The sequence below is a fragment of the Mchenga conophoros genome, linkage group LG3 (genome assembly GCF_057382185.1).
Source record: "Mchenga conophoros isolate Kocher_MC1m ecotype Shallow Benthic linkage group LG3, M_conophoros_male_GT1.1, whole genome shotgun sequence".
Lineage (NCBI taxonomy): Eukaryota > Metazoa > Chordata > Actinopteri > Cichliformes > Cichlidae > Mchenga > Mchenga conophoros.
The window spans coordinates 59419692-59480639 of NC_140528.1; the positions used below are offsets into that span (position 1 = coordinate 59419692).

At 40.6% G+C, this 60948-nt stretch overlaps 4 protein-coding genes across 4 annotated transcripts; 3 read left to right on the forward strand and 1 right to left on the reverse strand.

The window, feature by feature from the left end:
- The first annotated feature begins 7611 nt into the window (after positions 1-7611).
- On the forward strand, positions 7612-14460 carry LOC146579772 (E3 ubiquitin-protein ligase TRIM39-like). Its single transcript, XM_085269537.1, has 10 exons — positions 7612-7730; positions 8839-9073; positions 9673-10039; positions 10165-10260; positions 10355-10588; positions 10677-10824; positions 10909-10935; positions 11030-11094; positions 11248-11370; positions 12098-14460. Exons 1-10 carry the CDS (start codon positions 7715-7717, stop codon positions 12497-12499), a joined length of 1713 nt encoding a protein of 570 aa, XP_085125663.1. The 5' UTR covers positions 7612-7714; the 3' UTR covers positions 12500-14460.
- A 563-nt stretch (positions 14461-15023) lies between these two features.
- On the forward strand, positions 15024-20519 carry LOC146579773 (cerebellin-1). Its single transcript, XM_085264831.1, has 4 exons — positions 15024-15180; positions 16098-16711; positions 18830-18949; positions 19987-20519. The coding sequence occupies exons 2-4, from the start codon at positions 16406-16408 to the stop codon at positions 20182-20184; spliced, it is 624 nt and encodes a 207-aa protein (XP_085120957.1). The 5' UTR covers positions 15024-15180; positions 16098-16405; the 3' UTR covers positions 20185-20519.
- A 2977-nt stretch (positions 20520-23496) lies between these two features.
- ripk3 (receptor-interacting serine-threonine kinase 3) lies at positions 23497-38913 on the reverse strand. The gene is made up of 13 exons (XM_085264841.1): positions 38837-38913; positions 37834-37997; positions 37592-37757; positions 36457-36612; positions 34836-34987; positions 34383-34432; positions 32765-32926; positions 31997-32079; positions 31492-31555; positions 30189-30253; positions 27963-28014; positions 27649-27839; positions 23497-25871 (listed from the first exon to the last, which is right to left on the reverse strand). Exons 2-13 carry the CDS (start codon positions 37989-37991, stop codon positions 25650-25652), a joined length of 1521 nt encoding a protein of 506 aa, XP_085120967.1. The 5' UTR covers positions 37992-37997; positions 38837-38913; the 3' UTR covers positions 23497-25649.
- Positions 38914-43801: 4888 nt separating this feature from the next.
- Positions 43802-60744, forward strand: khnyn (KH and NYN domain containing). The gene is made up of 9 exons (XM_085264851.1): positions 43802-44103; positions 46072-46330; positions 49060-49194; positions 51143-52959; positions 54532-54662; positions 56607-56703; positions 57073-57180; positions 57407-57508; positions 57595-60744. Exons 2-9 carry the CDS (start codon positions 46109-46111, stop codon positions 57986-57988), a joined length of 3006 nt encoding a protein of 1001 aa, XP_085120977.1. The 5' UTR covers positions 43802-44103; positions 46072-46108; the 3' UTR covers positions 57989-60744.
- The last annotated feature ends 204 nt before the right edge of the window (positions 60745-60948 follow it).

A 60948-nucleotide genomic window follows, 5' to 3' on the forward strand; every position in this document is an offset into this window, starting at 1 on the left:
ACAAACTAAATCCTAACTACAGCATTAGCAACAATAAAGGTTTCAGATACTAGAATGTAAACAGGATCAAACTAAGAAAAAAAACAATTAAAACAAAAAGAAAAAGGACTCAACAACCTCTCGTTGGGTAGTCAAACCACTGGTGACAGACAGAGCACAGGGACATACCTCCATAAGCAACAAATCATCAAAGACCGACACAAAAGCTGACATCAAACCACGTTGTCTGCACGCTGCGTTTCTTTGCATCATGGATGGTGAGTCAGACTCATTCTGTGTCAGCACTGTATTGAACTTTAGAGTATCTTATGTGGGGCAGAGCACTGAAGCTGCACTGAAGCTGCTTTCAGTGCTGGAGGTGCTGGAAGATCTTTTTAAAATGTCTTCATGTATTATGTTTATAGATGATGTACAGTGTTTGCTTGTAGGTTTATCGTTAAAGAAGCAGCACTTTAATGAGTTTATTTGAACAAGGGTTTCTTTCCTGTTATTTACCAATAGAAATACTTTCTTAAATCCTACTTCTGCTACTTAATTATATTTGTGTATTTGTATCCCAATAACTACAATAAAAAGTGTGCTTTATCCTGCTTGAGTAGCACGGCTCAAAGGTCATACATTCAAAATTCATAACTGACTTGTAGCAACAGCAACTGCAGTGGGAGAAAAAAATATATCATTTCCTTTTCACAGAATCTCACACTGCTTAATATTTCTTACACTTAGTGCAACTTACATTTGTGCACAGGTGCTTTTACATTACACTTATATTTTACACTTCACTTACATTTACACATTTTACAGTGTAAAAGTAAACAAAATATAAAATGCAAGTTACAGTTAAATTTTACAGTTACACTAACATTTTACAGTGTAAATGTAAGCGAAGTGTAAAATATAACTTATATTTACATTTTACAGTAACACTTGCATTATAGGTTACACTTGCATTTTGCTCTTTGCTTTTTCACAAATGTTGTGCTATACCCTGTGTGTTGTATTAAGTGACAATTGCACTTCTTTGTCTTGTGCTTAAACATGTTGTACAGAAAGTCACAACCTTCTGCCGTTGGGCATTATACTAAGCATATCTGAATTTGTAGTCAGATGAATGAAAAGGGGCTCAAATGCAGGAGTCCTGAACAAAAGTTAAAGAGTTTATTTACAATGCAGCTTACTTAGAATGAGAAAATATGCAGATAAGATAGGGTTTTGGTACCAAAAAATACTCCTTTTCTCATTTTCTGTACACTAATAGTTTCTGAACAGCACAGTTAGGTACGGTGACATTCTGTCAGTTCAAATATGGATCGTTTTTCTGCCAGTTTATATTTTCTTTAAGTGTGGACCTAAAAAACATCTGTAGTCTGAACTGTGACTGAATGAAATGAACAGCAGTTTGTCGTTGAGTGGAGCACACATGGGAGCAGACACTGACCCACAGTAACATTTTTATTGACCACTAGGTGTCGCTGTAGCCCTAAAATTCACATAGAACTTATTGACCGTAAGCGCAGAATGAAGCAGTGATTGTAGCTTTCTGTTGTCTCCACTAAAAGCGGCTGATGACTGAAACATTCGGCAGGTGGCGTGATTTAACAGATAAACCCACGTGAAGGATAAAAGTCCCGGAAACACTGGCTCTGCTCTGCCTGTACATCTCTGAGTGTGTGGGTGGGGAACAGACTGAGGCATGAACACTGTCCACTTTGCTGTCACTGCTTCAAGGCGGAAAGCATTTGGAGACAATCGAGCTCCTGTCAAAATAAAAATATTGTTCACCGATCCCAAACAGGATGTTGCACATCTGTGACAGCAAAGGGTTAAAGATTTTTATTTTATTTTTATTTTTTAATTTATTGCAGCTTTGACTAAACCTGATGTGTGTTTTGGTTTCGGTTACAGCTGACCATCACCTGACTGCCACACTAACAACAGTCTCCAGTATAACAGACACTGAGGAGTGCACAATTAAGCAGCAGCTGTGATAAATGTGGACAAAAGCACTGAAGGGGCTTTTGAAGTAGACAAGGCAGTATCCTCATGAGACCCTGAACTGGGATGCACAGATCGCATCCTGACTGTCTGGCATAAAAGTCCAGACTGGCATCTGTGAAAAGAAAACTGTTGTATAATAATGCTGTGGAGGGACAAAGCACAAATATGCAGTATATAGACAGCTCTCCCTTTTTAGCCATGCTTTGATTTGAATGCCACCGTCTCTGTGATGCTTCAGCACAAGACTTGTTACAGACATTCAAATCTTTCCCAGAGGAACAATGATGCCGGTTTTGCTGATTTCCTCATCTTTTATCAGGTTGTATCACAAGAACCAGTCACAGGTTTTTTTCCAAGATTTTGGCTACGGCTCAAATATGTTCATAAATTTCTGATTTTTCCACTGCGAGAGTGAGAATCGTCATGTCCTCCTTTTTTTCCAGGCGCCTGATTGACACAGGCCAGGACATCATCCCAGGCTGCTCTGTTTGTGCAGATGATTACTCCTTATTTTGTGTTTCAGCTCATGTGTTGGACTGGATGGATTCTGGGCGATCTGTAAACTATTTGCTGACTGAATTTTCTCGGCAGGTCGAAACAAACCTCAGGTCACCAAGAAATAAACTAGTGCTCCCTGTGGCCTCTCCAGCCCTGCCTGGGACAGAAATCTACTCCCCACCAGTGCCACTCAGATCTCCATAACAACACTTTACACTAAATTTACAGTTTACAGTGATATTTAAAGCAGCGGCATATACACCACTTATATAAATATTTCCCAGGTCTATTAAATCGCTTACATCCCAGCACAGTAGTCTTACACTAGCAGACATATTTATCTATAGAAGAGGTACACATAGATTTATCCTTGTTGACAAGTAAAGAAAAAAAAAATGATAAAAAAAATCACTTAATCGAAAGCTCTCTATCTTCCCAAATAAACAGCAGGAAGTAAGCTTAAAAAAGATGATTTTTTTCCACATCAGCCCCTCTGATGGTGACAGGGGTAGGAGGAGGAGCCTGCTTCCTAAAGTCCATAATCAGTTCCTTTGTCTTTGTGATGTTAAGTTGTAGGTGGTTTAGCTCACACCACTCGACAAAGCTGTCTACCACACTCCTGTACTCCTCCTCTTGTCCATCCCTGATAAAGCCCACAATGGTAGAGTCATCTGAGAATTTCTGCAGATGACATGACTGAGACTTGTACCTGAAGTCAGATGTGTAGAGAGTGAAGAGGAAGGGTGATAGGACCGTCCCCTGCGGCGCTCCCGTGCTGCTCAGGATGTTATCTGAGCGGCAGTTCTTTAGTCAGACATGCTGTGGTCGACTTGTTAAATAGTCCGTAATCCAACCAACCAGTGGGGCGTCCACCTGCATTTCCATGAGCTTATTCCCCAGCAGTGATGGTCTGATTGTGTTAAAAGCACTGGAGAAGTCAAAGAGCATGACCCTCACAGCGCTCCCAACAATGTCCAGATGAGAATAAGCCTGGTCCAGCAGGTAGATGATGGCCTCCTCCACACCGATACGAGGTTGATAAGCAAACTGCAGGGGGTCCAGCCAAGGCTCCACCAGCAGACGCAGATGTTTCAGGATGAGTCTCTCCAGCGTCTTCATGACATGTGAGGTCAGAGCCACTGGCCTGTAGTCACTGAGGGTCGGCGGGTTGATCTTTTTAGGGACAGGAACCACGCAGGATGTCTTCCAGAGTGATGGGACTCTCCGCATTTCCAGGCTCATGTTGAAGATCCGTTGTAGAACTCCAGACAGCTGGGAAGCACAGCACCTGAGGGCCCTGGGACTGACACCATCAGGGCCAGCAGCTTTGCTAGAGTGGAGTCTGCCCAATTTTTTTTTGATGTCATCTGCTGAGAGGGACAGGGTGAGACAGTCTGAGGGGGCAGGAGAGGGGAGAAGAGCTGGGTGTGGAAACAGGAGACGCAGGGCAGTCAAACCTATTGAAGTGCAGATTAAGGTTGTTAGCACTTTCCACGTCCCCATCCATCCCAACACCTCTCTTTTGTCTCAGGCCAGTGATAGCCCGCATTCCATTCCACACCTCCCTAGTGTTGTTTTCCTGCAGTTTGTTTTCCAGCCTCCGTCTGTAGGACTCTTTACCCTCTGCAATCTTGGCTTTCAGCTCCTTCTTTCAACAGGAAAGAAGCAAAAACATTTAGAGCATTCACATTCATCCATCCTGTCAATGACCCGTACTACCACATCCCACTTCTCAGGTGAACACAGACACTCTCACAGTGAACTCATTGTCCTGATCATGGAACCAGTTTTAGACTTTGTGGCATCTCCAGTTTGTACACTAAAAGTTAATGTCAGGCCACCACACGGCTGTTATGCCTAGTTGATGCTTGACAACCTAATAAAATCTGGACTTTTTACATTTGGTTGTGAGCAACTGTGTTCTAACTCATACCTGTGTAATTTACAAACCTCAGTTTGTTGTTTAAACCAACTGAATCAGCCTGTGTGTAAACCCAAAACTTACGCCGCCCCTCTGACCCCCTCATACTACATTTAGTTGCTGTTTTTAGAGAGGAGGAGTTTCAGTCGTCTTGTTTGCATAATCAAAGGAGGTGACAGCAGTCTCCCGAGTCTGCTAATAGGTGAAGGAGTCGACCAATATTACCAATATCTAGGGGAGAGAAAACTGATAAAAGCCACTTCAAATTGACTGATAACAAACTGACTGATATTCAACCCCTCGTTCACTGACATTAAGCTGATCAAAATGTCTGGGTTATGGATTTGTACTGCTGATGTTAAATGTTGAGCCAGTTCTGTCACTAATGATGAAGTTTCAGTCGGCGATCTTGTGTTTTCACCTTTCTGATCTTGGATGTGAACATTAAGTGCAGCTCTTCACGTCTGTCGGCAGGAGTTTAGGACTCTCGGTGCTGCCACATGACTGCATCAGTGAGCAGGTGCACATGTGTTTCTAATAAAGTGGTCTGTAAGTGTACAAAGCTTATTATTGGTTAACGAAACATGATGTGTGTTAATGGTTAAACTACCAGACTTTCAGACTGAAGGCCAGAGTCTGTATCCTGTGTAAAAATGCAAAATATTGATATTTTTTTCTTAGTTAAGACAAGATAAAGATTGTTGCTTGGATTAAATATAATCTTGTTCACAACATTAACCACATGTTACATGCTGAGAACATTTAGCTAAGGTCTTGTGTTTGTTTCAGATAATAAATCTGTATTAAGACTCAAGGCTCACACCGAAGGCCCTCAATCAGGAGTTCTCTCAGGTCACCTTGACCATGTCTATATGCCTACATGCCTAAATGCCCTCAGTTACTTCCATCTGATTGGCCAATTAGATCCTTGTGTTAGCAGTAGAGCAGGTGTGTAAGTATAAGAGGTCTGAGAGGCAAAACCTGCTCTCTCTTTACAAGTTTGTTTCTCTTATTCAGGTGAGCTAACAACAAATGACACACCTGATCTAAACAATATAAAAGCTGGATCTAAATTAAGAAAAGGCCCCCATTTCAACCTGGTGATAATGTCTGCTTCATGTTGTGAGGTAGGGATGTTTCCTGATCTGTAACCACGACCAGGTATCACCTGATCCAGCTGGTATGTGGAGGTTTTGGCAGCGCCGGGAACATTAAACATTCTTCAGATGTGAGTCAGGTTAGCACAACGCTGTGGGCTGTTTTATGTTCGTGCCTTTTGATGAGATCTTGTGGTTTGTTGACTGAAACAGTAACAAGGAAAAAGTACGTGTAGAGCAATGTTGAAGTACTTCACTTTGCGCTTACTTGTGTTCAGAGTTTTCTTCATCAGCTGAACTACTGCTACTTCACACTGAACCAACATGAGGCTGCACCGGTGATTTGTGTCAACAAGTATTGAATGGACTCCTGAAAATTGGGAGCAGCCGTTCCTCTCCGGACACTGTGCAGCCTGCTGTGGTCATACATCACTTCCAAAACGTAGTAACGTGCAGAGCTTGGTCAGAGCACCTTAGCATCACATTTTAACAAATGAGCTTCCTGTTCTGTTCAGTGGCAATTTAGTAATTCAAAAAATGCTCCTTGTCCCACTTCCTTCCTGTTACTAAGATGTTTAAGGATCCAAACACACTGGTTTTGCTGTTCCTAAATAAGATATGTGAACAGGGGTAACAGTGGCATCACTTATATAAGATTATATTATATAAGAACATTATTATGTGTAATACTGAGCTCTGTGTACTTCATCAAGATGCAAACAGTGAAACGTTGCTTATGTAATAATACAACAAAGACACATTAATAATTAATCTGACCGTTTATTCATAACATACCTTTAAACACTCCGCTTTACACACAAGACGTTCAGCTGGACTCATTGTGTGGACGTGACTCATTTATTTGAGCACAGCTGTGTACATGTGCATAAGTGACTTGAATGATTGATAAATGAATGCAAATGAACACGTACTGTGTCTTTCCTACGGCTGGCCTGAGTTTTAGGTTTTGATTTTGAAGGATTTTGTTTTTCTGGTTGATCTTAGATTTTGTCCTCTGAGCTGACGATGGAGCGAGTGTTAACCAGAACAAGAGAAAAGATTTAGTGCTAAAGTGACAAAAGGACACAGAGAGTTCTACAAGATTTTGATATTAATTCGAATTCGATGTTATTCAGTGTAAGAAATCTCATCATGTTGCACAGATAGCTTTGGTGTGTACCAGAGTAGCTAGAAGTTTCAATTTCATGTGAATTGAAACTAAACTAAGAACAGAGAGAACACACCTCTGAAAAAGCCAATATTGGGAAATATTTCCTTTTTTTTCCCTAAGCGCTGATAAAACTTTGTGCAGGACACTTGATAAATGGCACTTGCAACATCATGAAGTTAGTGTGCACACTAAATAATAATTACTAATATTAATGATTAACTTCAGATTAATGCACAATACGCATCATTAATCTGCAACTGAGTCTGCTGGAACTGACAGACACATTGTATGATGGCACACAGAGAAGGACCAACGTTCCCTCCAATGTGTGACTGAGCCGGGGTGTTCTGTTTATTCTTCTCTCAAAGATAAGATGGAGCTCTACAAAACCGGTTTGGCTCTCTGAAAATCTTTCTGCAACTCGGAGCAGATAAGCTGAAGTTGCCACTTGCGACCTGACAAAGCAACAAATCTGTGATGTGCATGCTCATAGACGGCTCCTCCTCTGCATCGATTTTCAAGATCCGAGGTTAAACGAGCTGCGGGTGCAAAGGCGAACTTGTGTCATGTGACAAAAATGCAAGTTAGTTAAAACTAAAAAGCATTTAAGTTTGTTAACCTTCTATGAATTACACAGAAAAGAAGAGAAAACTATTCTGAACAATATTATTAAATTGTATTTACTGAGATTTTACTGTAAGTAGTTACTGTGACAGTACTTTTTGTTTTATTCTATATCATTATGTTTAATCGATATAAACATGTGATAGTCCCTGCTTTAACCTCTGTTTGCTCAATCACTGCGCCTTATTTCTTGCTATGGATTACCTACAGTGGAGTCAGCAGCTGAAGCTGAAGAACCAGAAACACCAGACTGACTGCAAAACCTGCGAGAATGAACTCAGGGAGGAGCTCGTGTAAATAATCTCAGCACAAACAAAGAGCACCTGTGAGGAGTATTTAAGTGTCTGTAGGCTGAATGTGAACTACACAGTACGAGCTGCATCTGTGAGGATCGGGGCTGCCAGCATGTCCACCCAAACAGGTACAATGTTATTATTATTACACTGCAGAAACTGGAAGATGAAACTGTAAACTGTGAGAGGAAACAATGTATACCAAGTTGAGGCTTTTCTTTAAATGTATCAGATTACTTTTACTCAAAAATGTAGTTACTGAGTTATAGTAAATGGCATGAATGGTTAGAAACATGTTTTAAAACAACACAACAAAAATGAGCTACTTAATCAGTCGCATTTAGGTTTTTAAGGTCAGTTTTCTGGTGTGGGAAACAGGAATCTACAGCAATCTGTCTGAGTTTCAGTATTTTATACTCATTGGTAAATATAGAAAATACTTGTGCTGGGTGGGTGATCCCTCTGTGGTGTGTTGGAATAATGAGCAGTAAGAAGTCGAACAATCAGCACAGGGAGCTTAAAACAACTGAACCTGTCCTGAAAAAGAGCCGATTTGCAAAGTATGATTCAAAGCGACATATTGCGCTAAAAGTGGAAACAAACTAGTCTGTTAAGTGTAAGTGGTGTCAGCCTCTGTAACATGACACACTTTTATTGCAGTATTCACACTGAGTATTTGTAAAAGTGCACTTTGTCTTGATTTTTTGCTGGTGCAACATGTTGGAATATTTGTTGGAAACAAATAGTCAGATTTAGGTCCCCTCTAGACGTCTTCAATGATGATCTTAAAATCCATTCTGCAGCTTTTTTGGCTGGTAGAAGCAGAACCAGACGTTACATGATCACAGCTCAGTTAACACCATTAAATGAGGTTCATCTGTAGTTTGCAGTCTGTGTTGGGACTTTTTATTGCTCTGTTACTGCGAGCTTTCATTGCTTTTTGACTCAAAAACAAAAATGGATGTTTTAAATTTAATGAAAGGATGGATAAAGCAGCATTTTCAGACTTCAAGTTTTCTATTTAAAGCAGACAAAAACAATCCAGAGTCTATTATCTTGAGCAGACATGTGATCTCACATATTTGACATGTGATTCAAAACAAATCAACCACAACACAAAAAAAGAAAAAGGCTGCCAGGATCTGTCAAGATGTTAAATATACTTTTGAACTATGCCTCCAGCTACCATCTGCAAACAGGACAGACAGGACTGACTCTTTTTGTGGTATTTTCCAGTGACAAACATGGCCTCGGTACCATTGGAGAATCAGTTCCGGTGCTGCATCTGCCTGGACACCTACACGGATCCCGTCTCAATCCCGTGTGGACACAACTTCTGCCTGGATTGCATCGAAGGCTACTGGGACACGAAGGACAAGTCGGAATGTCCGCTGTGCAAAGAGACGTTCAAAGAGCGACCGGAGCTGAGGATCAACCGAGCTTTTTCCGACATGATTGAATTCTTTAAAAGGTCTGTTTTACTTCCATACTCTTTGTGTCCCAATCCCAGTATCTTTATTGCCAATGTACAAGTGCAACAAAAGTGAGGGCGGTAATGTACGGTGTTAAAAATAAATAAATAGCGATAATAATATACAAAATGAGAGACATACAGTAAATGTGTGTACACCAGTCCCTGCATTCACGATGCTGAATTAGAATTAATTTCTTAAAACTGCTTTAATTGTGTGTGGTTTCATGGCTGTGGAGTAGGAAGCAGATCCAGGCTCAACTGACCAATCACGTTGTCTGCCCATTTAGTTAGCATTAGCCAAGAAGTTAGCTCTATTAAAAACTTTCACAAGGAAACCGACATATCTTAATTTGGCTAATATCCAACCTAACTTGATTATAGAGCCTTACTCTACCTTAAATGCCACATATATTGACCATGAAGTGCAATGTCACATACAGTGCATGTTTACACCATGTCCAGCTGGCTATGCATTGTGTTTCTGGCACACCAGAGTCCCTTAATTTGAATTTATTGTCTTGTTCCGTTTTGTGTTCTCTTCCAGATGGCAGATATATTTGAATATATTCAATGATATTTAACATTATCTTCAAAAGGTCTTTGTCACCCACACTGATGCATGGGGAGGACGTCAAGCCCCCGGCACACCAGCTATCAGACCGTGAAGACGTGCCCTGTGACGTCTGCCACGGGAACAAGGCGCCGTCGGTGAAGTCGTGTCTGGTGTGTCAGGCGTCTTACTGTGAGATTCACCTCGTGCCTCACCAGAGAGATCCAGCGCTGCAGAGACACCGCCTCACAGATCCAGCAATCTTCAACACCAGCCACCTGTGCAGAAAGCACAACAAGCCCCTGACGATGTTCTGCAAGCAGGATCACACACCTGTGTGCTCGAAATGCACAGAGGGCGACCACAAGCACCACAAGATTGTCCCCATGGAGAAGGAGAGCAGGAGGGTGAAGGTGAGGGAAAAGCTTCTTCCTTTGCCCTGCGTTTTTTGGGAGGGAGGGGGGGTTTCCTGAGCTCACAGATTTTTGTGCGTTCTTCTTCTCACTGTGTCATTTTTACATTGTTTGATCTTCTCCAGATGAATCTGAGGGAGACAAAGTCCGACATCCAACAGATGATCCAGGACAGGCTGAAAAAAATGGAAGACATCAAAAGTCCAGTGGATCTAAGCAAAGTAGGTCGTTGATTGGTTCAAAAAGTCAGGCTTGCAACCAAACAGTTCATTTATCAGTTTATTTATTTATCTAGTTGATCATTTTAATCAATAGAGGGCCACAGAGAGAGAGATCCAGAGCAGTTCTCAGATCTGCAGCATGCTGATAACCGCCATCGAGAGGCAGCAGGCCGAGCTCGCCAAGGATCTCGAGGAGAGGCAGCTGGAAGCCGAGAGGAAAGCTGAGGAGCTGCTCGAAGAGCTGGAGAAGGAAATCCACGAACTGCAGACGAGGAGCAGCGAGCTGCAGCACCTGGAGCTCACGCGGAGCTCGCTCCACCTCCTACAGGTCAGATTTATCTGCTGCATTTTACCGTCTCTCTGCTGCATCCGCATCTTAAAGCTGGTGCTCACAAAAAGCTCCCTTCTGCTTTTAGAGTTTCCCGTCTCTGAGCAGGCTCCCGGCCACCAGAGATTGGTCAGAGGTGGCAGTGCACTCTGATAACTCCCTGGGGATGGTCAGGAGAGCCGTTTCTATGCTGGGGGACATGTGCCAGGAAGTTGCAAACAAACTCTCAGCAGAGGGTGAGTAACCCTACAGCAACATGGACAACAAATCATTGTAAAAATAAATATATTATCTAATTCTTTAACTTCTTTGTCATGCAGAAGTGGACAAGATGAGTGCATATGCAGGTATGATCACAAATATATAGTTAGACATTTTTTCCTATAAATTTTTTTGAGCTTCATCAGTACCTGACCTGCTGTTTTCTTCTTGTATCTGCAGTCAATGTGACCCTGGATCCCGAGACAGCTTCAGGCTGGCTGGTTCTGTCCCCAGATAAAAAGAAGGTATCACCCTATAATCACTGACTTTATCACGATAACAGTAAACACACTTAGATGGACATGCTGATTTTGTCAGCTTTTTATGCTCAAGTGGAGAAGGAGATTCAGAATGAAAGTTTCTTTGGCAGCGATGATGAGCCCATTGTTGATCCTCAGGTGAGCCTCGCCAGCCAGAAGAAGAAGACTCTGCTCCCAGACAGTCCCCAGCGGTTTGACTCCTGCGTCTGCATTTTGGGGAAACAAAGCTTCACATCTGGAAGACGCTACTGGGTAGTTCAGGTGGGATCAGGATCTGGAAGTCATGTCCTTAAGAAATAGAAAAAAATCCAAATAATACCAGAGATGCTTCTAGCCCTTCAGTTGATCCATCAACAGTTCACTGAAGACTCATCGGAGATGGTGTCAGTTGAAGGGTGGCTGTCAAGGAAAGGCTAAGGTATGCCAGATTAGAGAAGAACTGGACTGAAAACCAGTACAAACAGGTCTGATGGAGTGACAAATCCAGATTTCAAATTATTGGTCATTACTGTCATGGCTGTGGCTGCATTTCAGCCAGCGGTGTTTCAAATCTTGTCAAAATTGAACCCTCAGATTTGCAATGCCATCTTGGAGGTGTAAGACTGCCAATAGCTTCATTTCTTATCATGAGAATAAACCTTGGATACACTGCCAGTGCAGTAAAAGCTTACATGGATAGAAAAACACACAGTGAAACAGTGAGTCATGGATTGGCCTCCCTAGAGCCCAGACCTCTACTTTGTGGGATTACCTGAAGGCAGCCAACATACAAACTCTGTTTTTGCATTAAATACTGTATTTACATGTATGATTGCACAATTTAATAAATCCCTTCACCAATGTCTCATTTTCTTAGCAAAATATAAAGAAAGTAATGTACGTTTTACCTACAACAGAGAAAAAAAGCTATGAATTGTTTACTCATAGTGGTTATTATTTTCTCTTCCTCTTGCTTTTTCCATCTAATTCTTTGTACACCGTGTTTCAGGTTGGGGATAAAACAGACTGGGATCTCGGTGTGGCCCAGGAGTCCATCAACAGAAAAGGTGCCATCACAGTTCGTCCTGAAAACGGTTACTGGGCCATCTGCCGGCGAAAAGGTGGCAGTCTGAGCGCTTGCGCCGGACCCTCAGTCACCCTCAACCTTCACGAAATCCCCAAGAAAGTCAGCATATTCCTGGACTATGAGGAAAGGTCGGTGTCCTTCTATGACGCAGAGGCAAAGACTCACATTTATACTTACGGCGGGTGCAGCTTCAGTGAGCCTCTCTACCCGTATTTCAACCCCTGTGTTCAAAACAACGGGAGAAACATGGCCCCGCTGGTTATCTGTCCTCTCGAGGGAGGTGTCAGGGAAGAACAGGACACAGCCATCGATTTAACCGTATGATGTGACGCTAACTAATGTTTTAGATCTCATTCCTGTGCTTCCCCTAGATGATTAAAATGGTTGTTCCTACAGAAACCACATGTCACATGTCTGAGTTAGCAGGCAGTCCAGCTGGAAGAGGCACTAACACTGTAGTTTGAGTCTCACGCAGGCGTCTTTGTTCCACAGGTGATGTGAACAGTGTGCACAATGTTATTAAGCAACCCTGCCACTGGCTAACATAGCAAGTTACTTCTGTTTGAGTGTGCAAACCCTAGCATGCAAAAACCTGTACAGCCTGTAAGATGGGAGTAAGTTTTGCTCTCTCTGTCATGAAGTGTGTGCAAAGTGGGTTTTTAACTTTTATTATTCAAATCTTCACAAAATACTACTAGACTAGTATTTACTGTACTTGAGATGCAAAAGTTGAAACTGAAAATAAATTCTAGTTTTTTTGGGAAAAAAAAAGAAAAACAAACAAAACTCAAATATGCGTTTTTGGGTCCTGTTATTTTGAAGGAAGCTGATTTGTTGTATATTTTAATGTGAGGTCTAAATAAGCTGCACCTCACCATTATATTCATTATGTATTATGACACACACATCAGGCTTCACATAGAGGAGAAATCCAGCTTTAATGTTTGAACATTAAGGCCTTGAATTAGTATTTGTTTTTTGTATTTTTCAGACGTTGTTGTTCAGATGTTCTGTCATCAGACAGGTTTGTCAGAATATACATTTTAATTTTTGGTTTCTTCTAAGGCATACTGAGACGTTCTGACTTTAAAAACTCTTGCATTTCATCACATTTGTGCTGAAAGTACCTAAAGCTCACCCTGAAACATATCCTATATCAGTGCCCAGACAACAAACTGAACAACTTATTTTCCTGCACTTGCACACAGTAAAACATAAATCCCGGCACCTCAGTACACACACAGATCACATCAACAGAGGGCCCTATGAGTGCATGATCCAGAAGGCCTCATAAGAGCTCCTGTAACTACTTAAAAACATGCTTTAGTGCTTCCTTTATTACCTCCTTAGAAACACTGAACCATATGACAGAGATCATCCACCATCAGACCCATCATGCAAACAAAAAAATGTGCACAGGTCATATAACAGTTAGTTAAAAGTTTATTTAGACCCTGTTAACAGAAAAAGGATTAAACAGATGTGGTGTGTGTTCAGTAAAAAAATTTACATCAAACAGTAACAGAGTATTATAAATATTTAAGCGATTCTGAGTCTGACGTCAGAGCACAGTTCTGCTGGATGGATGTGAGCAGACGTAAGTACTCGGCATCTTTATGGTTTTGTTCCTCCCTCCTATAATTGTTGCTCTGCTCATTTTACTAGGCCTGGGCCCTGTTCTGAGTCACAGTGAGCAGATCCAGATAATGGAAAATACCCCGAGTGTGCTGAACCTAACATTGACAATCAGGATAAGCGGACACACAAAGCTGGTTATCAACATGATAAGTTAACTCAGTGTTTCCACTGAGCAGGTGTCAGTATGTGACCAATCACAAATGGTGGTGTAGAGGTTAAACACACAATGCGGACTGAAAGACAAAGCTGCAGCGTGGGTGTGTGTGCGAGGAAAAGCTCTGCGCAGTAGTTTAGTATTAAAGACAGAATGAATGTGTGAGCGCTTTAAACACTTTGGTGAGAAAGACTGGAAGAGCGCCACTATGCTAACACATTTTAGCTTTTTGAAAGGCAGGAAAAAAAGGGAAAAATACAAACTGTGTAAATTAACGTATCTCTCTAACAGAGCTCTCTCATTTGGACAAAGCACAGTCTGATGGATTACAGTAAAGTATGTAATTAAATTAATGTCGAGCAAGTTTTACTTTTTATTCTCAGCTGCAGGCTTGAGTGTCTTTAATGATCTGAGAGTAAAGAATAAATGTAACTCTCTGAGTGAATTAGATCCACAACTACATAAAAATACTGCAAGTACCTGCTCTGTTTTAGGATATTTATGGAACAATAAAGGAAATAAAACCAGTAAAGTTGGGAATAAAGATGTGTCTATGAATGTTTATTACTGATGCTCATCGGGAAGACATCAACACTTTAGATGCTGTTAAAAATTTACACCCACTCAGAAGTCTGAGGAATCTTCAGGGATGGTGATTTTCTGGAGCACTGGTCCATCAGTAGGCGGTGATTTCATACCTCTTGATCTCTAATCCGAAACATACCGAAACATACCGAAACATACCCTGTTCACAGCATAAGTTACCATGGCGATATACCTGTCTAAATTGATGAATGGGGAAAAAAGCTATTTGTACCCGCTATCACCCATTAATAGTCATTTACTAATTAAAAAAAAACATTTTTTAATTATAGCAGGGATACGCGTGAGTTCGTGATGAATCCTTTAAGTCCCAGCGCATTTTCTGTAATATCTGAGGTTAGATGAGAAGGAGGGAGAAAAAGGTAGAGTGGGGGTGGGTTCGAGGAACAGTGAAAACAGAAGGATGGCAACGCTCGTGATGTGATTAAACGTCTGCTCGAACGCAGGGGTCCCCTGGAACAGAGATGTAGTGAGAGAGAGAGAATGAGAGAGAGAGAGGGGGAGAGGAGGAGAGATAAAGCTGAAGGTGAGTGTGAAACGAAGCTCTAACTTTACTGAGCCAAGCTGGCTTCTGTATGTTGCTGCAGGAGCAACGCTGACGACGTGAAAGGTGGGTGATGGAGCATCTGCAGATTCTTTCTTTGAGGGTCACTCTCGTTAGAGCGATTGTACTTTTTATCATTGCACTTATTGTCCATGCTTTTGAGGATTTTTCGGAGCAACATCTCTAATGTCACACAAGGAAATGCTAAAAGGTTCTTTTATAATTTATCAAAGTACTGTCAGAATTCTTGTGTTTGCTTCTTAAAACAGTGGCTTTTTTAATAGTAAGCGTGTTTGTGTAAAGGAATGCAAGTGCAAAGAGAGAGACAGGGATTAAATTGGAAAGGTGCACGAGGTGAATGAGTGGGAGTGTTTACCCACAGATGGCCTCTCGGCGGTGGGATTGTGATAGTCCGCTGTACCCCCTCCTGAGTCCAGCTGGCGTCGCTCACGCGGGCCTCTTCCTGGCCAAAGCATTACCTCATCACTTCTATTTATTTTCTGCTTCAATATAAAGCGGTTTTCTATTAATATTCTCACCGTTTAATTAAGCAGTGATGTGGCAGAGCACCGGGATGGGTTTTTTATTACATTTACAGCAGTGCGGGTTTGATAGATTTTAACTGTGCTGAGGCACACAACTTTTCTCCAGCAGCACCGTGCTGTGTTTTCAGCCTGTTTTCAGTCGTCATGTTCTGTTATTAAAACGCAGAACAAGAACAAGCATAGTGGTTTTGTATACTTAATATTTTGATGCATGAACTTGTTTTAAAGGGCTAAACATATGTAAAAATGGTGGATTCTCCAACAGTATGGGTTGTTGAAGCAAACTAGGGGCAGGAGTCACCAAGGTTCAGGTTTTTTAACAGCTGTTGCCATTGTTCACCAGTAAGTTTATTTGCAAACTAAAGATGATCAGGTCGTCCAGTCATATTGAGATTCGTGCAATGTTTTCATGTGAATAACTGTGTCACTGACTCGCAGGCCTGAAGCTTCAATCCAGTCTGGACTTCTGACTCAGCACACTTGGCTGATGGCCACTCCTGCCCTGGTGTGAGGGACCGGACGCCACCACTTATTCCGCGCATTTATGGACTTCCTGTCAGTCGTAGTAAGCCAGCTGAGGAGTCCCTGAATCGTTTAATCTCCAAAGAGATGAGACAAAGCCCTGGCTGATGTTTTCTTTCCAGGTGAAATTATGACCCTGCTGGTAAAGTGAGGTGCGCGCCAAGAAGAGTCTCGCTAAAGAGCTGTGGTGACCATTCTGCAGTAGAAACGCGAAGAAAAAAAAGATGTCTTGTCTGTCATTTACCCCTGCACTCTACCTTGATGCCCACTCCGTCTTTGTCGTTGGACTGCTGCTGCTCGTCCACCGGGGGCCCTCCGAGGTCAGCTGCCAGAATGACACGGAGCCGATCGTGTTGGAGGGAAAGTGTCTGGTGGTGTGCGACTCCACCCCATCGGCGGAGCCGTCAGGTAATGCCCTGGGCATGTCAGTGAGGTCAGGAACTGGGCGGGTGGCATTTTCGGCCATTCGTAACACCAACCACGAACCCTCAGAGATGAGCAACCGAACCATGACCATCTACTTTGACCAGGTGGGTTTTAAGGCTTGTTTTTGGAAAGGTGTGGTGCAAGTTAAGGTTTTGGTTGAATTTCACGAGTTCAACCAAAAATGACGCTTCACCTTCTGCTGCACTCTAAAAACGGTCAACAGAAACTTATGTTTCAAAGGACATAGACCTCATTTTGTATTGAATCTGGAGAGGATCCAAATCCTGGACACTGCAGGCAGAAAGCTAGTATTTTATTTTTAAAAAAATATCCAAAATGTCAAACAGAAGTCCAGTCAACACAGAGAAACATGCGGGGAAGCATAGACACTGTGACAAAGACTGAGAGCTGATTAGGGAATGGCCAACAGGACAAGGAAGGACAGTAAACAAAACTAACACAGGAGAGGAAAGAAAACAAACTTTCAAAGTAAGACAGGAAACAACCAAAAAGGAATGATACAGAAATTAATGCAAATATTAAATAAGCATCACACAAGGAAACAGCACAAAGGAAACATGCATTTGTTTGGACACGGAAAGATGGAAACCACTGACGACACATTTGTATACCAGACCAGATTATCTTTGTTTCAAAATTTCCAACTTAAAACTGAGGAAGCTTTTAAATAAGTAAAAGATAAAGTGTATTTCTAAACCCCCTAAATTAATCAATTTAAATAAATAAATAAATAAATGTATGTGTAGGTCATTCAGCCTCTGAGCTTATGTCCCTTTGTGCACAGGTGAATTTTCATAGTGGAATAAAAAAGTAAAAATATAAATAAACTGCAAACCTGGGACAATAGGTCCCAACTAAAAACTAAAAACCTCTGTGTAGAATCTACGTCAGCTCCATTATTTGCAAGGAGCCACCACAGCAGATAGCTCTGCATGTTTGATTTGGCAGATTTTTACACCAGATGCACTTCCTGATGTAACCACAAAGAGATTTGTGTCTCCACCCAGGATCAAACTGAGATTTCTGGCTTGTTAGATGTAAACCTCCTTCTGGGGTGGCTGTAGCTCAGGTGGCAGAGCAAGTCAGCCACTAATCAGAAGGTTGGTGGTTTGATCCCAGGCTCCCTCCTGACTGCATGCCAAATATCCTTGGGCAAGATACTAACCCCACGTTTGCCTACTGGTGGTGGTCAGAGGGCCCGGTGGAGCCAGTGTCCGGCAGCCTCGCCTCTGTCAGTGCGCCCCAGGGCAGCTGTGGCTACAGTGTGGCTTGCCATCTGTGTGTGAATGGGTGAATGACTGAATGTAGCGTGAAGTGCTTTGGGGTCCTTAGGGACTAGAAAGGCGCTATACAAATGCAGGCCATTCTTCTTTTTGCTGCTCCGTTTAGGGATCACTACAGTGGATCATCTGTCTCCTCCTCTGTCTCCATCTCACTCCATCCTTACCATCCTCCTCTGTCACACCAACCCTCTGCGTGTCCTCCTTCACTACACCCACGAACCTCCTCTGTGGGCTTCCCTTTCCCCATATTCATTCCCTTTGTCCCCTATCCCTCCTCTGCACAAGTCCAAACCATCTCAACCTTGTCGTTTTAATTTTGTCTCCAGCTTGTTAGGTAAACCACTACACTAAAGACCTCTATCCATATACATAGAAATAGCAGGTCAGCAGGCAAATTTTGCAAGTTACAGTTTGCATGACTTTCAGGACTCTCAAATAAGACTACAAGAAACAGTCGATAAAAGAGGAGCATTGATGTCTGTGAGAAAATCTCATGCATAGACAGTTTACTGAGAAACCAATGTGGTGAACTGACCAACCAGCCAGTTTTATAATAACCAGAACAGACTGCCATCGCCATTTATAGATACAGCCTCTTCTGCTGTTACTAAACTTGATTTATTGCCATCAAAGTCCCCAGTTACTGATCACACTGTACAAACAGAAAAAGGCCTTCACAGAAAAGCATTATTACGACGGAGTGACTCACTGCCAGTTCTCTCCCTCCTTTTCTTGTTCTCCTGCGAGGACGAGCAGACCAACTTTCTTGTAAAAGAGAAACATTAGAAAAATTTAGGTCAGAAAAATAAGAATAATAAACCACAGTGGAGGCTCAGTGAAAGATTATGGATTACACATTTGTGGCTAGTTGGTTGGTTGAATTTGTGAAACTCTTTGCTTCTCTCTTTTCCTTCTTAGATCACAGTGAACGTTGGCAGCCATTTCGATCCAGCAACAAGCATCTTTGTGGCACCCAGAAAAGGAGTCTACAGTTTCAGCTTTCATGTTGTCAAAGTTTACAACCGGCAGACGATACAAGTAAGAACAAAAATGTAAAAGCGTCACGTAACACTGAACGGATCTGTTTGTTTCTCAAAGAAAAGTTAGACTTATTGCTGTTCTAAGGTTTGTGAATTAACAACAGACAGAGAGGTGCTAAAGTCTGGTTCTTCTGTGATGTCCACACAGTACCAGATTCTACTGATGTATAGACACAATCATCAAAACTGCATCAGCGTCCAAACATACCTGATTCTGTTTTACATGCACTCATTCACAAGGCCACTAAAGGTTGTGTTCCTTTAATCTCCTAAGACCTGAACTCTTCCACTGCATGCATTTTTAATTTCTCTTTGATATTTGGGCTGATTGGGACCCGATGAATGGAAAAACAAAGAATTACCAGATTTTTCTTTTTACCTGATTTTTGTTTCTAAGAAAAATGAGAGCCGCATATGAGGATATTTGTTTAAAATTTTGATAGAACAGTAGCAGTATAATGTCCTCTTAAGTGGATATCAGGCCCTTGTAGAGCAAAATTGAGTATTTTGATCTAAATAACCCAAAATGTGATGTCCACATATCTGGATGCCAGGTCCTAGGAGGTTAAAGTACAACTATAACTAAAAATAATATCTTTCACCACAAACAGCCTCAGTCCCCTGACTTAATATCTGTGAATGAATTTACAGTCATCTCAGTGTTATTTCAGTGGAGCTGGTTGTTTCCCTGTGTAGCTTTACTTCTAATCGTCCATTTATGGACGCTATCCTCACTTTCGCGATTGCGCTGTACGACAAAAATGAAGTCGCAGTTGTACACATCACATTGAACTTTGTGCAGTTTTACTTCTTACTGCTATTTTAATGATATCAGTGCAGAGAGAATAATTCACAGATTATACAGAGGAAGAGTTTCTGAATGTGATTTCATTCAGTTTTTACTTCTTCTACTCCTGTACCAGCACTGATGTGGAGGTTTTAGGATACAGTACATACAGGATACTGTATGTACTGTAACCAAACACTGTCTTCTAACCAAACTTTCCGTACAAATCTTACATCCTGCTTTCCCAGGTGAGTTTGGTTCTCAATGGCTGGCCTGTGATCTCAGCCTTCGCAGGCGACCAGGATGTGACCAGGGAAGCTGCCACCAATGCGGGTCTGGTGATTATGGAGAGGGGGGACAAGGCTTACCTCAAACTGGAGCGGGGGAACCTAATGGGAGGGTGGAAGTACTCCACCTTCTCTGGGTTTCTGGTGTTCCCGTTGTAGGGTTGACTGAGGTAGGATTATGAGAGCTGGTGTTCTGACCATAGTCACAGGTGTGGAGGGGAGGGCGGGTGTTACATAAAGAGTTCTTTGTTACTTTCACAGCCATCAACACGAAGGAAGAGGAATTAACTGATACATTGAACTGCACTGACGCATCTTGATGTGTATCGATGAATTGGTGAATTCACCTTGCACCAAATAATCTTGGATGTATTTTCCATTTCCATTGCATTTTTATGGCTTATTGTGTGTTTTTCTGTCATTAGTCTGTGGTTGCTTGCAGTTTTCCTTTTAATGCATGAAATAAGAAATGGCCAATAAAGAAAATAATTGTGTCTACTGACTGCATCAATCTATTAGCACTAACAAATTAATATTTTCAGTGCTAGCTTGCCAGTTAAAATGCTTTATCTCAGAAAGGTACGAAGGAGAATATGATCCAAGATACTTCACTTTCATTAAAATGTTCAGTGTAGCACTTCATTGTTGTCTTAAGTATACAGACTGCTATAATAAAGAGGATTGACATATTTGGGCAAAGTTAGCAGTATGCAAGCTTGCTAGCTAGCAGACATACAAAGATTAGATGTTTTGTGAAAATCCAGTCTGAAGCTTTTCAATGTTCTTTGTGTTTTGAAATGGGATGTGAGCAATACGCATATTTGACTGAGAAACAGCACACTCATTGGCTAACACTGACTTCATTCTTTTATTCAACCAGGGCACCGTGCAGTCACTCACACGGCCATGAACTCCTCTGTATACCAAATTACCCTCAAGTCAAATGTGAGGCTATCTGTCTGACAGCTAAAGCTAGCCTCAAACTGGCTCATCTAAAAACAATTGAAAGCACAAATCTGCAACAGAATGGATGAAAAATATAATGGCCAATTGTACAGATCTTTAAGTTCTTACTGCTAAAACAAGTTTTTGAATCAAGGACCATAGAGATTGTAGCTTTCACTCAGGCATATGCTAATTAGTGCTATATAGCCATATAATAATATGTATTCTATATAATACCAGAAGTGAAAGTGATGCATACCAAGCTATGAGTCAGATATTTCCATAAAAAAATACTCCAAAAGTAGACATTGAGATGTCCAGCTCAGTGACTCGAATTAGCACAGGTGAGGCCTTAGAGCAGCTAGCTACAGCTAGCTTGAGTTACAGAAAAAAAATACTGATGTGACTCAAAGGAAGCTGTGAAACTGATAAGCTTACTTTTTTATTTAGAAGTTACAGGTAGACTACATCAACTCGTTTAGCTTTCCAGTTATAATATCCATAATTATCCATAATTATTATTCAAATAAACAGAGGCCCATACAAGCTTGTTAACCGTTCTTCCGTTTATTTAATGAACATACTGTTTCCCTTTTCTTCACAAAGGCTGCATTTTGCTTACCACATATGTCCTTAGTTAAATGCTGACACAATTGTGGCCCCCAAACACCCTCTATCACACTTTACATATGCTCTATAAATCGCTCTGTACAAACAGAAGGTTGTTCTGAAAATAGCAGGCCTCCCTGCTGTTTGTCCCAAGAGCTGTCCTGAAGGTAAGAGATATTGTACTATTGAGAGTTTTACTATGCCCATAAAAAATGCAGGTACTTTTCTCACATAGAAAAGGTGTTCAGTCATGAAAACTGCAGCTTTTTTTGTAAAAGTCATAAATTATACATGAATTTCTGTCTGTATTCGTCGCTCCCTCTGACGCACAGTGCGCACAGCGACAGTGCACCTCTCAGCGGTGGATCCGGTGACAGATGGAGGGCTGGCAGTAGAAAATGAAACCATTGCCAGGAGCCTGCTGAGTTCACACTGGACCTTCACAACCTATTAGTGTCAACGTCCCGGTGCACAGCAGAGGCCTGTGTTAGCACTTTAGAGAGTCGTGTCTGGAGTACAAAAACAACATGAAGTGAAGACTTTGGTTCCAAAAGCGAGATAAACTCTTCAAAGTTAAAGACAAACACAGAAAATGTGACAGGGAACATTCATAAAAACACCACCACAGCTAAAGTACAATTACTGATGTAGATTACAAAAGACATGGCTATACATCAGTGATTGGGCTGAATCACTGAACAAAAAAAACAGCAGTGCCCCCTACAGACAGGGGAGGCATGGTAACATGGTAACAGAAATGATAACAGAAATACAAAACTAAGACTTAAGATACCAGAATAAACGGAGGGATTACAACTATAATAACCAAAATATAGGGACAGAATCCTAACCTCAGAATATAAAATATACAAGAATCAAAAGTCACAGACCAGGACCATGACATACAATTATTGTTGTCATCTATAAATTTTCCAATGCACTATTTTACCAACCAAATAAAAGCTGTAAAAAAATAGTGAAGCAGATTCTTATTTTTTTGATTAGAATTATAGTTATTTACTCATGTTTATTAAGAGAAACGTTAGTTTTAGTGGTTGATTCATTTCTGACTCCTCTCATATGTAAGCCCGCTGTGTTCGCTCAAATTTGGGTATAAACATAATTTTTTTTTCCCTTGCTGGATAAATAACAAAATAATATGTGTTTTAAACAGGTTTTCACTGTTCTTGTTTTATGACAAGTGGTCTAATGAATTTGTTAAGCATGGTAAAACAAAATAAATAATAACCTAAAATAAACACATATTAAAGTCTTAGTGGATTCTTTAACTGTTTAAAATGCTTAATAAATTATTCTAATGACATACCTGATGTGTCTTAAGAAAAATAAATGCAATTTTGGGGCTTCTGTTTTCCACATTGTAAAGAAAAGCTACTGTTATCAGTGCAGCTTATATAAAATCACATAGAAAGAACCAGCTGCTTATTGCCTTGATTTTATTCTATAATAAATGTTAAAGTTAACACAAGGTGTTGGAGATGTTTTTTTATAGATAAGATTAAGTTAGCAGTTCAGATGAAAATATAGTGAAAACTCCCGAATCTGTGCCTTCTTTTGTAACTTTCACATTTTGCAAAGCCATCCACATGACTGTACTGGACCCTGTAGCAGTTCTGGTCTCTGTTCAGTATGTTCAACATCTCAGGTTTAACAGAATCAACTTTTGGAGGAATACTTTCATTTTTCTCAAGGTGGACCTAAAAATCCTCTGCAGAGACATTACTCAAAGCAATATAAAAATGAAATACTTATACAACTTTCTGACTGATAGCTTAAAAATTACCTTACCTGCATCATTCAAGAACTTGCTTATGTTGGTGTCTGAAATAAGAAAAGAGCAGATAACAAAACATAAAAAATGTAAAGGAAATACAACACCAATAACTTCTTAGTATAAATGAACTTTTTATTAAATTGTCAGATTTTTCTTTAAAGCAACATCAGATTTTTTCCTTTTTCTTTCACAAAATTCACAGGAAAAAAAATTAAGGCTGAACATAAGGTTTAACATTTCAAGTTATTATCTCAAAATTCAAACTTTTGAATACGTAGAAAATTTGAGACATTTAACTGTAAGTTTTGAGATAAAAATCTGAAATTACAACATATAGAAGGCAAAAAAGAAATGTTTTTTGCGTCCTGTTTCTTAAAAAGTCCAGTTTCTGGACATCACCTACCCATCATTTAAAATAAATCAGATACACATTAGGATGATTTCAAAAAGTGGTAAAGTTCAGATAAAAACCATCCTAATATGAGAACATTGTACACATACAACACAACCGTACCAAATAAATATTTCACACAGCATTGTTCCAGCACTTCATTGAAGCTACATCATGCTTCTGCGCAATGAAAAATGTGTTTCTTGGGCAAGAAACAAAAACAAATTCTTGATTGAAATTTAAGTTAAGGTGACACTTTAATCTAACTGATTATCATGTAATGAAGGAAAAGCATGTGTATAGAAAAAATTAAATAATGAGGACACTGTACATGCAGTTTATCACTGTGAGAGAAAAGTTTCAACTTAAAAATCACTCTTTGATTTAACAAGAGAGTGGATATCCCCAATGTGACCCACCTGCTATTCAAACCTTGCTAAGGGGAGATTTGCTAAAATGGGCGGTCTCCACCAAGGCACAGTTTAAGATAAATAAAGATTATTTTCAACTGTGAACGCTGCAAAGCTGCCCTCTTAAAATATGGAGGTTGGACAGTCCATAATGGGCCAATTTTAATGCAGCTCCTTTATTTTTTAACATCTCGGCTGCACTTAATGCGCCAACAAAACAGCATGTGTAAGCAAACATACAAATACAGTACAAACCAGGTTTTTGCACATACCGTATACTAAACAGCAGTGATGTTTGTAGGGTTGCTGAAGTTTGGCTAGCTATATAATGATGCGCTACGAGCGACGCAGCTATGTTAGCATAGCATAAACACAATGAAGCTGGAGGGTGAACGCTAACTTTTTTCCACTCGATAAAAGTTAATGTGAGGGTTCCTGATGCTGTCAATGGACCAAATTTCAGTCACGAGAACAGCTGACATAATACATCCACAACACGAAGTTAGTCATTATTATGCTGCAAAAACACGGGAATAGAGCAGCTGCAACAGAATTCAACATTAATGAATCAATGGTACGGAAGTGGGGGAAACAAGAAGAATGAGTTGAGTAAAGTTTGATCTGATTTTGTTTTGCCTAATGCGCCTTATATTCCGGTGCACCTTAGTATGAAAACAGACCCATTCATCAACAGTGTGCCTTGTAATCCGGTGCACCTTATGGTCCGAAAAATACAGTAATACAAACAGTATATGCTGAAAGGCATGTGTTTAATTTTAACCTCCTTGACAAGCCAAAGAAGTCCCACCCGTATCCATGGATTATTGCAGGGGTGTCAAACTCCAGGCCTCAAGGGCTGGTGTCCTGCAGGTTTCAGATCTCACCCTGGGTCAACACACCTGAATCAAATGATTAGTTTATTACCAGGCCTCTGGAGAACTTCAAGACATGATGAGGAGGTAATTTAGCCAATTAAATCAGCTGTGTTGGATCAAGGACACATCTAAAACCTGCAGGACACCGGCCCTTGAGGCCTGGAGTCGAAGACCTGTGCATTAATGCAAATCCTACGTTTGGTTTTATAACACATATTGACTTGTTGTGATTAACAGTCAGTCTGCCGTTAAGGCAATTTCTGGCTTAAGATGATTTCCTGGCACTGTGTCTTTGGATATTTGTTGACCACAGTAGGTGAAAAAGCATCAACCATATGACCAGACTTGGCCCATAATTCTACTGCTGACAGTGCAAAAGAAAGGTGTGATGTTTTTTTCACTGGTTTCAGCATTTCAAACAAAATAAACAGAATAAATACAGAAAATAATAGAAAACAAAAAGCTTTTTCAGAAACCTGTCCAGATATAAAAATCCACTACAACAGATTAAAAAAAAAAAAAACATGCAAAAAAAACCCCTTAAATATGATCTCAAATTTGAGAAGTTAAAAAGAAAGAGGGAAGATTAGACAACACACTCAGCCAACTCCTCCAGCCTTGTTCCCCCAGCCTCCCAAGTGTGGCAGAGGGACGTTAACGGCAGATGGTGCTGTTGGGTGCCTCTTCCGCTCTAAAGGATCTGTGGCGCAGATGTGCATGGTGTTGTTGTCACCAAGTTGTAATCCAACTACGTTGCAGAAGTGCATGTTGATTCTAGGTGTGGCAGGATAGCAGAAATTACCAGGGCTGGAGGACTGACGCTGCAGAGAAAAGAAGAAGAATATTTGTTTAAAGCGGTTCAGAATAAAAGAAAATCATGTTAGTTTGAGCCGCTGTAAGATTGAACAAAAATGTTTACATTCATTTTCCAGCACTTAAAATTCAGTCTTTTTTTGTCTTTGCTAAGAACTATTTTGGAAACATTTCATTTGGTTTTCTTAGCTTCAGACAGCTCTTTTTGTTTTTCAGTTTTTCTACTTTTGGACCTCTATGATGTCACTGAGAGCCGATGTCCCTAATACAGTAACCCCACTGAACCCTCAAAGCACTTTCTTACTACAAACCTGATTCAGTCATTTACACACACGCACTTTTTTCCTACGTTCTAAGTGTTTTTAACCTAATATTCATACATTCATTGTTCAGTGGATACATCGGGGGTCAGTATTTTGCTCAAACATACTTCTACATGCAACCAACAGAAGCCTGAGATCAAAACACCAACCGTCCGATTGGTAGACGACCTGCTCTACCTCCTGAGCCACAGACACCGCTGTGAACTGTAAATGATACAAAGTTAAAGTAAAAATTTGAACATGAAGCTGGAATGGAGCGTACCATGTTTCATCTCGTGGCTAAAAATTGTGTATCATGCAGTAAACCTTTTAATCTTTTTTTTTAATCAAAACATTTCTTAGCACAAGAATTGATGACTGAAGCTCAAATCTAACTGAAGATTTTGGCCCTCTGTGGACAAAAGTAATGGGACACCTTCACATACCACCTACAGGACCTGCTCAGACATGGAAACACATGCTATGAAGCTCCTGTTGTATATGTTCGTGCTGATATTAGTGCCAGATGATGTTTGGAGCTCTGTAGTTACTGAGTCAGCAGAGCTTTGGAGAAGTTTGCTCTTTTTGGGTTTTTAACTACTGCCTACATATATTTTTACTAGAATTGCTTTTATTTTGACACATTTTAACATTTATGAGGCACAACATGCAAGAAACATTTGGGTTATGTAGCTGCATGCTAAACAAGCAGATCTTCATAAAATAGTTATGGAAAGTGGACCAGTTCTCATATATTGTTTTTCTACTGTACTGAAGGACCCAAAGCGCTTTATACAACATGCCTCATTCACAGCCATCCATACAACCGCTTTTTTCCTTACTATCTAACATTCACACACATTCATTAAATCACATATTATACATGCATTTGGCCATCTGAGATTCCAGACTGGGTGTACCATATAGGAAAAAAGGGTAGACATGAACATAACCCTTGCCAGGTCACTGGTGACCAGTGCTGGTCAAGTTACTTGAAAATAGTAATTAGTTACTAATTACAGATTAATTCTCCAAGAAAGTCATCCAGTTACTTTACAAATTACTTAGTTTCTGCAAGTAATTAGTAACTTCATTACTTTTTAAAAACATGATACAAAACTTGAATATGTAACAAAGCAATGGTCCTTTCAGTCCAATTCTTTTTTTCTGCATAATCCATCATATACAATTGAATTTTTAGTAACGCACTAACACAGCGTGCTTATGGGAAAGTAACAGTAACTCAATTACTTTTTTTGCAATAATAATCCCTTTACTTGTTACTTGAAAAAAGTAATTGGATTACAGTAACATACTTCTTTTAACATGTTACTGCCCGTCTCTGCTGGTGAACTGGTAAGTTTTGAATTAGGTTAACTTATGAAGTTAATTAGTATATTCAAGCTCTTTTAATTGAAAAACATTAGACCTGCTCATTGTGGAAAAAGTCTTTAAGTCGGTGAAAAACAACGAACACACACACCTGGTACTGAGAGAAATGGTTTTGCTTAAAAGGTGGGCAAATGTTTTTCGATGATCTATTTTGCGGCTTCCTCGATGGAGCTGACGGGGGCTGCGACTGAATGGGCTGAACAGAGGATGGTTTCATTTTATAGCCTGCTGAGTGGGGTTGGTCCACCTGAGACACATTGGCAGTTCGATGTGAAGGTGATTCTGGAAGGCAACACATTTATCTTCAGACATGAAGCCACAACAGGCACTTTATTTGACTACAACAAACGGTTCCCCCTTCAGTCAACCGTTTCTGTTCTGCTTCAGCAACAACTTCCTTCTTACCTTTGACTCTAGTGTTGTCTCTTTGATTTGCAGGCCAACTGCCAGCCACTTCCTGTAAGAAAAGGAAATAAAAGAATTGCTCTGTTGCAAGTTACAGCAAAGATGAAGAATGTGGAATAAAGTGAGGATAAACAATCTTTACCGGCCTCATTTTCTCACAGTTCTTACAGGGTCTCAATGGGATCCGAGTGTAGTGAAAATTATTTAGATGCTTCCTGTGGCTTTGGTGTAGTGACAGTGTGTAAAACTGTGACGACAGTGGCTGATGAGCTTTACCGCAGTGTAACTTCCCTTGGATTAGGGCTCAAGATAAGTAACACTGATACTAATAATGGTACTAAAAACACACATGCTTTCCACTAAAAGTCTCTCACGATTGTCGTTCTTTCACAAGATATGCTAAAAATGTACAAACAAGATTAACGTATTTCTTTTATGAGTAAATCTATAAAATCCACATCTTGGAAAGCATCTACACTTACTGTAATGTTTTAAACTTTAGTTTTTTCTTGTTTTTTTTAAGTGAAACAATATAATTAAATGTGTGGTAGACAGATCTACATCTACACCCCTCTCATTACACAACTATGATTACATGTATGTGATTCATAGTCAGCATTACATTTTGGCTTAACGTAAGAGTCCATTTCCATCCCCCCCATATGAAAGTCCTCTACTTAGATGATTGCACCACTTGGTCTTACTTCCTATATGGACTATTTTCTATTATGAAATTTAAACCACAATGTATTGCAGAAGTCTAGTTACCATTCAGACCACTTGAATTACAATATGTTGAAGGGGTATTTTTGATTTTTTTTTTTTTGTTCAGTGATGGCCCAATGTGAACCTTAATGTAAAAAACCACTAGACCAGCAGTTCTAGATATTAATCATTAGTTAGTCCTTCAAGAAAAGTATGCTTTATGATTCTAATAAAAATGTAACCTGAAGTGAAAGTCTATCAGTCTGTTATGGGGAGGGGAGCAACCATAGCCACTAAGGGATTTTTCCAGGTTGATGGCTTCTTAAACCAGGGGGTGTGGGAACTCCAGGCCTCAAGGGCCGCTGTCCGGCAGGTTTTAGATGTGTCCTTGATCCATCACAGCTGATTTAAATGGCTAAATTACCTCCTCGACATGTCTTGAAGTTCTCCAGAGGCCTGGTAATGAACTAATAATTTGATTCAGGTGTGTTGACCCTGGGTGAGATCTAAAACCTGCAGGACACCGGCCCTCAAGGCCTGGAGTTCGACACCCCTGTTGTAAGGAAAAAACCCTAAAATAATCCAAAGAAAAACCCAGCCATCAGACAACTCCTTACAACCAAGCACATGGTGACAGTGGAAAGGAAAAACTCCCTTTTAACAGGAAGAAACCTCGGGCAGAACCAGGTGCATGGACCATGCGGCCATCTGCTGCGACCGGTTGTGGGTGAAGGGAGGAAGACAGGACAGAACACACATGTCCTTAATTTTAAAATTAAATATAGTGGACAACAGTATCGGTCTTCACCTCTTAATCTTTGAATTCAGGTGCTTTCAGTCTCATGTGCGCAGGTATATAAAGTCCTGCCTCTGGCCATAAAGTCTGCCTTTACAAACATATGTGAAAGAGTGGATCATTCTGAAGACCTCACTGAATTACAGTGTGGTGCTGTTAACAGGACGCCATCGTTGCAACAAGTCAGGTTATGAAGTTTCTTGCCTCCCAGTTAGTCAACAATCCCCTGTGTTTAAGAACCAGAGTACCTCAGACCACGTAGCGTTACAGAGCGGGGTCACTGAGTCTAAAAGTTGCAAACCTCCTCTGGCATTACCGTCAGCACAAAACCTGTGCACAAGGAGCCCCATGCATGGGTTTCCATGACTTGTACATGTAATGCTTAGGTTGTCGTGCTTATTTTACATTTGCTGTGTTCAGGATTCCTCTTTGAAAATTCCCCTAGTGCAGTAGGAAGTGATGCACACAGTATTTCCCCGTGACTGAAGAAGCGCAGTGTTGAAACAATACTGTATTGGCCAATTCATGACAAAAGGGAAAGAAATGGCATAGAGCACATTTTGAGTATTTGAATGTTGTTTTTTGCCACTCAGCTCATTCTGACTACAACACTGATGGTTGGTTTATAATTTCAAACCTACATGGTGTTTGGAGCTAATCCTTTCTGACAACTATATATAATTTGTCAGCGTTGAACTGAAGCAAACGTGGCTCTCTCTGCTCACCTGAATGGGCGGGCGCCCTGTAGGGACATCTTCACAAATGTTTGCAGGTTTCACTATGGTGCTCACTGCAAAAAATATACTGCTATTGTTATTATTGTTATTATATAGATAAAACAAGCTTTTATTGTAGTTTTCTTTTGTAGTTCTGTAGCATCAGTTCATTTTCTAGCCGGAAAGACAAATAGAGTTCACACTGCTACATGTTGATGACAATTAGAAGAACATGAAAGCTGTAGCGAAGTTTGGTTTTGACAAATCTGTTGGTTTTTTGTTTTGTTTTTTTGCTCTGTTTCACACAGAAACTTACGGAGCCCCGCAGGGGACATGGAAGAAAAAAAATTAAGACGGACTTTTGCAAGATCTCGCAAAAGTTTTGCGAGATCCCGACTTAGTTTTGCGAGATCTCGCAAAACTAAGTCGGGATCTCGCAAATGTTTTGCAAGATCTCGCAAAATAAACTCGGGATCTCGCAAAATTTGCGAGCTCTCGCAAAAGTTTTAGCCGCCAGCTCGAAGCCGACCGGGAGGTCGAGGCACGATGTGCCGGGAAAGCGGTGTTCCTCCCAGCTGTAGTACGTCTCGACCTCCCGTTAGCTTCGAGATGGTGGGTGTCAGATCTCCGAAAACGTCGGAGCACTTTTGCAAATATGTGATGTCTTGTAAACCAAGCAGATATCTGACGTTTACACAACTACATTCACGCCTCAAAACATCTTAAAAGTTTATTTTGTGACCCAGAAAGAATAATATTACAACTAAGTAGCTGCCGCCATTGTTGGAATTCAACTTTTGCGAGATCTCGCAAAGGTTTTGCGAGATCCCGAGTTTGTTTTGCAAGATCTCGCAAAACTTTTGCGAGATCCCGAGTTAGTTTTGCGAGATCTCGCAAAAGTCCGTCTTAATTTTTTTTCTCCCATGTCCCCTGTGGGGCTCCGTAGAAACTTTAAGTGGAAACTTTAGAAAAAATCATGTTTTAGACACTAAGTGAGAAATTAGCTTATCTTTGCATTGACTTGAGTCTCTAATCTGACATAGCAACAGACAAGAAAAAATGTAATGAGTGCATTTTCAAATATTGTAGACTTTTTCTTTAATGCACTCAATCAAAAATATGCTTATTGGCTTCAGATATTGGTATAAATATCTGAACCAGGGCGTATTGCTCTTCTTGCTGTGACACCTATTAAATAACCAAGTTGTAATGTATTCACAAGTACGCTTTAAATGTGTGGTGTTAAACATGGTGCGAAACATACAAAACAATATCACAGAATCTAATATACGCTGATTATGGTAAAACAGACCTGCAGACTGAGCAATAGAAAACCTCTCAAACTGCTCAGTCATTTCCTCTGTTTCCGTTTGGTCCTGGAAAGAGGAAAAGAAACAAAAAATCAGTCCGTGACGTAAATTAACCTCCTAAGACCCGAACTCTTCCACGGCATGCATTTTTAATTTCTCTTTGATATTTGGGCATATTGGGGCCCAATGAATGTAAAAACAAAGAATTACCAGATTTTTTTTTAACCTTATTTTTGTTTTTATGAAAAATCAGAGCCACATATGAGGATATTTGTTTAAAATGTTGATAGAACAGTAGCAGTATAACGTCCTCGTCAGTGGATATCAGGCCCTTCTAGAGCAAAATTGAGTATTTTGGTCTAAATAACCCAAAATGTGATGTCCACATATGTGGACGCCAGGTCCTAGGAGGTTAAGAAAAAACAAAAAAATATGCTGCGTCATGTCAAAGTTTCACATAGTAACAAAATTACTTATGTCTATGAAAACAAGAGGTTTGTCCCTCACCAGTTTCTTCAGCACTCCATGAACGGCGTCAATAATTGCACGTTTGTGCATCTTATACAGCTCTTCTGTCACAATTGTGCACACTGCAGAGGGTGTGAAGACAAAACATTAGGGCCAGCCAAGCTGCTCTGGTTTTCTTTAGAGTTTAGATAACCTGGTTTGAAAGATTTCTTCAGCAATTAAAAATGTGAAATATAAAGTAAATACTGTCCTTAACAAATTTATTAGTCCACCCGTTTAAAACTAAAAGTTATGCTGTTATTTATTAGCCAAATAATGAACTGAATTCACAAATTTATAATCAAATTTACCCAAATTTGAGCTTCTTAAGGAAGCTGGGTTTTGTGTGCATGTAAAGCACTTTGGTTTAAAATGTGTTATAGAAATAAAATCTCCATTTCTTTGCTTAGTCCTGTTCTAATCAATAACAAGAGTCTCCAGCTATGCTAGATGCTTTAAGAATAATGCTAATGTTCAACCTCTGTGGTTCAAAAACTACTTTACTGCATTAAGTATAAAATAGCATAAAAACAGATAATACACATAAGAAATTTAAAAAGCAATAAAAAGGGTGAACAGAAAGACCGCATGACATAAAAGGAAGTTTATAAAACTGTTTCACTGATTCTGCAAGCCTCATCTCCTCAGGCACATCATTAAAAATCTGAGGGACCCTGATGACAAAAGGACCTTCAGATTTAAGCCTTTGCAGAGTCAGTAGAGACCCACCTCAGGCTCTAAGACAACCATCCCACCCAGTTTTCTTACCATGAGAAGTGGGTCTTTGAGCAGGTTTAGCCTCCCAGCATTTCTGCATGAGCTCCATTAGTCTTGCTAACCCGGCACGCCCTGCAGCCAAACAACGGATCTCGTCCAGCGATGGACGGTCTCCCTGCGGGATGCGGAGACGAACTATGCTGGACAATGCATCTGCATCAGAGGGATGTGTGCGTCAGGAGAGCATCAACATTTTACGTTTCTGCACTGATGATTATTTTGAAGTGATGTGTTTAAATTTTCTCTAACAAATAGCTTCATATGAACAAAGGACTAAAAGTAAAGTGTTTTTTGGTTTGCTAAATTTACCTTACTATTATGGGACACTCTCTGCCCTCTTCCAGGGTAGCATAACACTTATGCTATAACATAAGTGTTAGCACTTAAGCTTATTGAGTGGCAAAAAGCATGACTTCACTTCAGTTTTGCAGACATGTGATTGCTAACCATGTACTGTTAACAGTGAGCCACTTAGAGGTGTGAGATTAAGGTGACATTTGGTGACGAAAACACCAAATGAGATGCTGCACTCTATGTGAGAGAGGGTATCTTGGAGGACCACGACTGCCAATGCCATCCTACAAATCACTTAAGAAGAAGAATATTGCTGCATAGTTTGAATGGAAGCGACAGATTTATCTACAAACACTGTCCCGCTGCTCTCAGAGCTGTAACTGAAGTGCGACACAAAGCGAGATTGGAGAAGGTTTGCTTACAAAGTAAAAGCTGCATGTTTTAGACTATGATGATCTGGATGACTGAGAACCTGCACAGACATACTTGTTATGATGTTGTGATACAGAGCTGAGACACAAGTTTTACTAAAAATTCCTGAACAAAAAATTTAACATGAAAAACTAAAGGAAATTATTGCAATCTGCCAGCAATCAAGGCAATCACAGCTGAACTTTCTTTGCAACTGATTTCACTCACTAACAGAAACATTCAGGATCCACCAATTTTGCAAAATACACATTTTTCCCTAGCAACCAGTGGTTCTATGATGGCCAACTGGGCTTCACTTTTTAGACTGGGAGTAACTGCCATCTGTTATGCTACGTTCACACTGCAAGTCTTAATGCTCAATTCCTATTTTTTGATCAAATCCGATTTTTTTTGTCTGTTTGATGATGATGACCATTCAAACAGCAGTCGCTTTCTAAAACATCAGATATGTATCGGATTCAGTACCACATACGAAAGTGACCCAGGTCGGATTTGAAAATATCAGATTTGTTCTGTTCAAACTGTCATACCATGATCGGATATGTGTCGCATAGGGTCAAAAAAGTCGATTTGATGCGCTTTCGCCTGCATTGTGAACGTAGCCTAAGACTCTATGCTGATCACAGACCGTCAAACTTTCTGTTTGACTGTTGGTTCATTGCCTAAAAACAGTCAGTGGAGTCTTTAGTTTAGTTATTCTATCTTCTGGTTACACATGGTGAATTTCCACTATGTGGCTTCAGTTTGCTGCCAGTTAGAATCAAAAACACTGGCTATAAAGGGGGCTCTGTCAATATGCATTCAATCATGTGAAGCTCAGAGTCAAATAAGGATAGAAGCTGTTTTTGAGCCAAGGAGGGGGAAGATTATGGAAGCTACCTACGTGGATATGGTTCTTTTCCTGTGACAATGGACCACAACAGTATACCATAGCTGAAAGAGAGATGGAGAAAATCAAACACAGCAATTATAATAATGTATATCTGCAGTCATTGTCGAGTTTGGCTATCAGTTTGTCAGTCTGCTCCATGACATCAGTAACAACAACACGACCAGATTACAGAGGGAGGAGTTAAGCAACTGGCTGCAGTTCGTCAAATGAGGAAGTCACATGATTACAATTACGATACATTATTCCTCAGCCAAGTTCCCTGGAACCTGTTAACCTCGTGTGTTACCACTCGTATTTTTATTTACCCACCAGCAATGAGCCTGTGGTTAATGGCTGTGGATTAGAATGCAAAGTTCACCATCTAATGTTTTAAGATGAGTGTGAAGGTGAAATTTGGCATTGGTACTAATTCCTAAATATCAAAGGAAAAATTGACTCTTTTACCTGTAGATATCAGATGCCCGAGTTGGGTTGTATGAGATGCTAAATGCCTCTGGGGGCATGTAGCTGATAGTTCCCCCTTCTTCTTCGTCGCTGTACTTCTTAGATTTCCGTGTGACACTTTGGGAAAACTTGGCAAGGCCGAAATCTGTAAGCTAGACGGAAACAGAGGGAAGGAGAAGACAATCAGGCAGTTTGTTTGGACAAAAATACTGTATTTTACACAAACCTACAGTGCATTGTATTAAAAATATTACTGCTTTATTAAAGACACCTTAAAAGAAACTGCTCAAACTGTTATCTATCTCATTTTACTGCAATCTTTCCGGTCTTTGATGTTATCCATGAAAACAGTCGTGGATAATTATTTAAAATTACATTCATGACTTGTGGAGTATGTAAGTTGCACTTGAGTAACCCCTGAAATGACAAAGCAAAAAATCCATGTGAAATGCTGAAGTAAAACTACTTTGTAAAAACCCCCCAAAATTAATTATATTGGCCAACTTTCTGAAAATCTTACATTTTAATTTTATAAACACATCACAGAACAAATGTTTTTAAATATCTTTAGATGTATTAAGAGTTTTAGAGGATATTATTAATTAGAAAAAATAATAGTAGTAATAAAATCATATGTAAGCTAATTTTAAACCATTTTTATTCACCAAAAACCTTTTAATAACCCAATTATTACAGGTGTGCTTCATAATAAAGTAGTCAAGTGGTCTCAATATTAAGCTAACAATAGTAAGAAATGGATTTAAAACCCTTTATTCAAATCAATCTAATATCTGCTAACATATTAAAAAATAAACCCATCTATTCACCAAAATCATCAAAATTTAGCTTCGTTGAGAAAGTTGGACCTATTGCCGCTGTCACAGGGTAAGAGGTAGTCTAGACTCTGGCTATCATTATTGTATTTGTAGAGTCACCAATAAAACATTCAAACATGTAATAAACGTGTCCATTTCATGCTTTGTCTCTTCAAAGCTTGAAAAGGACCTAAATTTAATCATCAACAGATGAACACAAGGTCAACTTGGTTGGTACCAAAGGAGATTTATCAAATAAAGAATTGTTGGCTAACGGCTTGTGATTGACAAGTATTCAGTTGTCTGGGTGGATGCTCTCCATCGCGAACAATCCTGCCAACATCTTCACTCAAGATACTTTGGAAGTCCTGTTTCTCATAACGTCTCTGATTCAGTCACAGTAAATACAGTTGGATGAGGTTTGGGACTCTTCCAAGAGGAAACTCCACCAGTTTTACGCATTAAAGTCTGTTTACAGTTGTGCAAAGCCTTTTGTGGTAAACACCATGATGTCATTGTGGTTAGGCTAAAGAGTGGGGCTCAAAGTCAGATGGAAAGCATTAGAGAAAATACAATTTTCTTTAAGCAAATAGTATTATTAAATTTCTTTATGACTGGGCCAAGTGTCCCCTTTTTTGGAAATCAAAATATGGTCACCCTAATATAAGACCTCTGCTGGTGATTCAAAGGTTTGAGTTTTCAATGTGAAGAAGAAAACGCAGCTGTTTGTATTTTTCCTTCCAAAATTTATAGAAAATAATTACTTCTAAATCAGCAGAGCACCATTTTAAAGTCTAAACAATCACCTTGGCATTCAGAAAGGAGTCCAGCAGCACGTTGCTCGGCTTTAGGTCCAGGTGCAGCAGAGCAGGAGAGAGATTGTGGAGGAAGTTTATACCTAGGGCCACCTGGTGGGTCAGTCTGAAGGCCAGTGGCCAGGGCGGGGGTCCTTGTAAAGTTCTCTGTTAGAGTAAGGGCAGATCATTTTGGCTTTACACTTTGACAATCTCTTGTCTTACATTTTTCTCATCTAGCTCAGTATAATCTCCTACTCATACATAATTTCTCAATTTAAACCCAGGTATTTGTAACTGGACTCTTCCAGTTCAGCTGCTTTGTTGTTTAAAGATGTTACACATGAAAACCGGCCTAACCTTTAATCCTTATAACAATTTCAAGAAAGAGAACAATCAATATTAGTCTAGAGCCACCCTAAAGGCTCTTTGAGGTTGAGCTTAAAGACACAATGTCTATATGATTGCAACTGACATGATAATTTAGCATGTTAGCATCAGCTAAGGTAAAGCTAATTATTTTGTAACCAGACATACTGATAAAGTCTGAACTACTGACCGTAAACTGAGTCACAAATATGTGTGGATTTCCCTAAAGGTGAATCCCAATAGACTTCCATGTTATAATGCTCTACTTTTAAGACTTTAAGTTACAGTATGCATAATTAGCGAGTGCTAGGGTTAGCTACAAAGTCCCCTTGTCTACTATCCTGTCCATATGGATAAAAGACAGTAATGGACTTTTTGTAATGAAATAACCCACACTGCCATAATCATTATTGGGAGTTGTATTGTTCAGCTGAACCTAAACAATATCAAACCAAGATTTATTTACTATTAACTAACATTGATTTCTTCTTATGAGTGGTTCCTAGCTTTAAGCACATGACTTGTTACCATGATGGCAATGATTCTTGTACACTGAAAAAAACAATTTATATCTAAGCTCAACCAAACAAGCCCTTAACTTAAAACATGACATTTCCCTGACCCAAGGAGAGGTAGTTTACATGTTGAAAAAAACAGTACAGCATTTTAGAAGGGCTTGTTTAGGAAATTTTAGGCCAATCTATCCAATAAATTTTGAGACACTATAATTCGTCAAGCCTTTTGGCCTTCATCTAAGTGGATCAGGTATGTTGTTTACCTGCAGGTTGGCAAGTGATCCTCTCTCCATGAACTCCATGACCAGCCCAAGCTTTACTGGTCCAAAAGAGGGACTATGACCTTTAAAGACCCCAAGGACTGGAATGACGTATGGGCTGCTTCCTTTACACATCATTCTGACTTCACGCAGCAAGGATGAACTGGTCCTGTGTGTGTCGGATTCCCCCGTCAGTAAAATCCAACTCTTGTTATTATCTAAAAACAGTTTGGGTAACCACTTACCCATCGTCATCGTGGAGCAGTTTAACGGCCACATCGCAGCACCACATTTGATGTCTGGCCTTGTAGACTTGTCCGAAACCTCCAGAGCCTTTTACTTCCCAGTCATCCAGATCAGAGTCTCCAATCTCCGCGTGAGTGGGAGAGCTGTGCAGTGCCATATTTCACTAGAATATTATATAAATGAAGACAGCAGGGAAATTTATTTTGTTATTATACAACTGTAGCTTGCCTCCACCAGTGTGTGAACGTGTGTGTGAATGGCATTCAGTGTGGCACTGCTTCATTCAACATGCCTACCCATATACAAATAAGAAGTAGGTAAAATAAATACTTTTCTGGGTTTATTTGGCTTGAAATGCCAAAATTGGTACCCAAAGAGCAGAAGTGTTAGCTAAAGACTTTCACGTCATGGAGTTTGAATGTGTTCCCCTTTGAAAAATGTTTACTTCTGTCAGGTGTTACCTTGTTATGTGATCATCTGTTCAATTTGCTGCCAGCAGCATCATAAATACTGATTTTCTTTATTGCTTCAGTCATTGAGGAAGTTGAACCGTATGTTAAGAGGAACTAAAGTGCCTCTGGTAATGTCCATTTTAAAAGGTAAAATTCAGAGAACTAGCTTTTCAACACACACCTCAACATATACACAGGAAACCACACTCTTTGTTTTTCAGGGGCCTTGACACGCTACAAAAATTCCAGAAAGTCGGCAAAATAAAAGAAACGTGTCAACAATGCAGAAACACAACAGCCCTGCTGTGAAAGCTACCTCTGTAGACTTTGTTTTAGTGAACACTGTGAAGTATTAGAGACTTTAGTAGCTTCGGTTGTTCCCCTAAACTGCGATTTATACTAATTTAAAGGATGCCTAATGTTGTGTCTTCTTTGAACCAGACTGACACTACATTAAAGTTTGAAACCATTACGAACTCATTGCAAGACACTCACATAAACACTAGTAAGAGAATCTAGTGGATTTTTCAAAACATGGGGAATTACTCACCCTTAGTTATTCGCTCCTCTCTGTCATCATTCAATCATACCGAGTAAGTGTGAAAACCCTTGTGCTTATTCAGTGACTTTCTACTCGCTACTAGAGGCTGGACCTGGTGGAAGCAGAAGCGAAAGTTCAGCTCCAACCAATAAATGTCTTTTTTTTTAACTTCTGCTTCTGTCCTGCTCCTTTTTTATTTTTTTTTTACCCTAGTTTTATTTCACAGATTTAAATCTTTAAGTGTTATTTATCACCAAAAAAAGGGAAGAGGAGAAATAATCAGGTGAAAAGTTACAAAAGACTTTTTTGTTGCTGTGAGAGTAATAATCATTCTGTAAGATTTTTTTTTAATTTGGCCAGCAGATGGTGCTCAACTCAGTGTGTCAGTAATGTCAGCTGAGTTATAGTAAATGGGAGGGTTTTACAAAATCACAACACCGCAAGTATGGAGGACTGACAAAACAGGCATCACACGCTTTTGTCTTGGCCTGAGCTTCTTTATGTGGATGAATCAGGGCTAAAACACAAATGAGACAAATAAAGACCAGGAAGTAAAGATAATCCTGAAATTAAAATGAATAAATACCCACCAATAAATACAGATAAAATACATTTAAAAATAAAACAGGTAAGAAAAGATAGCGTCCTGTGTTGATCTTTTTTTTTTTTCTTAGGGTAATTTCATTAAAGGTTGGTTAAACATTATAGATGCAGGTTAACTAGCCCTAACTTTGTAACATGATCAATTAAAAACACTGGCATTAAAAGCCAAACACGTCATTATGTAATGACAACAGTTTATAGGTTCGCATCAACAGGCTTTGTTTCCAGATGATTAAAATAATGACAACACCGCCCCAGTTCAGACATTCCTGTGTCTTGCTTTTTTATTACAGGTGTGTCTGAACACACACCTGACATGTTGTCATTCGATGCAAGCCTGAAAGCAAGACTGATAATTTGCTCTGCAATCACATGCTAAAGAATCAGGGCGTGTGTGCTGAGCATTCTTGTCCTGTAGAGCAGGAACGTCAAACTCAGGTTGAATGAAGGCCATGCTGAATCACAATGACATACAGGGACATAAAGCAAAATTAATCTATAGTGACATGATTTATGTTTAGACCCATTGCCAAAAAAGACTGAAATTTCTATAGCAGATTGTAAAAAAAACAGTGCCTTTTTCTGTCCTTTAATTGTTTATCTATTAGCTAATTGCTTTGGTGTAGCATGACTGGACTGGAGGATTGGAGTCTTCGTCCAGCCAGTTCTGGCCCACGGGGGTTATGTCTGACAAACCTGATCTAGCAGAAAAAAACAAGCAGACTATTCAGGTTAAAGTTCTAACTGTTAGTTCAGCTACTGTGATCATCTTTGGGTTGCTTTTTCAAACTGACCTTCATAAAGTGTACGATCACGCTGGGTACAGCCAGCCCTTCAAGAAACTAGCTGCACATAAAAGTGTTCAAACAGGCTTTGCTCTTGAAAAACAAAGACTGCCTCAGTGAAAAAGAATCCACTGAATGTTCCTCACTATCAAAAACCATCACCTTGTTTGTCACCTTTCATTTTTTCAAGGCTTTTTGTGTTAGCCAGGTACTGAGCATGCAGGTGTGCAGAAAGAGCACCTCTCTGTTTGCACAGCTGCAAATGTTTATTGGGTCTTATCACCAATGGTGATGAGACAGCTTACAGGGAGGAGGTCAGCACCCTGACCCACTGGTGTCAAGACAACCATCTCACCCTCAACGTCGCAAAGACAAAGGAGTTGATAGTGGACTTCCGGAGGTGCAGAGAAGTACACACCCCCATCACCATCAACGGCGCTGCTGTGGAGAGAGTGAGCAGCTTCCGCTTCCTTGGTGTACATCTGGCTGAGGATCTTACGTGGTCAGTACACACAAACAAAACAGTGAAGAAGGCGCAGCAGCGCCTCTTCTTTCTCAGGAGATTGAAAAGATTCGGCATGAGCCCCCGCATCCTCAGGACCTTCTATCACTGTGCCATTGAGAGCATCCTCACTGGATGCATCACCACCTGGTATGGCAACAGCACCGCCTACAACTGCAAAGCTCTCCAGAGAGTAGTGCGGTGCTCTGAACGGATAATTGGAGGTGAGCTTCCCTCCCTCCAAGACATCTACAGGAAGCGGTGCCTGAGGAAAGCAGGGAGGATCATCAAGGACTCCAGTCACCCCAGCCATAAACTGTTCAGACTACTTCCATCAGGAAGGAGGTTCTGCAGCATCCGGTCCCGTACCAGCAGACTGAGAGACAGCTTTTTCCATCAGGCCATCAGACTGCTGAACACGTCATAGACACCTCAGCTTCACTACTGGAACTTTAACATTATGCACTCCATACTGTACAGTAACGCCACTGTTTTGCACATATTCAACTCTGTATATTTTTATATATTTTATTTATTGTTTACTCTATTTAATTTGTAAAACATGTGTATACACATACACACACACACACGTAGAAAAATATTTAGTATACACATCCAGAAATGCACATACTATTATATATTGTACATATATTTATTAGTTTCAGATGTAGCCATTCTTGTATTTTGCTTGTTTACATTATTGTATTTTGCACAACTCTGTTGCTTGTGAAGCTCGCACACAAGAATTTCACTCACATGTGCTGTACCAATGTACCTGCACATGTGATGTGACAATAAAAGTGATTTGATTTTGATTTGATTTGATTTATTGGGGACATGAAGGGGGATGTCTCACCTGAGGAGGGCAACATGAGGTGTCATAGGTGGACAGAAATAAAAATCTAGAATTTTCTGCAAAACCAATGGGTTATAATCTTTAAACTTCAAGTTATTTTCTTAATATTGAGCTTTTTCTCAGACGTTTAAGTTCGTGAGTCAGAATTTTCAAATTACAACTCAAGATTTTGGAAACATTTTAATCAGGTCTGCAGGCCTGACAAGGAGGATTTGCACTGCTGTGCTGTGTTTGGCTGGCTATCAAACCTATATAAGAATGACACAACACGTGGTAAATGTTGCAGCACGTCTAAAACAAAAATGATGCTTACCAACATAAACCACTATTCTCTGAACAGACACGATATAACCACTGATAACAAGTGTTTGTCTTCCTCAGTGACGTGTCATGCAGGAGATAAACTAGAGATAAACGCAACACGTGTACATGCACTTCGTGTTGCAGGAAGGCATTGATTTTCATACAGTCATGTAGTTGCATCTGTGGGGTGGAAGCATCTAGTGAGCATGCTCAGTTGTTTCTGATTCTTTATCAAGATGTAAAGAAGAAAAAATGACTTGGAAGGGCAGTTGATTGTTGATGCACAAGTATCTTCCACAGAAACTGCTTAACACACATCATATGGGGGTTCTAGTGTATACAGAGCTCATTATGTCACACAATGGAGGTTATGGTTGGTGGTAACTCAAAGACGTGTGAAACAGTGATTCTGTGAGGTAAATCATGAGAGCAAGAGAAATGTATGAGGCTGTACAGTAAGCTGTTAGCTGTCACTCAGCAAATAACAGAGGGGTGACAGAATAAAGGCAAAACATAAACCTATGAGAATTTGAGACTAATCAGTGCAGGTAATGTTTTTCAATCTTCTCTCCTCCAGTTTTGAACTGTAGCCTCAGTTTCCTGCTTTTAGCTGACAAGAACGACACCCGCTGCGGTCTTCTGCTGCTGTAGTCTGCTACCAGACTGCTGTGCATCCAAAGATGCTTTTCTGCAAACTTGGTTGTAACGAGATGTTATTTGGGTTACTGTCGGCATCAACAAGGCATTTTTGCACACAGAACTGCCACTCGCTGGATATTTTCCCTTTTTAGGCGGTTCTCTGTAAACACTAGAGATGGTTGTGTGCAAATATACAGTAGATCAGCGGTGTGTGAAATACTCAGACAAGCCTGGCACCAACAACCATGCCATGTTCACTGTCACCCTAAATCCCCTTTCTTCCTCATTCCTCATTCTGATGCTCAGTTTGAACTTCAGCCATTTGTCTCAATATTATCTCCACCTAGCTGCTGCTGAGTGATTGGCCGATCAGACATCTGTGGTAACAAGCGGTTGAACAAGCGTACCTAATGACATGGCATGTGAGTGGTTAAAAAGGGTCTATGAACAACAGCTGTTGAAGTTCTTTGCTTGTTTTTGTTTTTAAATAAATGTCATGGTAGAAAAATGAGTAAAGCTGTCACCTCATCATATTTTCTGCTATTCAGCAGATCTTACTTCCTTTATAAACACAGTTTTCCCAGACTTTAGGATAATAAATGTATACTTTGGTTTTAGGGAAGCTCCTCAGCTCAGCAATATGACCTAAATCAGACTTTACCCACACAGAAAAGCTTTAAAGGGGATGAGCTCATTGTCATTCATTTTGGATTTGTTGACACCGGATGTAGTGTAGGAGGTAGCAGCTCTCTTCCTGTCTTCGAGACAGACAAACTACCCCCCCTTTTTTCCACCTCGAACCGTGGACGGAGACTTTTATTAAAAACCTGCAAATTTAAAAACAAATATCTTTTTTTTAAATTTGAGCTACTGACAGAGAAATGCGTCACCAAACAGCCCAGCTTTCCACTTTACAAAGCCTGTCAGTGAGCAAAGTGAAAATTTTTTAGAAAAACTAGAAAAGGAGCGACAGAAAAACCCGTTCTGACGTCAGTGGAAATCCCCTCTATCTCCATTGTGACTCTGACAAAAGTCAACACCTAAATGTATTTTAAAACACATGTTCCGATGCGTGGTTTAATCACACAGTCGTATATTTTTGTCCAGCTTCACATAAACAAAAGACAAAACCTATGAGCCCTCCTTTATTTGAATCAATAAAGGAGCATACCGTCAATTCTTTCTGTGTCCGGTAATTCTCCCTTGCAGCCGCGCACGGCCTCGGCAGGGTTATTATCATCAGGGTATTACTACAGGTGACCCAGTAAGAGGTAACCACCCGGGCCTCGCTCGCTGGTTTAGTTTCGGTTTTGTGCTCGGGGGTTTTCACCGGTTGGTATGATGTATGATGTATGATGTCCCTGCCCGGCGCTCACTGGCTTCCTCATCCGCCCGTCCCCTGCTGCCGCCGCCGCTGCAGGGACGTGACTGTGAGCTGTGCTTCCGAGCAGTGAGCGTCGAGGAGCATGTGGTAAACTTTGGACCGCTTGCGTAGTTGTTTTTGTTTTACGGTTGCGGAAGACTGAAGGGGAGCTGCCGCCGCTGTTTCTCCTGGAAACGAAACTTTAACGGCGCGGATCGAGCTCACGTAAGAAAACGACACCGACGCGTTACTGTTATCGTTATTATTTGATGCTTTTATATGTTTAGAAAACATTTTTTGTGTGTTCCGCTAAGAGAAGCGAGATCGTTTCCTGGAATTCAGATCTAATAGAAAAGCGTTTCCCAAACACTCAGGCAGGTCCTAATAGAGCCGAATCATCGGGCCATTGTTTACAGGGTGCTGCTGCTAGATTACAGTTTATTTCTATAAATTAGATCTTTGGCTGGGTGGGAGCTGGAGTGGCGGATTGGCCGTTAAAGCGGATGTTTTGTATGGAGCTGGTAATACTATATGAGTCTTGTTTACATGAACTCCGATGATTTCAGGTACAAAGGTGGCGGAGACGTATTTGTAATGCTGTCATTCTGTGCCCCCTGCTTTGAAATGTGGGTAAGCCTGCATTACAGCGGGTGTTCCCCTAGCCGTTTGACTTGTTGCAGATGACTGTGAGTTACTATATGAGTATTTCCACAAAAAAAGGGGAAACGGTTCCCCTCCAGCCAAGACCTGCTGCATTCAAACACTGCCTCGGTATCACAGGGCTCCCATTGTTTCCAGCTTCATATTTTAGTTGTTAGACTCTTCTAGAGCGTGTTTGCATCAGTTATACCCGTGTTTATTGATAACAGGCCATTGGAGCTTCCCTCAGTTTAGGATAGCTTTCTTCTCATTGGCTACATCTGGCAAACAGAAGGCTTGAGCAGAAAATATACACGTAAATGTCATTTTGAGTACACTGTAGTTGTTACATTTATTGTAATCTGGCCAAATGACATGTACTTGAATAGTGAGGATATTTTCCTTGATTTCTTATCATGTAAAATAAATGAACTGTTGATTTTATATATTTCACTTGCATTTTATTCAGAATTATTGCATCATGTTTATGAATTGTGTTTTTGAGTCTGCTTGAAATCTACACCCAATAAGCAAGTCATAACGGCAAACCCTAGAAATTAAGTGATTGCAACCGCACAGGTATACATGCTGGTACCTGCTTGTGTCAGTTATTTTGTAGGTTCTATGCAGGCCCGACGCAGGGCTCTATGTTTAGGTTGAAGATAGACCGGGTTGCTAGTGACCTGCATCAGGTTGAGGTAGGGTTAGGTTTTCATAGGTCCTCTTTTTATGGATAAATGAGGAATGAGTATAAACATGGGCAGCTCAGCTTGACAGGTTTGGAGGCAAGGCTGAGATGGTTTGGACACGAGCAGAGGAGGAAAAGAGGAAGACCGCAGAGGACGTTTTGGATAATAGTGATGGAGAACAGGCAGAAAGAGGGAGGCAACCTCTAAAGAGAGCATCTGAAGTAGGAAGAAGAAGAGTTATCCAGCTGATCTAGACCTCAGAAGCCTAACAGTTGAAACCACAAGCTATACTCTGAACTGGGTGAGCCAAGACCCTCAGGTTCCATGTGCAGTTTCAGGCTTGGAATAGGCTGACAACATTTACTAACCAGTAACTATTTTGATGGTAAACTGATTATGTTTAGATTTTGGACTATTGAACTATTTTTAGATATTTCTTTACATCATTTACGGTCGGAAGAGAGAAAAGGTCAGCATGTGACTGAGGTGTCCAAAAGCTGCACTGACTTGAAACTCCTGTCTTTCGCTGATGTCAGGAAAGATTCCCAGCAGAATGAAATAGAGGAAATGACAAGCTTCCCTCAGACGGGAAAATTCGTAACTGGTTTTCAGCAGGAGCTGCTTAAAGATAGTTAAAATCTACTGTGAGACCTGGTTATCTCTCATGCTTTTTTTGGACTATGTGAGTTCACCTTTCTAAAACTGTAAACATCTTTTTACCCATGTTAGAAAAAAGCCAGCTGTAGTTATCCAAAACACCAGACACTCTAATAACTAAGATATTGACTGGCAGCAGTCTTAGTTTATATGTTTTCTTCCTTTAACCTTTTTTAACCCGACGGATACTGAAATGTGTTTTTCGCAGTATGTTCGACCGTCTGTCACCAATTTAAGAAGAAAGGATGGATGACGAGAGAAGCGACGCAGGCGGAGGAGAGGCGGAGTTGGAGGATGAGTTTGCGTGCGCCGGGATGCTGCGGGGGTCTCTGACCTCCCTGCACAGCACGGTGGAGCGGATATTCAGTGTGGCGTTCAGCATCGGGGCGGACGATTTGCCTCACGGCAGCAACGGCCAAATATGGCTGAAGCTGCGAGGGCCGAGCGCCAGTGTGAAAGCCGCCAAGGTGAGGCCCTGCTCTTGTTTATAATGCCCTATCAGTCCAGAACAGAGATAAGTTATTAGGCAGTGTGGCTCATAAACACGATGGAAGTTGACTTTGCCAGAGGTTGCTCTCTGCAGTAACCTCTGGCCAAGTCCAGTTTCACTTATCGGTAATTCTGGTAACTGAAACTGGACTCGAGTTCACATTAGTGGTGCTAATTTTTCCTTATCCAGTGTCACTCCATTGATTTTAAGCTTTAGTTTAAAAAGTTGCCACAGCAGTGAAAGAAAACAAGCCAGAATACCATTTATGGGGAGCTTTAGCAGTTAAGTAGTAATCATCAGCTGATAGCTCAAACGCCACTCTGTTACCAGAGTGGGAGGGGCGTGACGGTGGGAGGGGCGAGACAATGACCCATATTTGCTTTATAACCACAACAAACTCACTGTGATGAATTATACACCTTCTATTTAGAGCTGGATCAGGTGACCTTAGTTACGTGTTTCTTTCTATTATTGTATCATCTTTACATTACAATATAAAGTCTTGAGGCCACTGTTGTTGTGATTTGGCTCCATATTAATAAAACTGAACTGAATTAATGTATGTGCTGTGACTTACTTAGAAGTACTGCAAAGAGAGCCAGAGAGACATCAAAATGTTCAAAAAGCACACCTCGCTGCTGCTAATCAAGCAGGAGGGAGGTACGAGATAAAGTGTGCGTCTGAGTAGTCAAATATTTGCGTTCGATAGCTGGAAATTACTTAAGAGCTGTGAAACTGAAGCGCTTTCATCACCCCTACTCTCATTTCTCGGCAATATCCCTTTTAAGGATTATTTGCCCGTTCGTTACTTTGAGCTTCTCATCACGATCTGTCAGATCAGGAGGCCTTTTCTTTCTCTTTTAGTATTTAATCTTTCTTGCATCAACTTTCACAGGAAATCTTTTCTTCTTTATCCGAATCACAGCCTTTATCTCCGGGGCTGCCTAAGCCAGTTTTTGGCTTTTTTTTAACCTAATCACTCAATGTTAATGGAAAATTGTATTTAGTAGTCAGTATAATCTTTTAGTGATATAAGTTTGCATATGGTAGAATACTGCATGTAGTTATTTGTATTAGGAAATATTCAACCATGTATACTTAGAGGCATATAATTAATTGTGTGTGATCTTTAACAGGCTGCAAAGGCTTGGTGTGTATTCCACACTAGGATGCACACCCACATCCTGGGAGCACGAGAAAGATCGTACTTTCTCTTATTGTGTTATGGTAGGATTAACGTAGCTACGTTTGTTTTAGTTAAGTGCTCTTTTGTTTAGATGAACTGCAGGACTTCCTCACTGTGTTATCTAGGGTGAACCATCTAGGGTGAGGGGGAGGCTACCCTCTTCCTGACCAAGGATGTTTGACCCTTTGATCAGCAGTAACACACACACACACACATACGTTCAATGGAGTATAAAATAAAGACCAGGGCAGTTCCTCACCGGAGTCTCTCAGTAGGGAGCTGCCCTTGCTAGCAAGAACTCTGTGTGTTTCTCTTCTCTGAGTCTTTACTGAAGAAGTGTTTTAGAATATTTTCCTTAACACTCAAGTAAACAAGTTTCCTGTGCAATCATTCAGATTTTACTATTTTTTCAGTATCGTCGACCGCCCCGCTTTCTCCATTGTGCACCATATCTCTGCATCCTCGTGCAGGGCTAACCCACTTTTGTCATTAATCCAGCTGTAAATTTATTTGGGGTTTTTGTGTCTACAGTCTACTGAGTGTTAAGGGACCATTCCCAGGTAATGACTCATCAAAGTTTTTTAAGTGTTGTTTCACCCGTTAGGTTTCAGTCCACATATGCAAGCGCCTGTTGACACATGCAGTCAGAAAGATTCGTTCACTCATACAAAGACTAGCAGACTGATGCACTGCAAAGTCAGTCGCTGTAGTGTTACAGTAGTAGCTGTAATCACACCATTGTCGGGCATATAGGCAGTTTGAGAAGACATGCAAACCATACGTAGGTGGACTTCCTCTTTGCTAAAGGCCATTTTGGGAGACGCAAATATCAGCTTGACTGAGTGATATGTCAGTGTATTGTGTTTTATTTATTTTTATATTGTTTTACTGTCCTGTGTTAGCTGTGTCTAAAAACATTCTCCTTCATGTGCAGACCGCAGCTGTGGATGTTCAAACGAGAATAGTAGGTGTAAAAATGACCAACGGAGGTGGAGATAGAGTCAGTCAGTGGATCTGCTGCAGCTGCTGTCAGCGAGATGATTTTATAAACATAAACTATAATAAACTGCTTATTACCTTTCCTGCTTTCTTTAACGTCCGCAGCTAGATTAGAGCGTGGACGTTGCAGACTTTGAAACTTTAGCACAAATAGGGGAAGGTGGATCTCCTGTGGATGGACTTCAGTGGGGTCAGGGTTCAGTCATTCGTACCCACCGCATCGGTCTCTTTGTGCGCCAACGGTGACATCATCACACAGCCAGAGCCATTTATGCTCGCCACAGCTTTTGCACCTAGACACATCCGGCTAGTAAGTGGACTGACTGTTCTCGTGCAGTCAGTCCTTTGGTGTCTCTGAACTTCCACCTTTCTCTCTAAGTGTAGAAAATAATCAAAACCTTAAATATTCCCAGCACGATGCATGGACAGAGCATTCAACTCTGGCTCTTCCCATGGAGCTTCTTTTTCATAATTACTAAAGTTTAACAACACTATTTTGTTTTTTTGTTTATTTTTTTCAGTTATTTGTGAAAGGAGTTGTGAACCAGGAGGAACAGCAGGAGATTAAGTATCCTGGGGTGCTTCACTGTGTCTTCTGCGGAGCCAAAGGCCTGTTCATGGACAGCCTGATCAAAAGCACCTCAGCACATATAGTGGTAAGAGCTCAACAACAGGCCGGTTTCACAGTAATAGTTACTATAGAGAGGCATTTGTTACACCTTTGTTTGTCTACTACATTGGTTCTCTAACCTTTTAATAACTTCATTATTACTGAATAGATTTTTATTAAAGATGCACAAATTGTAGAAATCTGAGCTGATATTGATATTAGAATAACAACAGTTTTTTTTCTTTTTTTGTATTTATTTCCACTTTTGCCCCAAATAAGCAAAGAAATCCTCCTTATAAACAATACCTGATCTGTTTTAAAGCCTTTCAGTTTGTCATTGCCCAATTTTTAACGGATAGCAACCAATGTGACACAACTGATGTGCATATAATTATGGGTATTAATGTCATGGTCATTTGGGGCATTTAATGATTTCTTTGAAGTGTTCTTTTCCCAGGGTGGGATAAGCACAGCATATATAATCTTTAATAACTTAAAAACAAGAATTGTGTTCACCAGTTTCAATTTGTTATGGATTTTCTCTAGTCATGATATCTAGAACCCATTGGGAGTGTACAGAAGTTCATTTCTGGGTCTCAGAGACTTAAAATGAAAAAAACACGTTAAATTAAAGTAAAAAGGTTTAGAGGGTGTAATACATTAACAAGCTTAGTGTGCCATTATTCACTGATGATGCAACAAAGTGACTAATAGTGTGATATCAAGAGATTACAGTCCTGTTATTCCAATAAGAAATCCCATTATTAGTCAATATCAGTTTTACGCCATCAGATGGAAATGTGTCACACGCCTTCCACAAGTTAAAAACTGCCTTCAAAACCAAGACCGTGAAACAGTTTTTGGGAACTTCTGGTCTATTCTTAAGACGACTTATAGAACGTAAAAATGCAACTCTGCATTCTGACAACTTTCTTTTTCAGTATGATTTGTTGCCCGTAAATTTCTTGGAACGTATTTTAATAATCTTACTTAAGAGGAAGAGGAAACTCCAGTAAGAATATTTTGAGGTCCCCATTTTAATGTGTGTAAATGTTTAAATTAAGGCTTAAGGAGTGAGTTTTATGGGTGACTACCTGAGCTAAGTCCATGTCCATGCAGGACCGGAGGAGATGTGGCCCAGTAGTTTTGTCCATATGGTGCACTTTTGCTTTACTATGAGCTTGAGGTCGTCTGGCCATTCTCCTCTGACATCTGGCTTTTCAAACCACTGGCACCATGCACATTCAAAATCACTTGCTTGGTTGATGCTTGGTTTGAACTTGAACGGGTTGTTGCCATGTGACTGGCTGATTAGACATCTGCTTTAATGAACAGTTGAACAAGTGTACCTAACAAAGTGCCCTGTAAGTGTATGTAACTGTACTGGCAGATTTCCACACCTGGAGAAGCCATAGACTGTAATGAAAACATTGCCACCCTGACACCTACCATTGGCCTCTCCCATGGGTTCATAATTCCATGACTTAACTTTACCATTACAGCCGTCACCATCCTGCTTCCTTTTTTTATTTTCTCAGTCTTTCTTAAATAGATTCTGTATTTGAATATGAAGAATTTGTAGGCGAGAATGGTATTTACTCTGTTTGGAGTCTGCTTATAGTTTTGGTTGCACGCAGGTGAATCATCCAGTCTTTCAAGTAGTGATGGTTTATGTTGAAATGCAAATACTGAAATACTCATTGGATACTGTCAGACAATGATTTGTCTTTCTATTAAGTTTTTATTGAATTTTCATTCATTGTATGATATAATGGTCAGTGGATACAAGACCTGAAAATTAACAGTTGGTCCACAATCCATTAAAGGAAACAGCAAAGGCAAAATAAATAAATTAAACATTGATCTGTTTAAGTAGAATTCTTTTATTCTTTTGTTTTGGTCTTTTTTGGTTTAAATGATCTGTTATATTATTATTTTTCAGTCATTGGTAGAACTCAGATTAATGCCTTTCTGTCTTTCTCCTACCAAATCAGGTCGTCTCTCCAGGATTCCTGCTCATATCTGGCCTGGTGGAGCCGGTGGTGCGAGCCTACTCTCTTATTACAGACCTGGTAGAGAGGTATGAGGGCACACAGTCCAAGCGCATGGGGGACGGAGGCTCAGGTGAGTCCCTGGATTCACGACGGGCCTTTAAAACTCTGGTGGAGAAGTGGGAAGACAGGCACATCCTGGATCTTCTTGTGCTGCCAGGATCAGTAAAGGAAATCCTGTTGGACTTGGTGAAAGAAACGGGACTTGGATCAAGCCCTAGTTCATCACTGACTGATGTAAATACAGAGGCAAGGCCACATGGGGATTCAGAGGATAGGTCTAAAATACCCAGTGCCCTAAAGCAAACAGTCCCTGATCCTTCTACCACTACTGAGCGATGGGCTGAAGGGATGGCTGCAGGCACAGGAAATGACTTTGCAAATAAAGACTCCTTCCAGGGTTTTTACATGTCTGCAGGCACCCGAGGGAGGGCAGAGGGTGCTGAAGAAAGACCCGCGCATTCACCACAGGAGGTAGGAGAAGAGCACTTGGGCCAAGCAACAGCATCCGGGAAGGAAAAAGAGCAGGAGTTGCAGCTGTCGATGGGAAACAAGGAGTTTTGGCTTCTTTTGAAATTCTTTACCGCCATGGGATACACAGAGGAGGTTGTGAAACGAGTGCTTGCCAGAACAGGACCTAAAGAGGCATCGCAGATTCTGGACTTAGTTCAACAGGAGCAGGACCGCAGTGACCAAGAGCAGAGGAATCGGGTTCTCCCAAACCCAAAGAGGGAAGACGCTGTCGACCTGAATCAGACAGAGAAAAACCGACCCTGTGAGACAGAACACAGAGAAGATGGGGGAGAAATAGCAGGAGGCGGTGGAGCCATACGTAGCGATGGAGAAACAGAAGAAGGACGAGAGGGGGAAGACGCAACAGGGGATGCAAGACACAATCAGGGAAAAGTCAGTGCAGACGTAATGAATAAAGAGCAAGAGGAAGACTTTGTGCTGGGGGTGTTGAAGAAAGCGGCAGCCAGCTGTGGGTACCCCGAACAGAACGTAACCAAACTGTACAACTTGTTGCCTGATGGATCGACTCACCAGCTGCTCCTGCAGCTGCAGAAAGAGGGAGTCAAAGAGGCAGGAGCCTTCAGAGAAGGACCGAGAGAGATGGATGATGTGGTCTTGGACACTGGCGGGTCAAAACTTCAAATAATACCAGAACTTCAGCCTTATACACCTCCAGAAGAGAGAGAATTCGATGGTCGAGAAAAGATAAGGGTGTCAAGGATTGATAGTAGTGTCCCTATTGAGGGACGAGATATTTGGAATAATAAACCCCAGCAGTCACCGGTGACCTTGTACACCTCACAGCAAAAGCAACACCAGCCTTCAAAGTCACAAACTCCTCACCACATCATCCTACCTGGGGTCAAAGGGCCACCAATGCCTACTTATGCCTCATCCATGGATCCTCAGCTCACCAATTTCCAATCTCATAAGCAACAAGGCAACACCAACTACTTGCCTAATCCATCTCCCACAAAACAGAATCATCATGCTCAGAACAATGGCTCAAAGCACTCCTTTAAGCAAGCCCTTCAAGCTCCTCAGCCTTTATTCCCTGGCACGAAGGACTCGTCTCCCACCAGAGCGATGGACAAACGGGGTTTCGTGTCTACTCCTTCAGTGGTGGTGACAGGAGAGCAGCGATTCTTGGAGAGCCTGCAGATCCCCTTTGAACTCAAGCTGACAGACCAGCCCGGAGACCCAACACTGAGGACGATCATAATTGATGGGAGTAACGTGGCTATGAGGTAAGAATTACAGCAAATAAAGGTCGTACTGGGAAAATGCGGTAAGGTATACAATAGAGTAGAAGATTTATTTTGGTGGGGTGTTTATGAGAAGGGAATATGAGAACAGGAAATATAGATAGTCCTGTTAGGCCAAATGTGAAGGACTTCTTGAGAATTTGAAAACATATTTAGAAATGAGGATCTACTCTTTGTGTCCTTTTGCTCTAAAAGTAAAAGCTTAAAATGAAAGATATAGTTATTATTCCATCTTAGTAGTACATTATGCCACAGTTTATGAATGTGCATGATTAGTTGAGTGCATGTTTACACATTTAAACATGTTATAACAATGGAATTGTGCATTAATAAGATACCCATGCTGCAGTGGGCCTCTGTAAACTTTCCAGGAATGGTGATTGTATTTTCTCATGTAATAGATGGTAAAGGAACACCTGTGGCTGATGTGTAGACTCTGTTTAAAGATTTATAAAGTTGTGATGGCAGTGTGTTCATTAATAATTGTAGTCTGCGATGGGCTTACCTACCCAGCGAGTGGGAGCAGGAAGATAAACTGACCCAGAACTATTGGCGAAGCATGACGTTTACACAGAAACACAAAGCGAAGGGAAGGAACAGAGATCTATGCATGTAGGTGCTAAACAGTTTTTTAAAGGGTTTGATGGGTAAGAGTAGGCACCATCAACAAATGCATATGCTGCAGTCATTTTTACCTCAGAGCTGGGAGTTGCATTGGTCCCGATTTGACCGTGTTACACAGTTACGACCCGGCTCAAAAGCCGCAACAAAAAAGAGAGGAGACGAATACCAGATTGTAGGTGAGAAGAGGTTTTAATCCTAAAATGCATAGCAGGTTGGCTAACATGGCTGGTACCACCAAGGCACGGCTGGTGAGGCTTTTTGAAAGCCTGCCTCAGATATGCTTTTATCAACACCTGACTAGGTGTGGCCAATTACCATCAGCTGAACACACTGAAGAGATTAGGGCTGCAGAGGGACGTAGCAACACATTTTGGTTTCTTCGAACTGGATGGGTAAAGCCTGATGCTCTTCGTATGGCTTATTTGGTGAACCACAAATACACAATAATGGTAATAGCGAGTGCTAGTTTTGCAGTTTCACTACTGTTTTGCTATCCTGGATTGGGAAGTCTGGTTTGGTGGGCCTTCTCTGACTTTTCGAGTGGAAATTCCAACTTGAAGGGTTATTCTGGTGGAAAATATAAGTGCAACATATCATCAGAGATACAGATGTCAAACAAAGGGGTGATAAGGTCACAAGGTCCGATACTGCAGGGGATTAGGAACTGTTTCATGATTAGCATAGTGACATGTAGCCTAGTTCCTCTTAGATGTATTTTTATCTGTTGCTTTTGATTGGACAGCACAATCGTCAAAAGTCAGAGGTTCCAAGAACTGGAAGTCAGCATATTATTCTTCACTGGACTTCAACTTCAATGTTAATGTTTGTTGGAGACGCACATAGTGATAAAAGAGAAAGAAAGTCCAGTGAACTGTGATCATATGAAGCATTATTTGTAACACTTTAATGGCAATCTTCATTTTTCCACAGTCACGGACTGGGTCATTTCTTCTCCTGTCGGGGAATCGCTCTGGCTGTACAGCACTTCTGGGACCGAGGCCATCGTCAAATCAGCGCCCTAATTCCACAGTGGAGGCAAAAGAGCGACCCCAGGGTCAAAGGTAACGCTTTAAAACTTAATGTATTGCTGAAATTGAACTCTTGTCAGTGTCAGGAGAGTGTCATAACGTTATCACATAATGATGTTCTCTTCTCTCACACGTAGCACACAGCAGGAAATGTGAGCAGTTTTTTTATTACTGGAATATACTTGGTTTAAGTTTTGACTTACAGACATGTGAAAAAGAAAGTCTTTCACATGACTGTGTGAATAATTAGGTACACCCAATGAATTGTTGACTTTATCAGTCTCTCATATCATTGTGGAGGAATTTTGGCCCACGTTACAAAATTGCTTCAGTTCGTTGAGGTTTTCAGGCATGAGTTGGTGCGCAGCTCTGTTAAGGTCTATTCACAACATTTCAGTCGGGTTAAAGTCTGGAGTTTTTTCACAGCACCTTGATTTTTTTCTTTTTCAGCTATTTTGTTGTAGATTTGCTGCAAGTGCTTTCTATCTAACATTCACATGCATTCATTCCCTGATGGATGCATCTATCTATGGATGTTAGCATCCATAGATAGAAGCTTGGGCAACATGCCCAAGGATATTAGCAGATGAGCTGCTCTACCTCCTGGGCTACAGCCAACCCCATGCTGTGCATTATGGTATTATATTAGCATCTACACCAGAAATCTTGTTGTTTTTTCAGATGTAGCCTTTTAAATCTAAGCTGTGCTGTCATGTTCTTTTTAGAGAGATGAGTCTTTCTTCTGGCCGCCCTTAGAAAACAAACCATACTTATTTAGTCTTTTTCTAACTGTGCTGTCACGAATTTGCTAACTGAGCCCTGTAGAGTCTGAGATGTAGCCATTGGTTGTTGTTTTTTTTTGTGTGGTTTTTTTTTTTTACAGTTTCTGTGGATAAATTATTATTATTCAAGTCATTACATTTTTGTCATCATAAGTGAATGCCTGGCTAATCTGGCTCAGCTGTAGAGCAGAGGTTTCAGGGGGCAGTGCCAGGAGAGACTAGTATGCGTTTTCGGTGTCCCATTTAACACAGTAGCATCCTCGGGCTGGGAGAGAACCTCACGGGTGGCAGCTGGAGAAGTCAGAAGGACTGAGCGAAAACTGGGCATTATTTGAGAAGACAATTTTGAAAAGTGGAAGTCAACAAGAAAATAAAGAACACAGGCAAAGCCAAGCACTGTGTCCAAGTGTTTGTGTGCTGGGAAAAACCTGCTAGACTATGGAAGCATGAAGGGTGTATTAAATTTTTCAGAGCACTGGTGTAGGTAGGAGAGCTGTGTAAGCCGAGAGCATGCAGCTCTCAGCTTACATGACACCTTCCTGCTTTTACTGCCAGAGTTTACTGGCCAATACTTCCTTCTGTTCTCACATAGTTGCCACAAAGGAGCTGACAGGTTAAAGTCAGATAAATATAAAGCACTGGAAGAGTGACGTGTGTAGACTTTAGGGCCCCAGCTAAGAAAAATCTTGATTTATGATTCATTTCTTGATAATTTTTTTGTTGAAGTAAGAAACTTAGTTTAGTCTGTCAGAGGTAACAAATGTGTTGCATAAGACACCGTGTCTCCGATCACAATCGAACCAGCAACTTTTGCTTGCTAAGCAAATGTGTTAAACTCAGTTAATAAAAACAAAGCTTTACTGTTGATGAAGCTCAATTTAAATGAGTGATTGAAACTGCAGCTTTAGAAAATATTTCACTAAAAGGTTTAATTCCAAAAATTCTACTTCATGGCTATAACTTCCGCTCTATGAGTGTGTAGCTAGCATCTCATTGGGGTCAGGCTGTGACCCCATTGTTGTGCGTGTTTGCTCCTTGCTCCTGCTAACTCTGGATTCTGCAAAAGACTTCAAACGAGAAAACAAGTCATGCTTGGTGAATGCAGACTTCATGTGAGCTTTCAGCATGCGTGTGGGTGTTTCCCCTCATAGCAGACTGCTTCGTAAACAAAGAGTTGTTTGTGTCTGTCTCTCAGAGAAGCACTATCTGACAGAGCTGCAGCAGCTGGGCCTGCTCTCCTACACACCATCCAGAGAGGTCCAAGGCAAGAGGATCAGCTCGTATGATGACAGGTACAAGACACTGAGATATTGTTTTGTTTACACAACCCATCACATTTCATGTGGTTTTGTTGCTGTACACCAGGGGTGCCCAATCCCGGTCCTCGAGAGCTACTATCCTGCAGCTTTTAGATGCATCCCTACTCCAACACAGCTGAATCAAATGGTTTGATCTCTTCAGCATGCCATCATGTTTGGCAAAGGCCTGATAACAAGCCATTCATTTGATTCAGGTGTGTGGGAACAAGGATGCATCTAAAAGCTGCAGGACGGTAGCTCTCGAGGACCGGGATTGGGCACCCCTGCTGTACACACTCCAGTCTATCTGGATACAGTTCAGATAAGCCAAAAATTGATACCCATGTCTTTGTGTTTATGCAGAATGATACTGCAGCACGCACAGAAGACAGGCGGAGTGATCGTGACCAACGACAACCTGAGGGACCTCTTGGACGAGTCCCCCGTATGGAGGGACATCATTAAAAAGAGGTAGGGCAGTGCTGCGCAGTCAGGGGGACTGAAATTTTGATTTGCACTGAAATGGTTTCACTCACATTTACCAAATGTAATAAAAAATCAGTCTCCGGACGTTTTTGTCCATTTTTATCTAAAAGATCCAAAAAGTTGGGTTGACAGAAAATACTGTCAACACAACCCTACACAATGTTTTTCACTAAATACATTTTTCCTCTGTGATCTGTTGCTGCTCGTCCAGTCTTCTTCAGTACACTTTTGTCGGGGATCACTTCATGGTCCCTGATGACCCTCTTGGAAGAGGAGGGCCTCACCTGGATGACTTCCTGCGTTCAGAGCATAGGTAACAGACCCAAGATATCCGATCTTATCCAATCCTTTGAGAATAATTTCACATGATGCTTCATTTTCCTTCTCAACATCTTTCAGGAGTCCAAATCCAGGAAATCACTCTTTTGCTGGCTCGGCCTCATCTTTCAGTTCCTCCAAACAGCCACGCTCCCAAACAGAGGTCATCAACTTCCGTGACCGAACACTAGGGGGCGCACTGGACGCTTTGGGAGCAGCCGGCAGGGGTAGAGGAAGGGGACAAGGAAAGGGATGGGACATGGGACAGAAGCAGAAGCAGTATGGTGCTACAGGTCATGGCCAGGGGGTCCGGACCGAGAGGAGTCCTGAAGAAACAGCCAGCCTGAGAGAGCAGCTCTGTCAGGTTTTCCCTAATCAGGACAACATGGTGACGCTGGTGCTGCAGTGCCACTCGGCAGAGACGGACATCAACGTGCTGTCTGATCTGATTTTGGAGCAGCAATCAACAAACTAGAAATCTCTCAGTTTTAGTGTTTCACCATAGAGTTTTCTCACAGAGTTGTTATTCATTTTCTCGTGTGACTATAGACTCTATGTAAAAGATGGATTTTAGCAACTGTGACATCATCCATTGGTTTGTGGTTTGTTTGTTTTTTAATCAGAACCAATGAAGGTGAAGTGGATTTAGCTGAGAAAATTAGAATATTGTACACTCAGTTTTGGCCAGTGTTGCCAACTTAGCGACTTTGTCACTATATATAGTGAGTTTTCAGGCCTCCTCAGCATCTTTTTTTTCTAAAAAGCGACTAGCGACAAATCTGGCGACTTTTGGTGGTGTTATTAGGAAGACTTAGAACCACTTTTTGACGTGAAAGCACGTATCACTCTTTCTCTCAACAAGCAGCGGATGTCGCCATGGGCACCTCGCCTGTGCCAAAGCGCTCACAGGTGACGGATTGTTGTCACGCAGCAGTCGCAACCCAGCTGCTGTCAGAGCAGGAGATGTTGACCCCCTACGCCTCCAAAACTGCAAATGAATGGCGCATGAGTGACTGACTGTAACACAGTCAGTTCTTCTTTTACTCCAACTTTTTGCAAATCACAAAGTTTAAAGCTACACACACACAAAGTAATTCTGCCAGAGTGCCTATTTCAGGTCACTTTTGCCAGTACCCAGCCCAGACACAGGAGGTGGGTTAGAATTGTGACATAAAAAAACAATAATTGCTAAAAGAAATTTAATTTGTAGTTCTAAATATATTCTAAATTAATTTATTGTGTTTTTTACTCACTTTATGTCTCTTCCACGATATTTCTCTCTCCTACAACATAGGTTACAATTACATAAGCATGACCAATTGTGCAAATTAGGTAATGACATTATTTAGCAACTTTTAGGACAGCGATTTTCCTTACTGAGGAGTTGGCAACACTGGTTTTGGCTTCACATTTCAAATTCGGAGGTTACATCCATCTCCCATATACAGTCTGTATGGATATAGCACAACAGCAACTACAAAGATAGATAGATAGATAGATAGATAGATAGATAGATAGATAGATAGATAGATAGATAAAGCTAAAACTAGACCTGCTCTGTCAACTGAACCAGAAAAATCCCTTAGTGATTGTCAGTTCATTATTTGTGTTTGTTGTTTTGATTTTTCTTTCAGAACTATACAGATGTATTATTCTTCTACATTTATGCATTGCTGTCAGTGTTTATTGTGTATTTTATGTTAGTCTGATTTCTGTCAAAGCACCAGTAAAACTGAAGACATTCCAGTGTAGCTTTAATGCCAAATACTGGCATGCTAACACACCAAACTAATGTGAATATATGGTTAATACATTAGTTAGCATTCTGACGCATTAAATTGACATCCAAAAATTTGGTCAAGACATAAGTTAGGATGCTAAATCACCTAATTGACACACAAACATATGGTTAACGCCTTAGTTAGCTTGCTAATTACCAAACTAACACATTAGCATGAATATATTAGCTAGAATGTTAACATACATAGTTAGCGTTTTAGCATGCAAAAACACCAAATTAACATTTTGGTTCTGACACACCAAATTAATGTAAATATATATAAACATATTGGTTAGCATGCTAATATTGACATTTAGCTTTAGTACAGCTTCCTAGGTTTGAGTTGGTTTTATGGTTGAGCAGAAGTAGCAGGGACTGCCCGTCCACCTGCAGTGAGCGCTGTTGTCAGATGGAGGCAGTGTACAAGGTATGTTACCGCCATTGTGCAGGCTACTTTTGTTTGTCTGTGAGCGAATTTTTTACATACAGAGAGCTGAAGTGAAACCGAGTGTTAAAAACTATGAAAATATTACTGCAGCCACTGTCTGTGCTATTCGTGCTTTATTTTTTTAGTCATTTTTCGAGGTTCTCCGATTCCTGGTGAACTCTTCTATTGCTCCCTTCTCTATTCCAGCCCACTTGTCAACCAGTCAGCATTCTGCAGTTGCAAATATCATCCACTTACAGCGACCTGCAGCCTAGATCTCAAAGGACTGCATGGGAGAGCGTCTTGGGTGGGGGAAAACCCCCCTGTTTGACCAAAAGCTGTACGCAGATGGACACATTTGTGACCATAAAACCAGCCTTAGAGACACTAGCTCAGCAACAGAGTCTTATTTTTATTTTTTTGTATTTTTATAAGACTAATATAGTCATTGCGTAATGACACCTATTAACTATCTTTCTCCGGGTAGTTTTAACTCTGGGAAAACGATTGTGAATCCCATATGGTATCATAACAGAGCCATTTTATAAACAGTTAGTCTGCTTTGGGTAATATAAAATTACATATTTTGTGTATTTTTCTGTTGTTTTTCCTTTAATTTTACAGCCACCGGTTTACTTAGAAAATAGGTTGAAAGATTTCTCAGAGGTACATAGTTGGCACTGAGAATAGATTTTTGGATATACAGTAACTGGTGTAAGAGTGTGTCATGCTGAGAAAGTAAAAACCCAACTTTGCAAAAATCTGCACAATTATATATTTTAACTTATTTTAATTAGGTCTTTTGTTTAGCATAACTTTGGTTATGAGTCTATAATTATATCTTTAAGGTATGTCTGGATGAAGAAATTAAGAGCAAACCAAAACATGGAAAATTCATTCTTCATCCAAATGTCATTGTTAATGTGGGCTACTTCCGTGTGAGTAAATAGCCGTAATCTTATTTGTATTGTTAATATTTATATATTTTATTCTTGTTCTTAATTAAAATATTTTTTAAATGGTGTTTCTATTGTCCTCTGTCAATTTCTGTCCTGTGTCCATCAGGATGTATTGTTCTCCAGCTAAAGCGAGGGAGTATGTAATCAATTGCGTTTGTTTGTCTGTCCGTCTGTTTCTTAGCAGTCTGGTTTTTGAGATATCATTTTTGAAATTTTGTGTGACGGTAGATTGCTAAAAACAGCTGTATATTACCCACAGCTTACTCGAT

Coding starts and splice junctions, on each gene's coding strand:
- LOC146579772 (XM_085269537.1), top strand. Junction 10,589..10,676: donor GCTCGCTCCACCTCCTACAG/GTCAGATTTATC, acceptor TTCTGCTTTTAG/AGTTTCCCGTCTCTGAGCAG. Junction 10,825..10,908: donor AAACAAACTCTCAGCAGAGG/GTGAGTAACCCT, acceptor TTTGTCATGCAG/AAGTGGACAAGATGAGTGCA.
- LOC146579773 (XM_085264831.1), top strand. CDS start 16,406: ATGTCTTGTCTGTCATTTACCCCTGCACTCTACCTTGATGCCCACTCC. Junction 16,712..18,829: donor TGACCATCTACTTTGACCAG/GTGGGTTTTAAG, acceptor TTTCCTTCTTAG/ATCACAGTGAACGTTGGCAG. Junction 18,950..19,986: donor ACAACCGGCAGACGATACAA/GTAAGAACAAAA, acceptor CTGCTTTCCCAG/GTGAGTTTGGTTCTCAATGG.
- ripk3 (XM_085264841.1), bottom strand. CDS start 37,991: ATGGCACTGCACAGCTCTCCCACTCACGCGGAGATTGGAGACTCTGAT. Junction 34,988..36,456: donor ACTCCTTTCTGAATGCCAAG/GTGATTGTTTAG, acceptor GTTTCCGTCTAG/CTTACAGATTTCGGCCTTGC. Junction 28,015..30,188: donor CAGGGCGCCCGCCCATTCAG/GTGAGCAGAGAG, acceptor CTTTTCTTACAG/GAAGTGGCTGGCAGTTGGCC.
- khnyn (XM_085264851.1), top strand. CDS start 46,109: ATGGATGACGAGAGAAGCGACGCAGGCGGAGGAGAGGCGGAGTTGGAG. Junction 52,960..54,531: donor GGGAGTAACGTGGCTATGAG/GTAAGAATTACA, acceptor ATTTTTCCACAG/TCACGGACTGGGTCATTTCT. Junction 57,181..57,406: donor AGGGACATCATTAAAAAGAG/GTAGGGCAGTGC, acceptor CTGCTCGTCCAG/TCTTCTTCAGTACACTTTTG.